This window comes from Panthera leo, chromosome A3 (genome assembly GCF_018350215.1).
Source record: "Panthera leo isolate Ple1 chromosome A3, P.leo_Ple1_pat1.1, whole genome shotgun sequence".
In the NCBI taxonomy this organism is placed as follows: Eukaryota; Metazoa; Chordata; class Mammalia; order Carnivora; family Felidae; genus Panthera; species Panthera leo.
This window is the reverse complement of record NC_056681.1, coordinates 135416145-135488233: the sequence shown is the minus strand read 5'-3', so window position 1 is coordinate 135488233 and position 72089 is coordinate 135416145. Positions and strand designations below refer to the sequence as shown.

Genomic DNA, 72089 nt, shown 5'->3' with positions numbered 1-72089 from the left:
TATTTTTTTACAGTGAACTATGAGATAATGTGCATTTGTGCTCCTGTTTCTTTGAAAAGCAGGAGACAGTAAGTAAACCCTTCCAAATAGCCGACCATTCTAAAAATGACTAATGTGAGAATTATCTCCTGCCAATTTGCAGAAGCCCAAAAATTCAAGACAGCAATACTACGGTAGAGAAAATTTTACATAGTAACTTTTGATAGGCAGACTTATGGGTTTTCATCAGCAGCAAGCTTGGTAGGGATCAACAACGTGATAGAAGTCTCTCCACAAACTTTAGATGGTGTTAATGTTAATACGACAGCTTCTGCTATTCTGTCTCAATATGGGATCGTCATATTCAGTCCTAAACTGAGTCAGGAGTAATATGTTCATTTTGGAGCAGGTACCATGTCAAAAAAAGGCCAAACCATTAAAATAAGTGGATGCAAGGGCACATGGGGGGCTCAGTCAGTCAAGCTTCCCACTTCGGCTCAGGTCATGATCTTGTGGTCCGTGGTTTCGAGCCCCGCGTCGAGCCCTGTGCTGACAGCTCCGAGCCTGGAGCCTGCTTCGGATTCCGTGTCTTCCTCTCTTTCTGCCCCTCCCCTGCTGGCGCTCTGTCTCTCTCTCTCAAAAATCAGCATTTAAAAAATAATAAAAATAAATAAAAATTAGTAGATGAAAACACACATTATCTCAAATATGATAAGCATTTATTCTTTACCATATAATAAGTCACGATGTTAATGATTGAGTGCGTCTCCCTTAAATTCACAGGCAGAAGCCCCGACCCTCAATATGATAGTATTTTGAGGTGGGGCCTTTGGGAGGTAATTAAGTTGAGATGAGGTCGTGAGAGTGGGTGGGGCTTCCATGATGGGCTTCCTCTCTGTCATTTGAGAACATGGCGTCAGGGCAACCATCTGCAAGCCAAGAGGAAAGTCCTCGCCAGGAACGACATCTTACCGGACTTTGATCATGGACTTCCCACCTCCAGCAGCACGAGAAACTAAGTTTCTGTTGCCTAAGCTACCTAGTCTATAAAATTTGGTTGCGGCAGCCTGAGTCAACTAAGACCCAGAGGTAAGATGGTGCTACAGAGCCCATAGACAACGGTACTCCGTATGGATGTACTCAGAGACCCAGAGTTTTGTTTCCCTTTTGTCTCGTGTTGCTCTATTATTTCCACAAGTGTTGACGTATTCTTGACAGTCGGAGTACAGATCGTTCATTGTCCTTCAGGATCTATTCTTCCCTTATTTCTTTTAGTCATACAGTCCGACGCATTTCAGGAGGGTGATAAGCATCCAGCTGCAGACGTCGTTTCCAAGCTCCAAGCAAAACAGTTAAATTCGTACCGATGGAATGTGAGTAGAAGCGATGTGGGCAACACCCGTGTGTCTCCCTGGGGGAAAAAAAAATCCTTACCCTTCTCTACTACAACCTGAACCTGATATTGAGTCAGCTTTGACCGTGCAAGAGCAACATTAGGGATATAGTGAGGGAAATTACTTATGGTTGGGTCAATGGGGCGTCATCTTTCAGGAAGGAGAGCACAGAAAACTGACCACCCTATGCTCTCAAACAGGAATGTTTATTTTTGAAACCCCACTGTTTATGGCAGCGCTTTCAACAATAGCCAAATTATGGCAAGAGCCTAGATGTCCATCAACTGACGAAGGGATAAAGAAGTTGTGGTTTATTATTTTTTGAATTATTTTTACTTTTTTATTATTATTTTTTAAGATGTGGTTTATATACACAAAGGAACACTACTTGGCAATGAGAAAGAATGAAGTCATGCCATTGGCAGCACCGTGGATGGATCTGGAAGGTATTATGCTGAGTGAAATAAGTCAGTCAAAGAAGGACAGATATCATATGTTTCACTCCTATGTGGATCTTGAGAAAATTCACAGAAGACTATGGAGGAGGGGAAGGGGAAAAATAGGTACAAACAGAGAGGGAGGTAAACCATAAGAGACTCTTAAGTACAGAGAACAAACTGAGGGTGAATGTGAGGGGTGGGGAGAGGGAAGAATGGGTGATGGGCATGGAGGAGGGCGCTTGTTGGGATGAGCACTGGATGTTTTATGGCAGAAATGAACCATGGCAATCTACCCCCAAAACCAAGAGCACACTTTACAAGCCGTATGTTAGCCAATTTGACAATAAATTATATTTTAAAAAATGAAACACTTCAAAGATAGACACAAACTGATCTTTCCTTTGCCCACTCCCTCTAAGCTATCATCATAATCTGGATAGACTTTCTCTTCCAACGTATTGAAAAATTAATAAATCAACAGAGAGCTGAATAATGTGGATTTTATGCCTTCCCTTACCCTCCTTGCACAAAGTAATCTTAAAAATGAAAGATTTAATGCAAAGTTCAAATAAACCATTGTGGTTCATTGAAAACAAGAAAACCTTTTCCTTTCCAAAAATATTATGAATAATAATCCATATTTAGGATTATATAATCCATAATCCAAAGAGAAGGAGAAAGACAGAGAGAGAGAAGGAGAAAGAGACAGAGACAGAGAGAGAACCAAACCTTAGTTGAATATCTAGAAATGCTACATGTGACCAGCCAAAGGGCTGGTAATGAATATTCTGCTGATACAGGATGAGGAACTATCTGGAAGGGAAAGACTTCCATGTTTTCCATCCAGGGCAGAAGAGTTATTATGTTAGTTTGTCTGTAACTGTTTTTCATATTCACAAAGAGAGCATAATGTCCAACATGGAACACGTGTCCTCTGAGTTCTGTTTAGCCACACAGCTGGGAAACACTCATGTTCTCACCTACTGTTTCCGCAGCCCCTAGGAGATTACGATGACGTTGTTCAAGGACTCAGCAGTGAGAGTCACCTTGACCATCCTGACTAGCAGTGGAGAAAGTGGGCATCTAATGCCAAGTGATGCCCAGCCAAACACATCCTCCCTACCTCTTGCCCCAGTTTTTCACACACAGGCAAAATAAAGTCCGGAACTCATAGTCCCATTTAAGCAGAAGTATCTGTTGCTCTTCTGTTTAATGAAACTTCCTGCTGCCTTGATAGAGTATGAAAAGAATTTCAGTGAAAAACAAGCAGAAAGAACAGTTAGGAGAAAAGGCATCCAAATGCGGTAACTAATGAAATAATACATTCCTATTTTTTCCATTTAAAGCGTTATTCTTTAGGGACACTTGGGTGGCTCCATCGGTTAAGCATCTGACCTGAGTTCAGGTCATGATCTCACGGTTCATGAGTTCGAGCCCCACATAGGGCTCCATGCTGACAGCTCGGAGCCTGCTTCAGATTCTGTGTGTCTCCCTTTCTCTCTCTGCCCCTCTCCCACTCGCACTCTGCCTCTCTCTCTCTCTCTCTCTCTCTCTCTCTCAAAAATAAATAAACATTTAAAAATTAAAAAAAATAAAGAGTTATTCCTTCGACATTTATGTTCACATTCACAAACAGATGAGTTAAAACTTTACATTAAATTTAGGTCTACGATGGTATCTAAGAAATGATGCTCAACAGTGGAGTTCCTATTGCCTCATAATAAATTCCCCTCCGAACCTAGTGACTTAAACTAGCCATTTTATTGTACTCTCATTCTTGGCAAGGACCTGCACGGGCGGTTCTTAAATGGGATCTTTCTGTGGTGGCAGTCAGTTCAAGGGGAAGGCATGTCAATACCACCTCTTGATGGGAAGAATGTCAAAGGATTTGTAGCTGTCTTTTAAAACCATCAGTCACTTTCTTTGAAGACCTTCCAAGAAATAGACCCTTCCATCTTTGCCCATAATTGAAGATATTTTTCTTAAGTCATTTGGCCCCAGCCCAAGTTAAAAAAAAATGATGTTAACTCATTTGTCAGAAACATATACGCCCCACAACACTTCCACTCCCTTCTTCCTGGACATATATTTTTATAACAGTCCTTTCCTAAGGTTGAAAGTAGGAAAAGGCCAAAGCAAGCAACTAGTAAATAAAAGAAAAACTCACCAAAGTGTTGCCATTTCTTTGCGTCTGATGGCGATAATTATAATGCAATGTTTCCCCGGTTAAAGTATAACCCAAGCAAGACTCCTGGTTTGTATCTTCCCAGAGTCTACGCTAAGATGCTAGGGGAGAAATCACACTTGGAAAGTTGGTGTGTTTGTTTGCCAGATTATATCTGGAACAGCAGCTCCCAACTGAAGGCACGCCGTCTCCCTCTGAGTCGTTTTCACACCTGCGAAGTGGAGATTCAAAGAAAAGTCTCAGCGGATTCACGGGGCATTTAGAAGACTGGAACAGACAAATTGAAGCATTTGCCAAATAGCCAGCAAAGACCAAGATTCATTTATTTGTCTCGTTAACGGAAGCCCACGTGTGCGTGATTTGTGTTTTGACCGGATTCACGTTTTGCCAAATATCAGAACAAAAGTTACCTGGCGTGAATGCTTCCATTCTGAAATCTTTGAAACTCTTTCCCAGAACTTATTCCTGTGATTTTTATCTTCCATCCCTTTTAGAAGAGGGTGAAGGACACAGAACTGATATTTATTGGACAGCAGCTGCATGGGAGGCTCTTCATATACCTGCTCTCGTGCACTCGCAGAGCGGTGAGGTAGATGCGGAACAAAGAAAGGAACTTGCCCAATGGGACTTGTCCAAGGTCACTAAGTGGCGGGACCAAGTATTACACTGCCACCCAGTTTCGAAACCCAAACCTCTACTTTCTACTACTCAAATTAGTACCACTAGGAGAAGGCGATGCTCAGTATCCCCTCGGATATTTGGAAGATGGAAATAGTCTTTGGAATAAGTCTGATGTGAGACGAAACACGTGTGTCTCTCTTCATGTCTATATTAATTAAACAGCATCAAGATGATAGTTTCATGCAATTAATCGGCCTCTTGCCCCTTTCCTCAGAGATGTGACAGGAGACAAAAGTAGCTTTCTACCCTGGCCCCCCCATTCCCTCGCACCAGGGCTAGATCACACGTCTCCCTCACAGTTCTCTCTCACTGCTGCTAATCTGCATTTCTTCCCCGGGTTTTGCATCATGGATGTGCACTTCTGTCAGACTCTCCGCACCAGGCACGGTGACAGCACTCGGGCAAGAGGAGGTAATGTGGGCTTTGTTTTCCGAGAATGGGATTACCGCGAGAGAGCCACGTGGTATGTCCTCCGGAAACACGGTCACGCTTGGGGGCGGCCAGGGCCACCGCCGGGAGGCAAAGCCTGAGCTGAGTCTTGACACACAGAGTTGGCCAGGTAAACGATGTACCTGGCGCGACACTGCGCAGCGTGGCTCGGTGTGATGCAGCATGGCGTGGCGTGGCACATAGCATGACATGCCGTGGGGGCATGTGGCATGGTGGGGCGTGGATGGCGTGCAGGAGTCGGCAGGGGAGCTGGCAGATGGAAGAAGAGTCCCAGCGGAGGGGACGCCTGGGTGTCTCAGTCGGTTAGGCGTCCGACTCTTCGGCTCAGGTCATGATCTCACGGTTCGCGAGTTCGAGCCCCGCATCGGGTACTGCACTGGTGGCTGGGAGCCCGCTTGGAATTCTGTCTCTCCCTCTCTCCGCCCCTTCCCTGCTGGCTCTCTATTTCTCTCTCAAAATAAATAAAAATAAATTTAAAACCAGAAGAGTGCCAGGGGAACAAAATTCTTGCTCCTGTGCTGTTAAAAGTGCTTTAAAACCCTACATCCTTTGTTATATAGTTTAAGTTACATTTAAGTTTTCATCGTAAATTATGTCATTGCAAAGGACACAGTTCTCAGTGTATTGAAACATGGGTATTTCAAATAAAAAGAGTACCTTACTCTAAAAAAGATCTAACAGAATCTAAATCTCCAAGAAATTTGCTGTTCAGCAAGCTCTTCTTTGGATATTTGATGAGTCCTGGCCCCCCTGTATTTTCTTTCCACTTTTCACAAAAATGTGTCATGCCTTTGTGCTTGACAGACTTCTATTGAGATAGATAGAAAGATGATAGATAGATAGATAGATAGATAGAGAGAGAGATAGAGAGATAGAGAGATAGATAAATGATAGAGAGAGAGAGAGAGATGATAGATACATGATAGATAGATAGATAGATCAATCTAGATCTAGATCGTTGTTTCACCCATTTCTAATATGGGTGTCTTAAATTAGGATGTCTGATTTCACACTCTCTGCACCATGCCAATGGCATATCCTTGGGGGCATATCCTTTCTCTGACCCTCACTTTTCTCACCTCAAAATAGTAATAATTCTGATGCCCACCCTATTGTATTATTGGAAGGGACAAGTGAGGTCCTATGCAAACATCGGGGGAAATGGGAAGTGGTTGGCAAATGCTAGAATTTCCTATCCCGCTTCTTCCTTGTATAAGAATTAACAGGGTCCCTATTATCATCTCCAGGGTTCCTCAGATCGGCCCTTGGTGCATTTTGAGGGACACTGTGACATTTGGGTGTTTAATTCCATCCTCTCAACTAGGACAGTGTTAGTATGCATGAAAAAAGGCACATGGCCCCACAAAACAAAACAATAATGATGACCAAAAAAAAAAAAAAAAACCTGTCTAAATAAGTCTGATGCATTATTTATGGTTTTTCATTAATATTCATTTGCAACGTGTTCATTCATTTGTCACCTGCTATAGCGTAGAGAAGTAGTAGCAGGTGCCATGATTAAAAATATATTATGGAAGGAAAAACTAGAAGTGCGAAAATCTTCTCCATTCATTAAATCTCTTTCTGCCGGTTGGGAGGAAAAAAAATCAAATGATTCCATTTAGGAGAATGTGTCTACTTTACGTAGCTCTTGCTGCAAAATAGTTTAATAACCATTGCCCTGTTCTGTATTATACCACCTCCTTCAAGAAGCCTCTCCCGATTCTCCAGACAAGGCTTTCTTCCGAATCTTTGCAACCCTATCTCCACAGGGCTCGTCACATCTGCGATGATGTAACCGTGCGTGTGATTATTTTGTCGATGTCTATCTTCCTCACCAGCGTATGAACTCATATCGGTGCCCTTTCCTTTTTCAAAGAGTCCTTTACCTAAGTATTCAATCAGCACCTATAAGTACAGGAACCAAGCGTAGACTTCTTTGCTCGACTTCCAAATTACTTCCAATTTTATTTAATCATACGTGTCCCTCGGGGGACACCATGCTTACTCCATTGCCATACATATCCTCAGAAATTCCCTCGGTGTCCTAATTTCCCTGCAATATAGCCAAGCATCCCTCTGTGCCGTCTTCTCCTGCTTTTAGAAAGTAGATATTCCTTTCAAATCGGGTGCTCTCAGCTGGTTCTGGCTTCTTATAGCTAGCACTCCCCGATGCCAACAGCCAGACCGCTTGGATAACTCCCTATAGACTATTTAGCCAGACTGCTCTGCTCTGGCATCCCAAATCCAGCAGAGAACCTGCCATGAAGTCTTCATGTGAACGTCGACTCCACCTTTGCGATCTTGGGAAAGTCACCTCTCTGATCCTTGGTTTCCTTAAGTGTAAATCAGTGTAAATCAGGAACCATAATAGATAACTAGATTGGTCAGGGTTTCCAGAGGGAGAGAAAAATATATATATACATATGGATATATATGGATATATATATATATATATATATATATATATATATATATGGAGAGTGAGACAGGGAAACATTAGACAAACTGAAACTATATATATTTATATATATTATACAAATAAGTCATTCATACCTATTCCTTCAGTTTGTGCTTCCGTGTACTGTAAATAGACCAAAATCAATAATCTAAAGCCACGACTCAACTTAAAGAATGTTATTTGGAAAGGGTGGGTAGGGACTTGCCTGTGGAATCTGCCGCAAGCTTTCTAGTTTGTGTTCTTCAAAGACAGCATGGGATGCGCCTTCAGAGATGCCTTCAACAAGTGCTCGCTGCAGTCTATCCCCTCCTCCCGTGTCAGGCAGCTAAAGTCCCAAGTCTTCCCCATGCTTTCGCTAAAACTTGCTATAACCGTATATGCGTCTTGAGTCAGAATTAGAAGCAAAAATGGTAATCCCATTGCCTCCCCCCCAACACACACGCACATATAAAAATCACTAATTTCAATGAAGGAAGGTTGCCCTGCTATAATTTTCCTGGCTCTGCAAATGAATGGCTGTTGGAACCTAGCAACAATTTTAGGAAAATGGACTTTAATTTTGTCAAGTGTCACTTGGCTGTCATTAGCCATGCCTATATCCCACTGTGTAAGGCTCTGTACTATGGTGGATTTTTTTGTTGTTGTTGAAAGAGCAAAAGTGTTCATAATAGCTCTTAGCGGGGTGCTTAGCTATTCAACCTTTTCTGGGGCTTGGCGATTTGGCTTTTGGAAGAATTATAGGGTTTTTACGTCAGTGAAAGGAAATTTCTCTTGCTTCCACTGTAGAATATTGTAGAATTATATATGATGGCATCTCTTCATGTACCTAGCAACGCTATCAGCCACTATAAATTCACCGGTGTTGTAACACACTCCAGGTGCCCTTAAAGTATGATCATTGAATTAGGATAAAATTAGATGGCCATTTGAATGTGGATAGCGTCGAGCAGGAGAATAGGACAGAAATCAAGTTAACCCATAGAGGAACATGTGAAATTAACATGGAAGGAAGTTTAAGTTTGCTGTGTAAGTTTTCCTGCTATGGATCCCTATATTGATATTTTGACGGTGGGACTGCCGGGTGTCCTTAGCTCCTCACTGGAAATGTTTACATTTAGATAGTGTTTCTTGTGCCCAGCAGGTCTCAAGCGCTATCACCTAGAAACAAACAGCAAAAAATTCCGGAAAAGTTGACATTCGATTCACTAAAGGTAGATACCAATTGTTGGTTTAAAAAGCACACCTTAGGGGCGCCTGGGTGGCTCAGTCAGTTGAGTGTCCGACCTCGGCTCAGGTCACGATCTCACCGTTGGTGAGTTCGAGCCCGTTGGGCCTTGTGCTGACAGCTCAGAGCCTGGCACCTGCTTCGGATTCTGTGTCTCCCTTTCTCTCTGTTCCTCCCCCACTCGTACTCTGTCTTGCTCTCAAAAATAAGAAAAGATTACAAAAAAATTTTTTTTTAATTTTCTAAAAAGCACACCTTAAACTCACACCGTGATCTGGGTCAGTTATCTATCAACAGAGCTGGGGAGTGGGGAATAGATTTTAAAATGCTGTTAACAACATATGTTTTTTACTATGAGTGGAAATATGTCGAATGAATTTCGTTTTTTCCTTTCTTTTTCAAAATCACACAGCACACTGTGTTTATAAAGAGGATTTCACAGGGAATGAATTCTGCTCATAGAACGGGCCACCTCCTACGCCTTCAGTCTTCCCCACACAGGAGGTAGCAGGCCCCGGAACACCCCAGGAGGGAACCCCGAGACAGTAAACTGATACCTGATTGACTGGAAAGACGCATCTTTGGGAGCACTCTTGGCAATCCCTCCCTGCGTGACTCTATTCACAGCATTGCCGTGAGCCTTGGTCCTCTAGGAAGACCTCAAGAATGTTCTGGTTCAGGGCGCCTGGGTGGCTCAGTCGGTCGAGCCTCTGACTTCGGCTCGGGTCACGATCTCACAGTCTGTGAGTTCGAGCCCCGCCTCGGGCTCTGTGCTGGCAGCTCGGTGCCTGGACCCTGCTTCGGATTCTGTGTCTCCCTCTCTCTGGCCCTCCCCCATTCATGCTCTGTGTCTCTCTGTCTCAAAAATAAATGAATATTAAAAAATAAAAAAAAGAATGTCCTGGTTCTGGGGCGCCTGGGTGGCTCAGTCATTTGAGCCATTTGACTCTTGATTTCGGCTCAAGTCATCATCTCACGGTTCGTGAGTTCCAACCCCATGTGGGGCTCTGTGCTGACAGCAGCGTGGAGGCGGCTTGGGATTCCTTCTCTCGCAAAAATAGAAGAACGTCTTGTTTCGTGTTCGGAAAAGCGCGCTCTGGCCAGTAAAATGCAGCACGCTCTTTTCGGACTTCGTTTCCTAGAACGCAGCCTGAGCCCCAAAGATTGCGATTACCCTCTGGGTCACTTGTATCCATCAACTGCGAAAACGGGAAAAAGAAACGGACAACTTCTGAAAGTCAAGGCTATTTTCTTGGCCATTCGGGGCAGATTTCTGGGTGTTTTCGTGAAGGCTGCTAGCACTGTGTCCGCTGGAAGCCCTGCGGGGCCAGCATGCTGTGGGGCACACAGTGGCACAGGACATCCCTGAGGAGCTGGTGTAACACGAGCCTGCCTGGGGCAGAGCATAGAGGCCGGACCACAGGCTCCGTTGCTTACTGACTCACCACTGCTCCGAAATCACTTAAACTCTCAAGCCCAGACACTCCTTGTGAACAAAAGGGTGTAGGAATAAATACCTACTGGGTGGAAATGTTCCGAAAACCAAATCACATAGGGAAAGATGCTCTGAATGGGAAATCCCTTTGGATAACTGGGGCTTTATAATTTTGATCATTATATCCGTTACCTATGGCCTCAGTGACATAACCACAAAGCCCAGAGGCTTAAGGCAATATGCATTTACTTAGCTCATAGGTCTGAGGTAAGATGAGTCATTGTGCCCTCCACTGGGACCCCCCCCCAGGGGTCTGCGGTGTCGCGGAGAGGGCTGGGCTGGCTGGCCAGGGTCCTGGTCCGGTCAGAGCCCTCAGTGTCCATTCCGTGTCGTCACCCATCCACCAGCGGGCAAGCCTGGGCTTGGCTTCAGGCCAGGAGTAGCTTTTCAAGACAGGAAGCAGAAGTAGGCAAGGCTCCCGAGGCCACAAGCTGATGTACTGTCACCTCTGTTGCGTCCTCTGGCCAGAGCAAGTCACGAGGCCAGCCTGGATTCAAAGAGGAAGGGAGAGAAGCCACCTCTTGGTGGCATGATCGGAAATCGGCGTGCATATTGGCAAGGGTTTGAAGAACCATGGCTACTTTTTAGCCTATCTACCCCACTGTGTTGGACAGAACTGTGCTCCCCCCCCCCCAAATTCTCATGCTGAGGCCCGAGATCCCCCCTCCCAGTATCACAGGATGTGAGTGTATTTGCAGATAGATTCTTTCAGGAGAACATTAAGTTAAAATGAGGACTTTAGGGTGGGCCCTACATCAATATGACTGGGGTCCTTGTCAGAAGAAGAGAAGAAAACACGCAGGGATACCTGGGGCCAGTGTATACGGAGGGGACACCACGTGAGGACACAGTGGGAAGGCGGTCATCTGCGAGCCAAGGACAGAGACTCCAGAGAAGCTGACTCTACTCACGCCCTGATCTTGGACAGTCCAGCTGCCAGTGCCGTGAGGAAGTAAGCTTGCATCGTGGAATCCCCCAGCCTGTGGTTCCTCGTCACGGCACGCAAACACACGGGGTTTAAGTATGATATGCACCCAGAGCAATAACAGAAGAATGTGAATGCAAATTGTGCCCCTCAATGTAAAGTTTTCTTTCTTGGCATAGAAATGAGAAGTTGAGAGCAATCACTCTAGCAAGAAAAAAAAATAACATTTTGGAGGAGATGGGCCATCCTGTACATGACGTGGCCCTTGAGAGAACCCAGGGAAATGTAAGGAATGAGCACAGGAGTGACTAGTGAAGGGCAGAATACCTTACGGTTTTATTACTTTATCTGGTACTTGAGAATCCTCTGGTTTCCACACAAAAAACACAGATGGGCAGTGACAATTTAATAGCCTATATTTCTAGGTGTCTTGAACTCTAAATAAACGATATTTGTATTTGATACCTCCCCTCCTCGTATGGGGCTGCAACTATATTTCACAGAGCATAAAGATTCCTCTTTACAATGGTGCATTAGTCAGGATTGTTTAGTCTATGCTGCGGTAACAAATAAACCCAAATCTCAATGTTGGATTGCAATAGAAGCTGATCACTGCTCAAATTAGTCCAGAGTAGGCCAGAGGACCCTCCTCTGTCTTGGATCCCTGCCATCTGGCCCCTAGCAGAGGAGAGAAGTGGACCAGAGCATAAGATGGAGGGAAACACAAATAAATACGGCAATAGATCACAACCTCCACTTTTTATACTGTTATCCTAAAACGTTCTGTTACTTTTTCATGTCTGCGTTCTTGAAAGACAAAGAATGTAAAGGCAACCCCTTTAGGTTTCCTCTGCCATATGGGAAGCAGATTTTCAAAAGAGGGAGGACCTTTGGCTACAACTCTACTATATATGGCGAGACCCTTGCCAGCGGCCAGCGTGCGAGGAGGACGGGCGCATGGGGAAAAGGTCAGACTGAGTTTCTAATTAGAAAACAATCTCGTGTCCACTGCCCGCCTCTCACTCCCCCACCTGACCTGAGCGGGGGCCGCCCAATTCCAGGTCCGTGAAGTTTTTACGGGGTGTAAGGATGCAGCCAGCTGCCAACTGTCTGAGATGTTTCTGCAGACAAGAAAACATATTTTGGTTCCAAGGTCATCACAGTGGTTCAAGTTCAGCTGCTTCCAATCTCTACTGTCACTATAGCCCCATCTGTGCTAAGTGTGAATGACGGAAGGGCCGGGCTACAGGGCAGATGCTACGTAAACTGTCCCCTCACCTGTGCCTCCCCTTACCCCTCCCTGATGAGGTTGGATACCACATGAGAGTACAGCAGGTCACTTATCCACCCAACTTACTCGGGAACTTGGAGTCACGCAACAAACATCCCAGATCCTGGGTTCAAAGCTTCAGAAGCATTATGCATTTCCTCCTTGAGACAACATTATACATCAGTTTCCTAACTGTCACTGTGAGGGCACTGACAGAGGCTTAGGGATGCATCCAGTGCCAGGGTGCTGAGGCAGATCTGCCCAAACTGTGTCTCTTCTGTTTGAAATGTTCACAAAATGACAGCTGTATCGTCACGATGGGAACAAACGATGAAATCCTAAATACTGCAAAAACAAGGAAGGGAGCTTTTGCAATCAATTCCTTCTTCCAAACTCCACGTGCCCTTACGCACTTTGAACATGGCACAACCTTTGAGTCACGGAAGCAAAGGAGTCCGTCGTCACATCGGGAAGACGGGCAGGCACACGGGGGCCCACTGAGTCTACTACCGTCTCCTTGAATCGGTAATTCACCATTTAGTCCAGAAGACACCAGCCCAGTAGAGCACAATCTCCTCCAGGACATCTTCCCCACTGAATTAAAGCTCCTCAGTGACTGGGTCCAAAATTAGTGTGCAAGCCCAGTGACTCATGCCTGGGGTACACGTGACAATGAGGATTGATGTGTGCAAGGCAAGAACTAGATTTATGGATCTCCTTACTGATATGATTTACTGAAAGCCAGTTTTTATTACCTAAGAGCCAGCCACGGACATGTGCTTGGTGCACTCCAGATAAATGCCTGGGGTGGGGGGAGTGGGGGGAAGGGGTAGGGGAAGCCCTGTGGGCAGCTGCCAGGAACCAGGAAGACGAAAAACAGAAAAATAGAGAAATGACTTTACAGATGAGACACTTGTCGAAAAGGCAGGGGCTCCAGTGCTCCAGGAACAGCTGGCGATGATGAGCAAAACAAGGAGGGGAGCGCCATTTGCCGGGAACGGACAGTCGGAGGCCTTGTCACGCTAACTACTGAGTGGGCGAGCCTGATTTATGGATGGGCCCATAATGGTAAAGAAATAAAGATTGATTTGCTCTAGAGCACGTTAGGAGAATAGTGGAGGGAAGCAAAAGGGGAGGGAGACTGGGTTCTGAAAAAAGCCTCATCTTGAAGGTACACACACAGGACTAATTTGAAAATAAGCAGATGCTGGGGAAAATAAGCAGATGCTGGCCACATGGGTGTGGCCGCGTTGCCAGGGACATTGCGATGCCCGCATGGCAAGCAACTGCACGTATGGCTGTGTCAGTCCTCTGTGAATCTGTGTCCAGTGCTCAACTAGCACCACCATGGGAGAGAGAATCTTCAGACTTAGGCCACTTTCTTAGAAGATAGAAACATTGATAGTGGGTCTGGACAAAGCCATACAAAGCTAACAAGCAGCCCTAAGGTTCAACGTTTACCCTGGAAGGGATCTCGGCCCGCCTGTCCCCTCAGTAGTGAGTGTCAACTCATCCTTGGTGAAGGCGCAGTCAACACTTGCTTGGAAAATACACTGAAGACCGTGGAAGGGAGCCATCTCCTACATCACGGCCGCCCTCAGACTCCTTGTAAAGCCCAAGATCATTAAAAAAGAGAACCAAGAGGTTCAGCCAGCACCCTCAGACCCATGTGTCAGAGTTAAGTATCTGGTAGAAACCCCAAGGCACTGACATCGGAGAGCACAGAAGACTGAAGGGCCAACTCTCTACACCCAACACTGGTTCCAGTAGCAACACAAAAGAAAAGCACACACTCCCAGGTGCCTTCTGGAGCTCCTGGTTCACAACATCAAGGAACTTGAAGTGCTGCTCATGGGCAAAAAGTCTTACTGTACTGAGATGGCTCGTGGCATCTCCTCCAAGAACCACAGAGCCGTTGCGGAAAGAGCAGCCGAGGCGGCCATCAGTCACTATCCCACAGAGTGTAGATGCTCAAGAAATATCTGTTGAAAGAACAATCTGTGCTGTTCATTTATTGAGTCATTCAACAATATTTATGAAATGGCTATCATGTGCTGGGTCCTAAAACAAAAATACATCCGGTGGTGATAGGTGTGTGGTAGAGAAGTAGAATCGTGGATATGAAGAGAGAAGTATGTGCCTGTTTTATTGTATTTTACTTTTCTTGATGTTTATTTATTTTTGAGAGACAGAATATGAGCAGGAAAGGAGCAGAGAGAGACACACGCACACAAAGAATCCGAAACAGGCTCCAGGCTCTGTGCTGACAGCTCAGAGCCTGACACGGGGCTCGAACTCATGAACCGAACCATGAGATCATGACCTGAACCGAAGTCGGATACTCAACTGACTGAGCCACCCAGGCACCCTGTGTGTGGCTATTTTAATTTGAGGAACTAGGGAATGGCTGTGATGCTTGGGCTGAGGTTGTATAATAAGTAGGGAGACTTCTGGGAAGTGAGAAGTGGTTACCAAAACATCCTAAAATAGAAGCAATCCCTATCTGTTCTAGGAACAACAACAATAACAAAAATACTGCCCACCAAGAGCTGAGTTCACTCATTCATTTGTTTGCTCCTTCATTTCTCCATTTACTCACACACTCTGAGGAGTGAGGCTCTGTGCTAGGTTCTCAAATTCAGACACACTCAACATGAGTTCTGCTCCCAGGGTGCTGGCAGCCCACAGCTCACAGGAGGTCAAGAGAGCAGAGACACTGGATTCTAAGGTCAAGTCTGCAGACCCCTGGCATCACTGAGATGCTTTCGGAAGGCCAGGCAGCCACAGCCATTTTCATAATACGTTCATGTGTTAGATGCCTTTTTCACAGTGTTCACATTTGCACTGGTGATTTCAAAACAATAGTGGCAAAAGCATGTCACTTCAGCCCGCGTCGCACTGTATCCGTGGTCATGGAAAAATACTAGCAGGGAAAATAGTGGTGCTTTTTTTTTTTTTTTAAGAATGCCCTTCATCAGTAAAATTGTTAATGTTTTATTAAATATTATCTTGGATTTCATGTCTTCTAACTCTTCTTTTTGATGGCATGGGAAGCACCCCTAAAGCATTTCTGCTGCATACGGAGGTACAAAAGTTGTCTCAAGGAAATCATTTGTGTGTCTTTTTGAGTTGCAAGCTGAACTAACCAGTTTTCTTGTGAAACACCATATTTACTGGAAAGCACCTCTGGCAGCAAGCTGATCACGCAGACTTGAGAGGCAGACATAGTCCTAAAAATGTGCGGCATCAGCCTGTCAATTCAAGGAAATAAATTGGCAATTTCTTTTGCCAATTATAAAGTTCAAGCTCTAAAGAGAAAATTCTAATTTTGGAAAACTCAAATCTGCCACTGTAATCCTGACAGCTTCGCAATCAGAGACTTTTCTAATGACATGGGCGGTGAAAATGGTAAATTTTTCGATCATGTAAACTAAACTGTGTTAACATTTGCAAGAGCTGTATAACTCAAGTGAGCCGGTAATTTATAAAGTGACCACTGCATAATGTTACAGAATCACACATGGAGAAAAGACACAAAGTGCAGGATAGACCAGAGAATTGTAATCTACATTGGTGTGGATGTTTGTACAAAGTAAAACCTGCCACATTTACTTGAAAAGAATATTAAAATACTCTTCTCTTATCAACTACATATCCGTGTCCAAATATGAGAATCCTATTCTATGAAAAGAGACATTTAATATATGTATACAATTCATTAAAAATATCACGCTCTTTGACACCTGGGTGGCTCAGTAGGTTAAGCTTCTGACTTTGGCTCAGCTCATGATCACGCAATTTGTGAGTTCGAGCCCCGCATTGGGCTCTCTGCTATCAGCACGGAATCCACTTTGTATCCTCTGTCTCCCTCTCTCTCTACCCCTCCCCTGCTCTCTCGCTCTCTCTCAAAAATAAAATAAACATTAAAAAAAATCACTTCTTGCTACTTTTGTGTCGTGAAAATGTTATTCTTCCTCAAAAAAATGTTGTTTACGTTAGCATGTAAGAGATTTATTATTGATATTTTAAAATAAATTCATAGATAGTTTTTAAATCACTTTTAGTTTTTAATATGGTATACATTGATAGATGTAATTGCCATAAACAAAATACAAAAAAAAAAAAATATCTAATTTCTAATTACTTGGATTTGGAGGCAAACCTAATCATGGGAGTCACTCCCAGGGACATCGATCTAGATTTAAAAATAATATTTCTGGGGCGCCTGGGTGGCTCAGTCGGTTGAGCGGCCGACTTCAGCTTAGGTCATGATCTCGCAGTCTGTGAGTTCGAGTCCCGCGTCCGGCTCTGTGCTGGCAGCTCAGAGCCTGGAGCCTGTTTCGGATTCTGTGTCTCCCTCTCTCTGACCCTCCCCCATTCATGCTCTGTCTCTCTCTGTCTCAAAAATGAATAAACGTTAAAAAAAATTAAAAAAAAATATTTCTTCTAAAAATAACCAAAAAATCCTCACAAATCATTCCTAATATAGAAGATGTTTTGCTGTCATATATATCATTCATTATTTTACTAGAAAACCTATCTAGCATTTGTAGATGGCTTTGTAGGCCCAAAACTCTGTCCCAAGTGATTTACATGTAATAATTTGTTTAATTCTCAAATCAATCCTATGAGGAACTTATTACTGTTCTCATGTTTTAGATGAGAAATTTAAAGTAAAGCGTTAGGGGGCGCCTGGGTGACTCGGTTGAGTGTCCAACTCTTGATTTTGGCTCAGGTCATGACCCCAGGGTCATGGGATTGAGCCCCGAGTCAGGATCCATGCTGGGCACGGAGCCTGCTTAAGATTCTCTCTGTCTCTCTCTCTGTCTCTCTGTCTCTCTGTCTCTCTCTCTCTCTCTGTCAAATAAAATATTAAAGTAGTGTTAGCTAATGTTCCCCAGGTTCCATAGTAGTTAGTAATAGGCACACCAGCATCTGTATCACACAGATAGAGTTAATTTACAGAATATAGTGAAGACAAATGTGAGAATTTTTTAAATTAAAAATTAAAAATTCTGCAGGCTAGTTGAAATTTTTAGTTACAGACAAGGCAACCCCTGTGTTGATGCAGAAAGCCTGAACTGCTGTGGTCACTGGGACCTTCTCACCCAGTACTCACCCACTGTTGACCACACTCATGCCACAGCTCAGCACACCCTGGCTCTTTCCAGAAGGAGAGGGCTCTTTTCTTTTTCTCTGAAACTTTAGACCCATGCATTTGTTATGTATGACCTATTAGATATTTCACTATAAATGAACATAATTCTCTTGTCTCAGTAACGTCAGAATTTTCATTTTAATTTCATTATGCTTTAGTCTTCTGGCTAACGAGCGACTCAAGTATTTAACAGTAATAAAGTCAGTAATGGCATCTGCAGACGGGGGAAAGAGATTCACCAGTGAGGCCCTTCAGATCTGGCCGTCTACCTCCTAGAATTACTCTAGTGTTTGAACTCTTGGCCAATTACCCGTGCTCCTTCTGCCATCTCAGCCCAAGAACGGCCCAGATGGCTTTGATTTGGAGGCACTCAATTTATCAAAACAGTTTGTTATGTTAAAAAACTATTTGATGTCAAAGAAGCCATATGACCCTTTTTATGTGTACTTTTCCTGGAATAAGAAATCCATTTGCCCATTTTAAACAAAGTTGGGGTCTAAAGAGACTTGAACTGCAGCTACATTCATAAACCAGTGAGAAAAATGGACTCAGAAAAACATAGTCTTCCGTTCCTGGACTCACATGGTATTAGGAATGGAGGGGTGTGTCTTCTGAGGGTTCTCCTAGAGGGTATACCTTCTTGCTCAGCCTGCCTCAGGTTCACTGGGGGGTTCCGTTAAAAAAAAAGAGCTGGTTGAGCTCCACTTCCTGTGGGTTTGACGCAGCAAAGTTCTGACTTGGGATCCAAGAACCTGGATTTTTACAAGTAACACCTGGTGATTCTAATGCAAGTCTTTAAGACATGATCTGAGAACCAATGTTTTACTCTTGGCATTCTCTCCTGCAAATAATGGTTACTTAAATTCCCACCCATCTCCCTCTTCCCACCCCACCCATGAACCGTGATCTTTCATGAGTTTCTGTGCTCCTAGATCTGTCTCATGCTGCCCACCAAATTTGTGCTAATACTCCCAGATATGGAGCTCCAGTCGTAGGTTCCTTCTGCGTTCCACATTTGGCTGTTGGAGAGCCTGGTTTTCTCACTGGCTCTTTGTGACAAACTTTGTGGGCTTCTCCTCCCCAAGGTGCTGCAGCATGTGATCTAAGGAATGACTCCAGCTCAGGCAGAGAGCTATAATTGAGTAAAGGTGATTCTGGTAATCTCATCCTTCCTTGCCAGTGAGTGACTCAGGAAGCAGGCTAAGCTGTACATGGATGGCATTTTTCAGGCCATCAGGATTGGTTTGGTAATGAGCACATAAGCCAATCGTGGCAAATCCAAGAAGAGGAAATGAGCCAATGGAAGAGGTCACCGATGTCTCTTCAAATGGACCTTCTGTTAATGGCCCAATACCCAGAACTGCTGTGTCCACTATGGGAGAATGAAACCTCCTTACTCTGAAGGGTAAGTGAAGAGATTAGCAGAGATATGGAACCAGAGCCCCTGTGTTGAGCCAACCACTGGAGTTTATCTTAACTGTGAACTTGGAGTTACTTGGAACAATCAATTTGCCTACTGCTGAAGCTATTAAACTAGATTTCTGGTTAGAGTTCAATTTTCTATTAACGTTGGAGGCATGAAATTAAAATAGATAATGTCATGGTCTGAATGTTTTTGAGCTCCCAAGTTTTGTATGTTGAAATCCTAAACCCAGTGTGATAATATTAGGAGGTGGGACCTTTGGGAGGTGATTGGGTCATGAGTGGGATCCACACCCTTCTAAAAGACACCCGAATTCTCCCTTGCTCCTTCCACATGTGAGGATACCAGGAGATGTCTGCAGTCCAGTAAAGTCCCCTCACCCAACCAAGGTAGAACTCTGATCTTGGGTTTCCAGCCTCTGGAAGTGTGAGAAATAAATATCTGCTGTCTGTAAGCCACCCAGTCTGTAGCATTTTGTTATAGCAGCTAAAACAGACGAAGACAGATAACAAAAGACGCACAAACAAAACTTATCATTTTGCTTCCCACGTAGGCTCCTCCTTATAGACGTGGCAACAGAAAACACTTGCAGGAACCTACCAGGTGTGATGAACACGTTCTCCACGCAACAGAAAAATCCGTCTGAAGTTTGTGTTTCCTTTCTGCCTTTTAAACCCTTAACACGTCAAGTACACACTTAAAATATTTTTGCAACTCAGCGCGGACGACACTATCATGGGCCTTGCAAGACTCTGCTCTCCTTTTATTTTCGTCCTCATTTCAGCTGTTTGCTTCCCCCTCACTGAATTATTCGTTCATATTTTTTCCTCATGTTTTCATTGGGTTTCGGGCTTCTGCTTGTCCATTTGACGGAATCCCTTGTTACTCTAAGTATAGTTCCTTGTTGGTTTGGCAGTAGAAATATATTCTTTTCTGATCAGTTAACTTGGTCTTATCTTTTGTTGAGCAAAAACTCATGATTTTTAATGCAGTCATACACATACATCCTTCCTATTGAAAGGTTAATATATTTCAAGTCAAGTTTAAGAAATGATAGTCTACTCAAGGGGCGCGTGGGTGGCTCAGTTGGTTAAGCGTCCAACTTTGGCTCGGGTCATGATCTCATGGTTTGTGGGTTCAAGCCCTGCGTCAGACTCTGAGCTGACAGCTCAGAGTCCAAAGCCTGCTTCATATTTTGTCTCTCTCTCTCTCTCTCTGCTCCTCCCCTGCTCGCTCTCTCTCTCTCTCTCTCTCTCTCTTGCTCTCTCTCAGAAGTAAATAATAAACATTTAAAAATGGTCTACTTGATTTTCTTTTGTTTTATAATTTTATTTCTCAAGTATTTAACCTAATTGAAGTTTAATGAAAGATGTAAAGAAGGGATTCAGTGTTATTTTTTAATCAACATATGGTGAGCCAGTGTTTTAAACACCATCTTGCTAAATAATATTTTTGCTAGTTATTTGCAATGACAAACACATCACATTTCATGTTTTGGTTGGTTTGTTCTCTTAGTTGGTTCTTATAGAAATTCATACTATTGATTATTTATTTGTGTTGAACTAAGACTTCATAGTATTTCTTTTCTTTCTTAGTTTTTAATGTTTGTTTATTTTTGAGAGAGAGAGAGACAGCACAAGCAGAGAAAGGGCAGAGAGAGAAGGAGACACAGAATCTGAAGCAGGCTCCAGACTCTGAGCAGTGAGTACAGAGCCCGATGCAGGGATCAAACTCACGAATCACGAGATCATAACCTGAGCCAAAGTCAGACACTTCATCGACTGAGCCACCTGGGCGCCCCAAGATTTTGTAGTATTTCTTAATAATTAGTGGGGTGATTTCCTTATCTCTGATTTTATTTTTCAGGCTACTTTTTCCCCCATTTACTTTTTAGCATCAACTTACCAGATTCCTCTCTATCCCATCGAGAGTTTTGAAAGAACTTGCATTAAGTTTAGATATTAATTTGGGAATAATTTATATTTTTACAATTTCCTGTAATCCTATTTTTGAAAATAGTATTGTTCTAGTTGTTTATGCTAGAATTTTTTAAATATTCTATTAAAACCTTGTGCACCATTTGTCAGTCCTTAGAGATTTTACATAGTTTGTCCTATTGCACCTGAGCTAAGGTTTATTACTGTATTTTCGGGTCTACTATTAACAATAACGAAGAATGCCGTGAATTTTGTATGCTTGTCCTCCATCAAGGAGAATGGCTAAACATACTTACTGGTTCTAATAATACCTGTATTTAATGTCTTGAGTTTTCTGTACAAAATATTGTGTCATATGCAAATAAGAGTCTGTTGTTGTCTTCGTTGTTGATTGTTTTTACTCACATCTATTTTTCTCACCTTATTATTTGGCTAGAGTTTCCCATACTTTGTTGAACAGCAGCAAGCCCTCTTGATTTGTTTCTAAATTAAAAGAAATGTCCAAAGTTTCCCCCTTGGATATAATGTCGATTGAACATTTTTGGTAGAATCTCCTCTTACATGTTTCAAAATCCCAGGTTCCAGTGGAACTCTGGGCAGAGAGGATTATGTGATCAGTCAGCACAACTTTCTGCCCCCCCTTGCAGATTAGACTGATCAGAAATCCTGAGTCCATGGGTGTAGAATAATTCAGTGGGACAATAAAGAAGCTAAGTGCTGATAGTTCCCTGCAAAGAGACCCTACCTCCTTCCTTCTCCCCTCTCCAGGTGAAGTCTTACTTGCACTGTGGACAGTTAGGTTTGTCTAACTAATGGTACAATGGACCCATGTCCTGGCCCTTGGTAAAACCAGGCAGGAGCAAAAATCATGAATCCCTTACCACCTGGAGAGCAGAACGGCCCCTGGAGTGTTTAGTATAAGCAGATGATCCTGAGAGCCTCGAAGAACAGCGAAATCAACGTGTTGAACTATCAGCGCACAAAGAGAATCGTTTTCCACAGCCGGTGAAGGTCTGGGACATAAAGAATACTTTTCTTTTTTGGAAACAACATGAATGTAACAAAGAGAGTTGATCACACTTAAGGAAAGCCTTGTAAGGACCAAGAAAGGACACAACACAACCCAGAAGATCCAAAGGAAATAAACAATATCCCGGCCAAATGCCGGTATCGAGCATGGTGGCCGGAAACCGAAGATCTCACACTCCTGCCTCTGTGGGTCTCCCCAGAACTGATGGAAATTAGATGCAACTCTGATAAGACTAAGTTATCAATGCTTTGCTGAATGCAAGCACATCATCAAATTTAAACTAAATCAGGGAAACATAAGTTTGCATTCCTACTCACTTGATTTTTTAGACTGTGGACTCAATTTACATTTTTATTAATGTGTCAAAGTTCTGTGAGATAACTATTATCGTCCCCAGTTTACAGAGAGAAAACAGAAGTTTAGAGTGATCGGTTGACTTTTCTAAGATTGCACAGGGATATTACAGACTCAGGATTTGAGCCCATACTATCTGAGTCTAGGGTCACCCCATTTTGGCCAGTACTCTGCACCATCCAGGGGCTGAAGTCAGCTGTTCCTCATGAATTTGCTCCCTAAACATTTATTGAGGGTTATTCTCTTCTTCCCCATGACCACACTCTCAGACTTTCACAATCCCGTATGGAGGTCACGACACCATCTCCTAGTTGCTTTCCCTGGATTATCGTTTTCAAATGGCTTGCTCTCGTCCTGATTTCTCCTACCAAAAAGACATGTCACTAACATATGGAACATTATAATTGCATACTAATCATTCCCTCAGGTGATTAAATTTAGGGTTGTCTAATTATACTTTAAGTCCCAATTATTATTATTATTATTTTACTTTTCATTGTTATCATTATTACTAATAGTTCTAACAGAGAAAACGAACAACTTAGCTGCTGATCAGGGCGCTGCTGTCTTCTGGGTGGTTGAACTTACTTATGGTCGTCTCCGTCTACATTTCAGTTGGGTCTTTTTTCCCCAAACACCTGAACGTGTGCATTATAATGATTTCTTCAAATAAACAGGCTCCCTGAAAATGCTGGAAATTCTTAATAATACACGGTGTTTACAAACGATACTTGTGTGTAAGTGAAGCTTATAAGGCTCCATACTACGATTTCTCGAGCCCAATCTACTCACCTCAGCTGAGACCCAGGTTTGTTGTATTTGGAAACCATAGCCACCAGCTTCACAGGTGCACATCGGAACCACCCGTCTGTTTTTCTCCGCATTCCAAAGTCCATTCTTCAGGATTTCTGGTTCAGTAATTTTGGAGTTATGCCCAGGCATAGGTACTGGGAAGAAGGTCCAAGGATGATCCCAATGTTCATCTCTGGCTCAGGATTCGCTGCCCCAGGCAGGGCTGAGACCACTGCGTGGTAGGGCCCACCTCTGTTTCAGAGACATCCTGAGGTAGGTTGGATAGGTCCCACTGTTTCTTATCATTGGTCCTAACTTCAAAAGGGTCTGAAACCTTCAAGAACTTCCTGTAACTCATCTGGCAGACATTCTTGTTCTCAACGAACCTGAGGCTATGCGTCGTCCTTATTTATCCCGCTGAGTGTAAATACCCATTCGTGCTGCTACAGAAAGGAGAGGAAGAGTTAAAAATTCTAAAAACCAATGAACTGTTTGAAGACAGTGCCACACTAGAACCCACGGAGCGATGTTTCAACATACAGGGTATGATATCTGGATATCTGCCCAGGATCCCAGGTAAGCGGCATAGACTGGTGGATGCTCATGAAACAGACTACTGCTCTTCGGTTACCGATAATCCATCCTGTCGGAGCAAATTCATGAGTAATCTTGAAAAGATTAGTTAGCGTGGTAGATGGTTTCCAGGAGACTACGGTTCTCTGAGGGAATCGCCATGGATATTTGGAGTTTGGCGGATCGGGAAAGTTTTGTTTTCTTTTATTGTGCTACGTTCTTAAAGGACGACGCAGAATTCTATAACCAGCTGCCTTATAAAAACGGTTTTGGGGTGCCTGGGTGGCTCAGTCGGTTGGGCATCTGACTTCGGCTCAGGTCATGATCTCGTGGTTTGTGGGTTCGGGCCCCGGGTCGGGCTCTGTGCTGACAGCTCAGAGCCTGGAGCCTGCTTCTCCGATCCTGTGTCTCCCTCTCTCTCTGCCCCTCCCCCGCTCACGCTCTGTCTCTCTCTGAAAAAAAATAAACATTAAAAAAAATTAAAAAAAAAAAACGGTTTCTATTATAAAAGAAGACTTTAGCAATGAAAGGTTTGACCAGGTGTGTATTTTGAGATTCAAAGTAATGTGCTTTGCAGACCCAAATAAAAAAATAATAATAATAATAATAAAGTCTTTCCAAATGAATATGTTAAGAGCTTTGAAACAGTTGGATAACAGAAAGAAAGATTTCAATGTTCATTATTGGTCTAGACAGGCCCTAGGATTTATTTTCTTTAACAGTCACTTGAGTAAAACGTGTATATCTATGATTTGGAAACTAACTAAACCCTGCAAAACAATGCAAATCTGCCATGGTCATCCGTGAGAAGTGCTCATAGCCTTCAGCTTTAAGATTTTTTTGTTAATGTTTATTTATTTTTGACAGAGAGAGAGAGAGAGAGAGAGAGAGAGAGAGAGAGAGAATGAGCGGGGGAGGGGCGGAGAGAGAGAGGGAGGCGCAGAATCCGAAGCAGGCTCCAAGCTGTCAGCACAGAGCCCAACCGGGGGCTCAAACTCACGGACCGCGAGATCATGACCTGAGCCGGGGCCGAAGCTCAACCGACTGAGCCCCCGGGGCGCCCCAGCGAAGCTCCAGTTTTAAAAGAGTCCTAAAAAGTCAAATGGGAATCTCTATTGCAGAACACGCTTAAATAGCGCCCCCTATCTGCGGTTTCGGTCACCCGCGGTCAAGCAGGATCCAAAGCCAACTCATCATCAGACCAATAGCAGCTTGATGCGCTGGCCTACGCCCACGTCATTCAAACCACCTCACCTCACCCGTGAAGGCATTTTACCACCTCACATCACCAGCATAAGCAGCGGGAGTAAGGTACCATCGGATATTTTGAGGAGGACCCATGTTTGTGTAACTTTCATCGCAGTATATGGCCGTACATGTCCTATTTTATTCCAATTTATCGTTGTTAATCTCCTACTGGGCCCAATTTATAAATTAAACTCTATCACAGGAAAAACATAGTATATATAGAGTTTGGTATTATCCATGATTTCAGGCATCCACTGGGGGTCTTGGAACTGATCCCCTGTGGACAAGGGCCTTTTGAACATTCTCCTTTGCTCAGGGAAGGATAGAAAGAAACCTTAAGGAAGGCATTGGGGCATTGGAAGAGATAGAAGTTGTATGATTTGAAAACACAAACGAACAGCAATTTGCTGAAGATTCCTGGGGGATCTTATATACATATATGAGACTTGAGCTATAATTCAAACTCAGGGAATGGATACGAGGGCCCAGTGAAATTTAAGTCTGCTCTGTTTGTGTGTTTTCAATCGATAAATAAGGTGGCTCAATTTTAAGACACGTTGAAGATTTGATCAAGAGCAAGCAAAATTAAAGCATTTTACACCTGAAATTCAAATATTCCCTGGGGAAGTATTCAAATTTTAAAAATTCAAATATTCCCATTTATTGAGGACCCCGTGGGTCCCAGGAGTAGGCTGCACCCATGGGGAAGCTGTTCGGATGGGATGTGCTCGCCTAAGCTTTGGTCAAAGAACAGCGCCCTCTGGGTTTAGGCAAAACACAAGAGGGCTTTAGGAAATTACACACCCCAGATCCCAGAAGGTTCATGTAGCTGGCACCAGGCGTGCGGACGGTGGGTAAGTGGAAAAGATCAAACAAACAAAAGCCCATCATTTTCAACAGCACCCTGTTAAAGTTCAGGCAATCTCTTCTTAGTTTTCCTTTACTGTTTCTTGGTTTTCCTACCTGCCTATGTCTTATCAGCTAACATAGAGTTTCTTAACCCCAGCCACATGATGAAACCACCTAGGGAGGTTTTAAAATACCCGTGCAGGGCCACAGTGCCGAGCGAATACATACACGCTCTGGAGGCGAACATGGGTGTCAGCGCTCACGGGCTCCCCCCGTTGGTCCCAACGCCGCAGTCCGGGCAGAATTGACCTTGGTTGCCTTCCAATGCCTTCAGGAGACCTTGCCCCTGAGACCGCCAGGCAAGGGCCTCCGCAAGGAAAGCATTCTGATAAAGAAAGTGAAATGGTGGAGAAGAAACCTATCCTTGGCTCATGTGTTTGCTGATGCCTCAAGCTGGTAAGAGAAGGGAAAACGAACAATTCTACAGAGTGCTGTCCAGAAATGTGCACAGTACTCAGTAGAATGAAGTTCCTCTCTTACTCTCTTTTACCTGCTCGTGGTAATTCAGTCTTATAAAATAGAGAAACAGTAAGGATTGCATGACTTTTACAATAATTGATGGCTAATATTAAAAAAAAATTATTTTTTTTTTCTAAAATGAAGAGTTTGGGGAGTACGATGAAGGAAACACGTTTCTTCCTCCTCAGCATGAAATAAAAAGGGCTCTAAATATAAGTAGTTTGGGTTTTGAGTGAAAAATATATTATGTAGCAACAGTTAACGGTTATTGAACTGAGATGTGAAAATGAGGTCTTTTTTTTTTTTTTTTTGGTCTGTTTTAATGATTTTGTAATTTTATAGTAATTCATTCTGTCACCCAGGCTCCTCTCCTGGATGGTAATGTTTCCAGACAGAAAAAATGTCATTAACTGTACTCATTTCTATACTCTACATATACAAATTATATTTTATGTAAGTCATTGATGTTCTGTTACATTGGGTTTTAACCAATTTGCCCATCTCCGTTCATGAGTATGTCATTTTGTGACAGATTCGTCTATAGATTTGGAAGATTTCCTCTGTCTGACTCCAGAAGGAGCACCAGAGAGAAGTGAAATAAACTAACATTTATCAGACACTTAGTATGTTCTAGATATTTTAAGTGAAACATCTGACATTCAGTATAGCCACAAAAGGTAAGTATTATTATCCCCAATCACAGATGGCGACAGTGACTCTCAGAGGAAAGAGGTGACCTTCCCAAAGCCACAGGTCCAGTGAACGCTTGAGACAGGACCAAACCAAATTGGAACACGTTACAGGGGGTTGATCCTTAGTTCAGCGGAGAAAGAACTTTCTCATAATTGGAACTATGTGTCACCGGGGTGACAGCAGCTAGTGAGGTCTGATCACATGGGAGATATTTCAACAGAGGTTTAACATATGTGTTTATTCTTGAGAAGCATTTTCTTTCCTTCCTTGTCTGATAAACACCCTCTCATCCATCAAAGCCTGTCTCAAAGTCACCTCCTCTGAAAAAGCATTCTTGACTTCTCTGGCCCCCTTTGTTCTTGCATTAAACGCAATTTTGTCTGCTTGCTCCCTACCATTCCCATCACATTATGCTATATTTGTTGACAACGTTGATGTCCCGCTACGACGCACGCCATCTTTCTATTCTGACGGTCTTAGCACATTATCTTGCACATGGCAAGGACTTAAATAACATTAGTTAATGGAATGAATATTCAAGAATCAGTGTATTAGTAGACTTCTCCAGAGAAACAGAACCAACAGGATGTGCAAGGGAATATATATAAAGAGAGATTTATTTTAAGGGTTGTTCTGTGTGATCGTGTGGGCTGGCAAGTTTGAAGTCTGCAGGGAAGACTGGCAGGCTGGGAATTCTGGTAGGCGTTGACTCTGCAGTCTTGAGTAAGGAAGGCCATCTGCAGGCAGAAGGGTCCTTCTTGGGGGGTGGGAGGGGGCTCAGTCATTTCTCGGAGGCCTTTAAGGATTGAATGAGGCCCACCCATGTTAGGGAGTGTACTGGGCTTTACTCAATGCCTACTGATTTGCATGTTAATCGCATCTGGAAATACCTCCCAAACAACACCTAGGCTGGTGTTGGAGCAGACAACCGGGCACCATAGCCGAGCTAAGTTGACACAATGGAATGAACCACCACAATTAGCAGAAGATATTGAAATACTCTGATAATATCCAGATCCTGAGTTTCCCAGACCAGCAAAATTTTAATTAATAGATTTGGAGCTAGCTGATGTGATCTTAAACTTTTTCTTTTGCCAAATTAGGAAATCAAATGTAGAAAATTTCTATCCTTCGATGAAAGAATGTGCATCTTTAATTTAAAAAAAAGAGAAAAGACATACATAGAATGAAAGATATTTGAAACATATGGATTTCAAAAACATACTACCGTGCTTATTTTAAACCAGTGCCAGTTTACAGACCACATTTTAGTAGCTTTTCATGCTGACATTCTGTGATTCGACAGTCGTGCTACTTTGCCCAAGGACTAATGCTAAGCGGGCCGACTGCGCACCCCTCCCCCATCTTGCCTCCTCTGTCTTCCGGGGGCTCCTTCCGCTGTGGCAATTCTCTTCTTCCCCTCCCCTCTTCTCCTACTGGGTGCCCATGGCTCCAACAGGGACAGCTCCTTCACCAAAGCCATACTGCTTGCAATGCTTTGTCTCCACATAACAGCAAAATCAACTCTAACGGGCTTTTGCCAAAAGAAACAGAAAACATGAGGCTGGGTTTCAATACTGACTTGATCTAGTAAATCTGGCTCAAGATTCTCTTATCTTTGTCCCTCTCTGGAGGCCAGCTTTCTCACGAGGCTGGTAGCAAGACAGCTGAAGCAGGAATTCTTAATAAGATAAGGAGACACACCCCAGAAGCACCCCCTAAAAATTCCTAATTGTCCTCGCTGGTGGGAACTGGGTCCTGGACCTGTTCCTCTTACTGGTAAGGAAGCAGAAGTGCCCTTACAACAATCAAGCTCATTCCTGAGACTGTGTGGATTCATCTTGCTTGGGGGGCATATGGGGTCTTTGAGACATGAGTGGACACTGAAAACAAGACAAGATTCTGATTGGATGGAGGAAAGAGAAAGCGGTTGCTGCATCAGTGGCTGACAATACCCACAAAGTCTATCCCAGTATTTATTCAGCATTCGCACACACGTTACTTTGCACGCACCCCTTATAAAACTATACTGACCTCTTTCCACAAATTGGACAAGGCAAAATCTTCCTCACTCTGTTCGGTACCGAGTCTAGGCCTGCTCAGCGATGTGCTTTGTCCTGTGTCGGGTCCAAATGCCTGGAGACCCCGGAGTTGATTATGATGAATTAAGTTTCACTGAGACATGGCACATATATGGTAGGGAAGTAGCAGGATAACTCTAAAAACAACCCAAAACCTCCCATTTGTAAAGAGGAATGAGGGGAATCATCCCTCTATGGCCACTGAACCATCACACTCGGCATGTACTATCGGGTGATTCTAGCAGGATCTTCGGTGCCTGGTTAGAAAGCCCTTGGTCAGCTTCCAGAGATCATCTCTCTTTTCCATGGCTTCCATGGCCAAATCTTTGATAGCAACCGCAGGTGTTTGGGAGGCAGGGTTCCCCATTGTTGCAGTTTTGCAGGCCGCGTGGTTGTCTTAGAGATGAACAGTCACAGGGTCTTTGGAGCCATGCTTCTGGTTGCTATGGCAGCAGATCTCCTTTAAAGGGTTGGCGGATTTCTAGTCCACTACACTCTCTGTCAATTCCATGGCCCAGCACTAAGATATTGCCTGATCAAGTTTTTGAGGGTGGACGTTTCTGTATATTAAGAACAATACTCTGGGGTGCCCGGGGGGCTCCGTCGGTTAAGCATCCAACATTGGCTCACGTCATGATCTCACGGTTTGTGACTTCAAGCCCTGCATGGGGCTCTGTGCTGATGGCTCAGAGCCTGGAGCCTGCCTCGGATTCTGTGTCTCCCTCTCTCTCTGCCCCTCTCCCGCTCTCACTCTGTCTCTCACAAAAATAAACATTAAAAATATAGATATTTTTAAAAAGAACAATACTCTGCTCACCATCCATCTCTTGATGCCTTGAAATAGTATTTGCCAATTTTATGTGGCCTCTGCTTCTAACCACTTTGAAAACTCTGGCCTCAAGTGGAAAAATACACCCCTGGAACCCAGACTACATCTCAGATGCATCTCTACAAGGAGTGTAGATACACTTTTTTAAAAAAAAATATGGCAGGGAACCCTAAACTGGAGGAGGGTAGGAGGGTACTGGGGAAGAGCTGGGGTTGACACAGGTAGTCAAGTGACACTGACTTCACCTTGTGATGGTCATTATTGTTATGTTAATGTTTTCCATAAAAACTACTTCAACATTTTGAATTGTCATCCGTAGCCAAAGATGTTCTTATATTGAAACATCATATTGTTGTTGTCTTTTTCTCCTCCCTATGATTACCCCTTTACATAGGCCCTCATCGATGAGCGTTAGAGGCAGCCAACATGGTCCAAAACCCAGATTTTTTTTTTCCATCCTTGTGCCTTAACGTGGAAGTGTCCGTGGTCATCACCGATCATAGTTTAGCCAGCTGTCTTGCTCTGGCACAGGGACGATTGCCAACAGCTCCATCCAGGAAAACAGATTCCTCACTGCCCCTCCCCCACCTTCTTCCTATAGACTCTGCCCACATTTTAGGGCCTGTTACCTGCAGAAACTCATTTCCAGGGATCAGATTTTACAGGTTGCGAGCAATAGAAAAAGAATACAGATCCTCAAAAGAGTTTGGTAAGAATACCAAGCGCCTAGGGAGAGTTCTGCTCTAGGAGATGTGTCCTGGAAACACTGCTTCAGCACAAAGGAATAGAGAGCACAGGGGTTTCTTCAGAAGGAGTGATTTGAGGTTACAGCGTTGAGTTCTACGTATTCCGGATGAAGGCAGCTGTGCTCAGGCACCGGCCACCACACAAAGGATTCTGTTTATAATGACTTAAGTAGATAAGTGACCAAAGTATGAGAAATTAGGGGCCCCTGGAGTCGGTTGGGTGTCCGACTTCAGCTCATGTCATGATCTCAGGGTTCGTGACTTCAAGCCCCGCGTCTGGCTCTGTGCCCACAGCTCAGAGCCTGGAACCGGCTTCGGATTCCGTGTCTCCATCTCGCTGCCCCTCCCCTGCTCACGCTCTGTCTCCCTCTCTCTCAAAAAATAAATAAACGTTAAAACAACTTGAGAAAAAATAATAACGTATGAGAAATTATTATTTTCTGTCACAAATTATCTATACTGAGAAGGTACAGAAAGTCAAAATCAAGGCTGTGAGAACTCTAGAATCTTGCAGCATTTTCTGATTATGATTATTTTAAAGAACTGTCTCTCATGTGTCAACACAAATGCCTCCTTTTTTTTGGTTCCAGATGCTAGAATCTCCATTTATACATCTGTTCTAAAATCAACCTTGTGGTCTATTTTCTATTCGGATTGCTCCGAAGAGATTACTGTACCTCATTCACTGGTTTGACTTTGAAATCCTGTATACATCCGCCCCTTTCTGTGACGTACTGGCCACTTGAACACTCTTTCATTAGAAAAACTTAGATGCGTTGCATTTACAAGACACCGCGGATAGGACTTCCTTATCTTCCCTCGTCAATTTTTATGTCTTCCTGTGCAGCGTGCATCCAATACTCCGTGATTATTTAAAATCCCTTAATATCCCCTCAGATATGGGAACCTGAGATTGTTCTTGGTGGAATTCATGACTTTTCGCTGGAAATTTATCTCACGGATGCGGTCTTGAGACTTCTTATCCCCTCAGTTTGACTTTTCCTTGAGCCCCACCATGAGCACCACGTGATTGTATTTATCTTAGTGTGTCTGAAAAGGCACTCTGGGATCTGCAGCTTGAACTTGATGATGGATTGATAATTGAAGCTGGCTTTTAAAAGCGACGTTTTGGTTAAAAGTCATTTCAACAAAGAAAAACAGCTTTTAGAAAGTGTACAGCCCATAAAACTCAAGAGGTAGGCCCTGGCTGGCTGTCACGGAATCTCGGCCAGCAGTGTATTTGAAAGCCTCCAGCCTGATCGAGAGCCGAGTGTCTCCTCGTGGAAGTACAGACACGGCTTTCCTTGTGGACTCCTTTCTAGAAGGCGAGGGAAGAGCACATCACACAACCAAATACCCGGTTTCCGTTTGGAATGGAGACAATTCTCTCCTGTGACCCATAACCTTCCTGTGTCAGATGTGAAAATCCACTCCACACAGCGTCACAAGGATAAACACACCCGTGATGGATCCCCGACGGATTGATTTCGACTAACTCAAGCCCAGAAAGCAGCGGGACTACGGAAGACAGCCGCCCTTCATTGTGTCTGCGGACCAGGCCTTAGGGAACACGGCCTGACCTCCGCGCTTTGGGTGGTTGAGAGATTCCCCTGAATCCCTTTGACAACGTAGACCCGTGGTTGCGTTAACGTTGGCGATGACCTTGCATGTGACCAGGATGTGCTGCTGATTTAGAACAAGGGGGGCTCATAAGGCACCTCGGTGTTCAGAAGGCCGCCGAGACAGGGGTGCACACGCTCAAATCAGAACACCCGGAGCCATTAGGGTGGACGTGGGGAAGGAGGAAGTTGAGCTGGGGGTGGGGGTGGGGGACGGAAGGAGGGTTGAAAGGGCACAAAGGGGAAGGACAGGGTCAAAGAAAGGCGAGGAGACGGAGAGAGTAGAGGCCGTCTCCCCGGCTGAGTGCCCGGTGCCGGGAGAGTAGAGGATCTGACCCAACACCCTCCGTGGCATTCAATGGCTCCCTGGTCCCCTCCCCTTTGGAGACTTTCGTGGCTGGAATCACCAGAGCAGCGCCCAGGAAGAACTCGGTCGGCCGCGCTGGGACACCAGCGACCAGAAATCCGACCACCTAGAGACCAGGCCGAAGGCGGCCGGGCTCCCGGGTCGGGAGTTCACGGTCTGTCCCGTCCAGGCTCACGTGTGCAGGATGCGAGGCACACGCAGCCTCCAGGACCACCAGTCACCACACGTCCGGAAAAACAGTCCCCAGAACGACTCCCTATCTCAAAAAGGAGGCATGGCTTTTCTCCAGCGCGTTTGTTTCTAATGCTTAACAGGCTGACAGGAGCGATTACTCAGCGGCTAACGGCCAACTCACCGGTTGCTCCAACACAAACAAATCGTCACCGGGCTGTCAGGACCTCGACGGTGTCCATCCTGCTAAGGGCGCCTAATGCATCGCCCCAGCTGCAACCACGCGTGCTGAGGGGGCCGCCCCCTCGGACCCCTCAGGCCCCCCCAGAACGATTATTTGCTTTTTTTTTTAACTAAAAGGTGGGAGGGAAGATTTTCCCGACCAAGGGGGCTGTGGGAAACCCGCGAACGCACGAGCTCAGGGTGAGTTTAGTGCGCTCACACCCGGGTCACCGTCTGCTTTCGCTGGCCCATCGGACAAAGGGTCTCCCCTGGACCATTTGTGCTCCTGGCCAAGTGGTCTGTGAAGACACCCGTGCCCTGAAGCACCAGGCAACGGAAAAAACCGGATCCAGTTGCCGCCCATGGTCGGAAACGTTCTGGAACACGTCTCGGGACCGCGCTGCAGCCCCCCTGGAAAGAACGCGCTTGGTGACGCGTCTGCTGAAATAGAAGACTAGCTCAAGTTTGCGGTTGGCCTACTGCTGATTGTCCTTGAGACTCTGGGGTGGGTCTGGCACTAGGACTTGATGCTGGGACAAGGGGACCGGCCTGTTGTGGTGCTCCTGCTCGTGAAAGTCTCTGAGGGGGACGTGTGTACCTTGTCATCTCCGACGTGCACGAGGGCTTGTCTCTCTCTCTCCTCTCTGAGGCTCCCGCTCTCCCGCATCCCGCGGCCCTCCTGCGACGCGAATCAGAGTCGCCAAGCCCCTCGGAGCGGGAGGCAGCGTCTGACTTCACAGCTGTCACCACACGCTCCGAGGGTCACCACAGCTTAGGACGGATTAGGGAAAGTCACCCTGACGGGCATAGTAGGAGAGTCTGTCATCGTTAGCGTGCCGGACGTAGGTGGCCTCCACCTGCCCGGCCCCGGTGAGCCAAGCCTGGCGTCCCAGCCTTTGATTAATGGACGGTATCTGCACAGAGGAGCCTCTCACATGATGGAACGGCTGTACTCTTCCAAGGCAGTTGTGTCTTTTGCTCAAAGGTAACGAAGAGTAAACACGGGGTTGAGATAAACTCAGCCAGACAAGAATCAAACGCCCCCTGTTTCACCACGATTTTTCATTTCTACAATTCTGAGAATTCCGCCCACCAAAGGGGCCAAGCAGCTCGTTTGTTTGCAAGGCTTGATTAATAATTCTGCACTTTTGACTCAGCTCCGTGTTTTCTTTGCATTCGTCCAGGTATTTGGAGAAGATAAGAGTAAAATGGCAGCTGAAAGGTACTAAGAAGACGTATTCACACCCACAGCCCATCACGTCTCCCTCCCATGTCCTTCAGATTGGCGGGCGTCACACTGACCGAGGCAACAGAGGATCTGGTCTACATTCCAAAACATGTCCTGCAGCCACTGCGGCCCGTTCAATTATGTCATCAAATCAGTGCCTGCGATTCAGAGGGGGGGAGAGAAAAAACTGGTAAATGTTAACCCAAGCTAGCAAGCCGGCTGGGCGGCGTGCTTTGTCTTCCACTTGTCTTTTAGTTAAGGGTCAAGAGATTAGAGTCCACCTCTCACAGTTAAGGTCAGACACCTCCCCCTTGTGGTTCAGCGTAACCGGTTCAATCCTCTCACGAGGATTCAGGTGTTCCCCTCTGGCTGCACAGGTAGGTCCCGTGACAAGCAGAGAGTTGAATGACACGTGTCACTAACACAAATCACCGTGTCCTCGAGTTTGAATGAACCACAGCCAACATAAGACCTTGAAACCACAAGTGAGAATTAAACAATAACGGGAAGAGAATTACACTTTTAGAACATATCGCTAATTTCCTCTGGACAAGTCAGTGTTGCCATACCGGTTATATTATGCAATGTGTTACTTGAATTATTAAAAACTGTACAACCTATAGAAGCACAGGAAAGAATAGAAGGATTTATTCAAGAATATATAAAGAGTGCCTACAAATCAATAAAAAAAATATTCATAGACTAATAGAAAAGTAAGCAAAGCAAATGAGCAGGCAGTACGTAGAGAATAAATTTTAGAGCCAATTACTTACCTCATAAAAAGCGTGGTATCATCAGCAGTCAAGTGAGAACTAATTAAAACCATAATTAAATATTTATTATTTTTCACCCAATAGATTGGAAAAGTTTTTGAGTGTTGCAAGAATGTGGGAAACTGCAGTAGTATATAATTTTGACGGGAGGATAAGTTGGCGAAACATTCCTTGAAGGCTAATTGTTAGCACCCATCAGAAATGTAAATTCCCTTTGATGTAGCAATTGGTCTTGTAGAAGCTCTTTTTAAAGCATATTTGTGAAAGCTTTTAAGTTTTAAGTGTGAGGATAATCATTGCCACCTCTGGGAAGGGATTACGTAGAAAACACGAATGTCCATCAATAGGACACGGTAAAGGGAGTCATGGCACGACCCAATTGTGGAACAGACAGGTAGCTGTGCGGTTATGAGGCAATGATGAGTTAATGGTACATGTGTTGACCTGAATATGCATATTCACATCACTAGGGGAGAAAGCAAATTTTAGGAAAAAGAGTGTGTTTAACGTGATCCTATGAATGTTATAAAATCGGTATGCACCTATGTGTATACGTACACGTATGTAAATACAGAAAACTGTGGGCATGTCGGTGGAAGGAAAGGGAGACCTCCTGCTTTACACACCATGTTTGTGTGGGGTCCTGTCTCCCGGAAGTCACATTTGAAATCTTTTTAAGAAAATTTTTTAAGTTTATTTATTTATTTTGAGAGAGAGAGAGAGAGAGAGAGAGAGAGAATCCCAAGCAGGCTCCTCACTGTCAACACAGAGCCCGACGTGGGGCTCAAACTCATGAACCATGAGATCATGACCTGAGCCGAAATCCAGGGGCCCCCCACTGCCTCCAAAGGCTCGAGAGAAGCATCCACCCCTTGCCTCTTCCAGCTTCTGGCGGCCGTGGGCCTCCTTCCTTCTTCTGGCCACAACCCTGCAATCTCTGCCTGTGCCTCCACATGCCCTTCTCCCCCATGCGTGTCCTCTCTCCCACGTGCCATAAAAAGACTTGTAGATGCTTGTAAGGCCTTCATCTTGAGATCTTTAATTTATGTCTGCAAAAACTCCTTTTCCAAATGAGGTGGCATTCACACGCTCTGGGGGTCACCATCTAGCTCACCACAGACGGCATTTAAGCTAAGAACTAGAAGGTGCGTGGAAGACAGACATTGTGAGGAGTGTGTGTGTGTGTGTGTGTGTGCGCGCGCGCACAAACATCAGCGTGCATGTGTGCGTGCCTGTGCTGAAGGGTGGGGAGCATGCATCCCAAGCAGATCCAGAGACACCTGAATGTCGACTCTCGGAGGACCGTCGAAGTCGAAAGACAAAGAGTAGAGAGAGCAGAAAGTAGTCTCCCCACCTAGGAAGGACGCCACAGCAGCCCAAGTGAGAGACAGCAGTGCCATAGGCACAGGGCGCGGTAAAGACGCCCCCAAGAGACACTGAGACATGATGTTGGCAGCCAGACCTCTCCCGCTTGAAGACAGAGAGGAAGAGAGAGGAAGATACCCCATCCATCACCTGGTACAGAATATAAGAGGAGCCCCAGCAAACCAGCCCGGCAGAGGAAATGTAATTGTGACCAACATAGAAGATAATGAAAATAGTCAAGGGACATTTTTTAAAACCCTCCTGTGGGTGGGATGAAACCCACTTATAACTCATTCACAGAAGCAGACATACTGGTGACAGACAGTATATGAAAACACATTCAATACCATTCAGAAATTTAAAAACTATAAATTAAGATATTTAATATTATCTTACTACATCAACTAAGATTTGTTTTTAAATTTTTTTAATAGGTAGGTAAGCCTTTACTTTATTATTATTATTATTGAGAGAGAGAGAGAGAGGGCACTAGTGAGTGAGAGTGGAGAGAGAGAGAGAGAGAGAGAGAGAGAAGCAGGGCTCACCCAAAGCTTGGCCCATGTTCACCAGAAGCAAGGCTTGTGCTCACCTAGAGTGGAGCTCAAGCTTACCTGATACAGGAGTTGAACTCATGAACCACGAGACCATGACCTGAACTGAAGTCAGGTGCTTAACCAACTGAGCCACCCAAGTGCCCTAAGATTTTTTAAAACAAACACAGCGATGATAGGAGCATAACAAATGAACATCTTCTTGTACTGCACTAACTGTGGACTTTGAGACAACTTTCCAAAGGCAAGTGGACCTAATGATTCTGTTTTTTGAGATCTACTCCCAGATAGATACTCAGAAATATAGTCAAGAATTCCTGAACAAAGATTTTGCCTCAACATCGTGAAGAATCAGAAAGGCCTTTACACTAATATCAGAGACATAGTTAAGTAAATTATCAAGTAACATACACTGAAATATTATTCTGCATTAAGATACATTTTAGAAGAATTTTAAATGTCCTAGGAGCACTGTATAAGGTTTAGCAGAAGAAAGCAGGATATAAAATTTTATATATTAAAAAAAGCCCCCAATTTAAGAAGTATACCAGCAAAGGTTGGGAAGAAAACACGCCAATATGAAAACAATGGTCATTTCTTTGTACTTTTCGGTACTTTACTAATTTTCTTCAACGAGACATAACAGACACCAGCCGAGGAAGGTGAGGTCTCATTCACAGAAGCAGGGCTTCATGTAGTGATCTTCCTGGGAGTGATTTTTACAACTAAAAATGGCCTGAAAATCAATCTCTCACCAGAGCAATTCCTTGGGGTCCCCCTGACCTCCAATTCCTCTGGCACGAAAACGCTTCACAGGGCCACTCTCAGCCCTCCCTCACTGCCCCTTTCTTCCTTGGTCTCCATACACACCACTCACCCTCTTCAGAACTCTAAGGAGCAAGTTGGTTTCTATCTGAATAAAGCAAACTCTGCAAACCAAGAACCACTCTCAGTTGATGAGTGGTCTTGTCTTCATGTCTCCACGGCTTTTTGACTGGGACCCATGAGCAGCCTCTATGGCAGAAAACCTTAAAATCCCTCTGCCCACAGTCAAAATCAAGAGGATGATATGCCACCTCTGTGGCTGGGAGAGAACTGTTATGGCAAATGCAATATATGCATCTTCCTAATATTGTCCCTTCTCAATCTGGGATGGACCGAGATGCCACCACAAGACTCTCAGGTAAGTGTGAGTGCTCCTGGAGCACGGTGCCCCATGCCAATTACGATTCCTTCCTCGGAGCCTTGTGTTTGCCATGAAATTTCCATTCTTGATTTTCTATTGCCTTGGTTTCCATGTATCTCTCAGCCAAGTCCTCCCCAGATCTCTACACGACGTGTACCCAATACATTCAAACAACACGGACGCTCTGCGCCCTTTAGTTTTCCATCTTGTGACGGGATGGCCTTCCTTCTGTCACCTGGTCGCAGTGGCACAGGTGTGGTCGGGCGTCTCCAGCACCATCACCCAGCGACGCCCTCCACCTGCTGCTGCTGGATCTTTGGTCCTTGCAACTCACGGATCCCCTTTGTCCACGTGCTTCTCTTGCACGGCATATCCTGTGGTAGTGAGGTGTTGACACTTTGCACGTCTGCAAATGTCTGCATTCTACTCTCATACTTGATTGATGGCTTCCCTGGGTGTCAACTATAAATCGAAGAGTATCTTTTCTCAGACGCGTGGAGGCATTATTCCATTTTCCTGTAGCTTCTAGCACTGCTGTTTTAAAGTCCATGGTGTTCTGAATCCAAGGGCTTTGTAAGTGATTCCTTTCTTCCTCCCGGGGAACTTGTAGGATCTTTGTCTCTAGTGTCTGAAATGCCATGATAATATCACTCAGTAGGGGGCTTTTTTCCTTCCATTGTGCTGGCCACTGGGTGAATCCTTTCAGTTTTAAGACCTATGTGCCTGTTTCCGAGAAATTTTCTTCAAGTACTTCATTGAAGATTTTTTTCTCTCCTTTTCTTTGGTGTCTGTGTGGAGGCCCTATTACTTAGATATTGTATCTTCTGGGCTGAGCCTCTAATTTAAGGAACTTTTCTATTATCTGATCCTTGGTCTTTTTGTTCGCCTTTCTGGGAAATTTCCTCAAATCTGTCTTCTGTTCCTTCTACTGAGTGACTACATTTTTACTTCAAAGAGCTGCTCCCCAATTTTTCTCTTAAAGCCCCTGGCTTAATGGGACATAAACTAAGCAGTTATCTCGGGAGTATTCACACCTCTTCTCTTTTCCCCCAAAAGTTTTGATCCACGAGTACCCTGCAACATGAAGAATGCTCCTAGAGTTCTTCTCTGCCACTGCTTGTGTCAAACAGAACAGCGAGTTTGAAAGCTGGCATCGTGACATAAACCTTCTTTCTCTTCAGCTAAACCCTACCCCCAAAGCCCAAATAAGTGCCGGAGAGGATGGCACATGTCTCGCGTTGTTGGAACGCACCTCGGGTTGAAAGAGTCACTCACCACAGTCTCATCTAGTTTCTTTAATGAGATTCCTGCCAAATGCTTTGGCTAGATGCATCATCTTTATGGTGGGCAAAGAGAAACAGGTCAAGTACAGACTCTGTGGGATTATGAGTGACTTCTAGACCAGGAAACCTCGAATAGCCCTCCTTTCTGGATTAATGAAGATCGGTGTGAGGGGAGCCTTAGCAGAGAAGGGAACAAAGGCCCCCCAGCACAACAGAGCCCCTTAGCAATAGAGAGCAGCCGATGGATTCATGGTTAGAACAGGAAAGGAGCATCCACATGGCCCCAGTCCCTCCTGAATTCTAAATCACCGCTTCTCAGACACTGTGGTCCCAGGCAGATAAGCTGACCTGGCTGACCACAGAAAATAAATGAAACCTGACTCCTCGAGCCATCCAGCTCTGTTCCCCAGACTACTGTGGCCTTTCCTTCTCTGTCTCCATCTTGGTTTGGACCCTTGTCAGGGTTCTTTAGCCCCTGACAGTGTAGATAATAGTAATAATAATCAAAGATACCAGTTTGAGCATTTACAATATACCAGGGCTGTAAGGTACTACACTCGAAGAATTTCAGTGAATTCAGAATGCAATCTATTCGCCGTAGGTGGTAGTACGCCTGTTTCATCCATTATAGTCGGAAACTCCGAGTTTAAATGACTTGCCCACAACCGTTCACTCATGTATGTGCTTCGTCTATTCTGACTTGCTTTATTTCTATTTCCAAATCCCCAATCCGCCTGAAGTGGCAAGGTTACAAACAGAAGAAGATTAAATGGGAAACCATGTATCCGGTATGGCTAATAAATCCAAAGAAAACAGGGAGCATATTTTTAAAAGATCACAATTTACCTATTTCCATTCTTCAGACTCGATTTCAGTGGGGCTGAACCTCATTTTACATGCCTCTTGCTGGAGTAAAACACAGAGAATTGGCATTACAGATTACACAAGATGATAGCTCCCCATATACATGAGAGACTCCTTTACTGGAAGAAATAAAAGGAAAATGACCCAAAATCACAACCTTAGAATTACAACCTTATTCAAAAGCTATAAGGCAGTACCCGATATCTGTTAAATTCACGCATACTTAAAAATTCAGTAATGACCGTGTTGTGAATACCAACTTCAAAAAATCATCAGATGTGTCTAGGGAATGCGTTTTTCTGTAAAAGGGAAAAATAAATGGCACTTTATTGCATTAGATTCGAATTTACTCCTATCAGGATTTTCCAGAATCTTCCTGATTTAGAAGAGCTTACCCCCATGCCAGAATACATCCTAATTTTTGTTTAAAAAAAATGGTTACTATAACTTTAAAAATTGAAGGTCTTTTTATCTATGATCACAAAGCATTCCTATCAAGAAAAAGAGGCCACTATTATCACCTTCATTTTGAGGAAACAGAGAGAAAGAAGGTAATCACTCACTTAGGCTACTTGCCAGAAGCCACGGACAAAAAAAAAAAAAAAAATGGACCCACGCTTTGTACTGGCTTCCCAGTGCTTTTCCACCAGAGTACTCCATGTACGAAGCGCTCAATGCTGCAATAATAAGAGCATTATTGATTCGGGGTTGTAGAATTGATATTCATGCCTTAGCCTCACATTAAGCATAAAAATGATCAAAAATGCACTTGGAGATATTCCCTTCCCTCTGTTTTTCTTTTCTCCTTCTTAGCCTCTGGGGGAACATAATCAGACACCAGAGTCAAAAGAATGGAGAGAGTGTAAGCAGAGGTCATAACGGGAGAAATGCATGGAAAACCTCACGCACTAACATATTTAAAGTCCATTCTTAATGCGGTAAACGATGTGACTCTAAAAGTGTACAACATAGAAATGGAAGAACTTGGTCTAAAATGTTTTCGTCTCTATTCCTGTGTCAGCTTATGACAAGGGAAGTGAGCCACAGAATCCTAGTGCACAGAAAGGCCAGACCAGTGGTGGTTTCCGGGGGGGGACACGGATCCCCCTTCACCGGGGCTGGCCTCCGTGGAGAAGGAGAGGTATACTAGGAAGACAGAAAGTACCCTTCCTTTCCACTGTCGCCATCTAACCCATCTAACCATCCCAAACCTGGGGAGAGTGGGTGCACTCAGGACAGGAATGCAGACGAGAGTCTACAAGTTAAAAACGAAAGGATTTGTCATTCGAAAGTACGAATAGCTGATAAATTGTATACGTATCTTTCACGTTGCAGTAAATGAACAAGCAGTTAACCCTGCCTATTTAAATAGCTTGAACCCATTTTTCCCTTTCTTGTTATACGATTACGTGTTTCAAAAAGTGAGGGTGTGGTTTGTGTGTGTGTGTGGTTTGTTTTTTTAATTACACAACCACAAGTGTGAGAAATTATACTTGGAAACTTACCTCCAGCAAGGGACCAAAAGACCGCGAAGGTGGGGGATCAGCTGCACTGAAATCACAGCGCTATCTGGGCAAGTGTCAGAGCGATGGGGGGTCCGTGGAACAAAACATTTGAAATCGGGACTGTCTGTCCAAGGGAAACTGAGACCTCCCACAGGACAGCACGGACTCAAAGTCTCTTTCGCTCTTGGCGTTGCACATGCTTACTTGGACTGAAATTTGTAGGGGAGGCTGTTTCTATGCCTTTGTCTATGTGGAGTAGGACCTATCAAAACTACGGGTGATTGGAACCATGGGCTTTCTGGGCTAGAGAAACACGCAGATTTCCTCTCTGATTCTTCAGCTCCCATCTCCACCTCTGCCAGAGAAAATACATGACTGCACCAGGCCTGATTTTCTTAGACAGCATGCGATTAAATATTCACGGGGTATTTGCTCTAGTCTGCTGGCATTTTTCTACATATCAAACACCTATAGGTTGTCTTATCATTTTATTTCTTCCCCTTCCTTCCTTCCTTCCTTCCTTTCTTCCTTCTTTTTCTTTCATTTTCTTTTTTTTAAATATCTTTTAATGTTTATTTATTTTTGAGACAGTGAAACAGAGAGCATGAGAGGGGGAGGGACAGAGAGAGAGGAGGACAGAGGATCTAAAGCAGGCTCCAGGATCCACGCCAACAGCAGGGAGCCCGATGCGGGGCTTGAACCCGTGAACTGTGAGATCGTGACCTGAGCCGACGTCAGACAATTAACTGAGCCACCCAGGCACCCCTCATTTTCTGTTTGAGAGCAGGTGATGCTTTCTGCTCAAGCAAGGGTCTGGCAGTCTGGAACTTTCTTTGTCAGGGAACATGGGCCTTTCTCCTTGTCTCCTAAACTGCTGGTATTCTGCATGAGTTACTGCCAAGCCCAATAAGACCCCAAAGTCTCAGGCACAAAACCACAAACAGTTTTACATGCCATCGTCAGAGAGACAAAGCGGGAGCCAACAAAGGCTTTGGGGTTCCCACAAACACTTCCCCAGACCGCCCTGCCATGTCAGCCGGGCAGAGGACTCTGGAACACAGCGCCCGTAGCCGACCAGACTGCCCAGGCCACACTCGGGTAAAGGTCCAATGCCCCAAAGAGGCTGTGGAAACAAACAGTCCTACGTCTTTGGGCTCCTTGAATGGGGAGATTGTGTTTCAGCCCATTGTTCTGTGTAGACACTTATTAACCCGACTGCACTGAGAGCAAGGGGCTGCACCCATATCTATTGATTAACAGTCCATAGCGCGGTAATCCTCCCGCTCCGATCGATGCAGCCTGCCAAGCAGACCCCCCCACCCAGCGGAGCCCTTTGCTCTGGCCACCGACGTGTCTGGCTGTGCTTGTCCAGACGTGGGAGAGGCCACAGGGAAGGTGAGCTGCCGTGTGCAGGGTTTACAATTCCCGGAAATTCCTCGTGAGACCACAGATGCCTTCGTGATAACCCTCTGCCGGTTTCAAGCAACGTGAAGCAATTTTTCACAAACAAGAACCCTGTGTGAAAAAATACAATACTCTGCCCATCACTGCTGGATTATAAGTCCCAATAATCCTCTGGCCAGGTAGAAACTGACATGGCCAGCTTCTAAGATCTTAAACCTTTCCCGTGTCTGTGACATCCCAATCCATTCCACAAATTGGCCTTCATTCTTGAACCAGATCGTTCACACGGCTGTTTGTGATAATAAAGTGGTTACCTCTGGCATATTTGTATCATGTGGGCATTTTTCTGGAACAAAAACATTACTGAGAAGTAACCCCTTCCTGTATTTTCCTTCCGTTGACCAAGTTTTTTTTTTTTAATTGTCCCCCAAAACAATTAAATCCATTGATCCATTTAAGGAATAAGGAATCCACCTGGGAAATCATAATTTTTAAGGTGACATTGCACAAGGTCGGTCCAAACAAAGTCCATTAGGTCCTCCCACAATTGTGGAGTCAAAATGATTTAAGAAGAGGGCCGACGCCGGGGGAGTGGAACGTTCCCAAGGAAGTGTGAGGACCCACGGGCGCAGTCCAGTCGCTTGCAGGCGGAGATGAGCATCTCCTCTGCTGCCGATCGTCCACTGACCGCTTTCCGACGGGGAAGGGGCCATCTCCCCTCCACACAGGGGAATACTTAGCGCGGAAGCTTTCCAAAGAGAAAATGGAGCGATCCTGACTCTCCTGCTCAGCATCGTGCGGTGCTTTCTTCAGATTGCACCTGCCACCTCGCAGCTGCACCTGCCGCTCGGAAAGAACGGGCTGAGCGTCCCCTCCCCCACGGCGCTCAGAAGCCCCGCCCCCCCCGCCGCACACACCCTTTTATGACCTCCCAGCTTATGAAAGAACGCCTTGTGTGCCTCGCCTTCAGAATCTTAGCTACGTAAAATGAATTTAGCTGAAGCCTGAGCAGGAAGCCGCACGTGGGGAGGGACAGCACAATGTGACACGGTGATTTGTCCACTTAAAGCCATGTGGCCGGACCGTGGTACTCGCCTCCCTGCCGCACGCTTGCGCGCAGCAAATCACTCCCGTTAAAAGAATGCGAGCTTTGTTTCCAAGTATTATTCCACACAGATGTGAAATTTTAATGTGTGTGTGTGTGTGTGTGTGTGTGTGTGTGTGTGTGTGTGTGTGTTCTTTTAATGGTGTAACCAGCTATATTTATAATTAAAAGCAGGCTCAGGGCACAGAGGCACTGTGTGGGTTTTCTACAAGGGGCCTAGGAACCTGTCTCTCTGGTAAATTATGCAAGTATATGCACTCGAAAATTAAAAGGGAATCTAAAAGGGGAGATTGGGTTAGTTCTATTTAAAAGTAAGCAGTTTATTTAATATTAGTAAAATATGTGTTCTACATTTATGTGCACGCACAATGCATAGATAAGTTAATTCGCATAAGAGCAGATTTTGTTAAGAAATGCTTGGATTATTTGCACATTAAATTGCTAGCTTTTTAAGGTGAGGGCTTGCATCTTTCCTGGGGGGTGAGGGGGGGGGGCGGAAGAAAGTAAAATTTGGTGATAAACTTGCAACATTTCTGAAGCTGACTTTATTCCGGATATGATTTGTCTGGTCTAGGTTGGTCCAAACCAGAGTCCTCAAATTTTCTCAAAGGTCCAGGAACGAGCCTGGTGTTTCTGGGACCCAGACAATAATATGAAAGCTACAGATACTATCTCACAGCTGTTGATGTGGGAACAGAAGCCATCCCTTACCGGGTTCCTTCCTTTTTCCGTTCTCACCCTTCTTTCCTTCCATCCCTTCCTTTCTTGTCTGTCCCGTTCAGATGTATGTGCATAACGAAGAGTAGTTCCTAGTAAACAGAAAGTGCTTGCCTCGTGAACCAAACGAATAAATCAGGCAGCTCATTTATGCTTTCATCCAACCTATAGATCACACTTTCAGCCCGAAACGGTGCCGAGTCCCAGGGATGCACAGATAATCCCATCGTGGCCCTTGCTTTGAAGAAACATGAAGCCTGGAGAAGGACAGGGGCTAGCATGGCCCATGAACCCGATTTTACCCCAGAGGTGTCCACCCCACCTTTTCCCTCTCTGCAATGAAGTTATTTCTCCAGGAATAATCAGTTGTAAGAATTATCTTCTTGATTTGTTCACTAGTTTTAAAACAGTTAAAAATTAAGTAAAAAATTCCACTTTTAACTATATCATCCAAATTTAATTAAATATTTCATATACAACCAAACCAACGTGAATTTACAAACAAAACCATCATGACATTCGGTTGGTAGTGTTTCATTGTTTTAAACTTTTGACACAAATTTACATCGTCTACTTGGCAAGTTTCACTTAACTATGGGAATGTATATAGAACCACAGGGTCAGAGGCCCCTGGGTGGCTCAGTTGGTTAAGCGTCTGACTTCTCAGACTCAGGTCTGACTGCGGCTCAGGTCACAGTTCGTGGGTTCAAGCCCCACGTCGGGCTCTGTGCTGACTGCTCAGAGCCTGGAGCCTGCTTCGGATTCTGTGTCTCCCTGTCTGTCTCTGCTGCTCCCCTAGCCTGCTTACACACTCTCTCCTTCTCTCTCTCTCTCTCTCTCTCTCTCTCTCAAAACTAAACATAAAAAAAAAGAACCACGGGGTGTAAGAGCTGTTCCTAAAGAGAGTGCCCACAGTTCTGAGTCACTATGAATTTACTGTCCGCACAAACCTGTGTTGCCGAATCCAGGTGGCCATATAGTGGGGGTGTTCTCCTCCACAATACGATGTTTATCAAGAGTTAAGTCATGGACATGTGCTCACTTGAAGTTTACAGATACATTAGTAAAACTCAACAATAGCCAGAGCAGTTGTTTACAACTTAAACCGACAAAATATTACTTGTCAGGTGGATTATTCCTGCCCTTAAATTCCCCAAGGACCTAACGAAGCCTTCCAGTGGTCCAGATTAATTTCATCGTCAAGGGCTTTCTGAAGACTCTTGAAGAGGCTTCCTTTTGTTCCATACCCTTAGAGATGCTCCAAATTCTCAGTGACGATACGAATAGTATGCCACAAGCTGTAGGGCAGACAGATGTTTATATGGCTACAGGGTTGCAGGCACCGTTCTAGTTTTGTGTCAACAATTATACATCCCAATAACCCTGGGAAGCAGGCACTTTGGTATTCCCATTTAGAGGTGAGAAACTGAGGCACAGAGAGGCCGAATGACTTGTGCCAGCTCCCACAGTGAGGAAATGACTGAGCTGAAACTCAGCCCGAGGAGTCTGGCTCCAAACTCCATGTTCCTGACCAGCACCCTCTGCCCCCTTCCTGGTGCCCTGTGGTTACCTCCAGATATCACCTTAAAGCATCGCGTGGAGAAACCCAACTGCAAAGTGCCTACTCTGGTGAAATGATGTGTTTGCAGTCGCATTACTGAAGAATATCATTTATTCATTTTTACTGTCTGACATGGAATCCGCTTTGGCTGTGTAAATGAGTTCTCCGGATGCGATTTTTATCTAGAGGAAGAAAATGATATTTCTGACTACCTACCGTGTATCAGGTACCAGGCCAGGATATTGACATATGTCATCACATTTCATTATCCTAACAACCTTGTAAAGCAGGTACTTGGGAATCCCTTGGTGTTGTAGTTTTGGTTTCTGTTTTGTTTTTGGGGTTTTTTTTTTCCATGAGGAATATCAAAATGCAAAGAAGTTAAGTGATTCACACAAGGTTTTGATGGCTAGTTACAAAATAGAAACTACTTAGGAAACGAGGGGCACCTGGCTGGCTCGGAGCATGTGACTCTTGATTTCAGGGTTGTGAGTTCAATCCAACCTTGGGCATAGAACTGAGAGAGAGAGAGAGAGAGAGAGAGAGAGAGAGAGAAAATACTCAGGAAATTAAACTCATGTCTTTCCAGACAAAAAAACAAAAAAAACAAAAACAAAACAAACAAAAAACCCCCTGAGTTGTAACATCATCTCACGGCTCTGGAGTCAGAAGATACAGATTAGAGCCCACGATGGTCACGATTATCGTTTCTCTCCAAACCCTAGATGTTGCTTCTGCCCTGCTCACAGCCGCCTCGTGAAAGCGGTCCCATCAGCTGTGTCTAAGACACGTTGCTGGCAGGACCACATTGAAGGTCACTGCAGTCTGACAGGTGAGCCAAGATGTGGCCCAACAGGAAGGGCTTTGCCCCATGGGTCCTGCTAAGACCCTCAGATGAAGGCTTTCTGGAATTTGTACCGGAATACAGAGCGGATTCAAAAAGTCATAGCACAGGCAAATGACGCTCCCAAGTAAAGACAGATGCCACGGAAATGAGAGCCAGAGGGCTTGGGAGAAACCCAGAGGCAGCAGGAAGATCCCTGGAGCTGAGAACCTTCAAGACTTGCCAGGCCCTGATCCCACCCACAGCCACTCAGGTCACCTCTTCCCTGGTCGTAGGCGCTTCTGGTGATTTGAAAAATTAAGAAAATAACAAGTTTGTGGTGACTTACGTAAGATTCTTATGAGTCTTGAAACGAAGGGTTGACTTAATAACAGTTGCTATTATTTGTATATCACAAGGCATTCCCCAAACAATCTTCATGCTTGTGAGCTTAGTCCCACAGAATGATTTTTAAGGCCGCTGCATTAACATGGAAAAGCAGTGTGTTTGAAATAGTAAGACCCTGAACGCAGGTACCATCTCGTGACCTCCATCCACACGGGTCACTTAGGAAAGTGCTTTCGGAGGCTCGGTTTCTCCTCTGAAAAGAGAAGGTAGTATATAACCTCCATCTCACGTGCAGAACTGCAAACTCAATGTCAAAACACACGTAAACGTTCTTTATAAAGGTGAAAGTCTATCAAGATACAATTTGTTTTGTCATCTGCAAAAACACAATTATAATCAAAAAGAACAAGGTGGGGCACACACAGAGTCCAGATAATCAAGAAAGACTTCCCCGATTGAGTAAACGATGAGGCAAAATACGAAGGATCGATATCTAAGTAAGAAGGGGTAAGGAAGGAAGTCTACATATATGGAGTTAGACATACAAATAGGGGCGATGATGTGCTGACATCTGATGAGACTGGCCTGAGAGCTAATTATGAAGCTTCCAGGAATTTTGCAAGCCAGTTGTCAAACATAGCCATTGTTAAAAAAAAAAATTCTATAAATTCATAATTAAATAAATTCTGATATTTTAAAAACAGAATAAAGGGGCACCAGGGTGGCTCAGTCGGTTAAGTGTCTGACTCTTGGTTTCAGCTCAGGTCACGATCTCACAGTTCCTGAGATTGAGCCCCACGTCGGGCTCTGCACTGACAGTGTGGAGCCTGCTTGCGATTCTCTCTCTCTCCCTCTCTCTCTCTCTCTCTCTCTGCCCCTTCCCCCCACCCAAAAATAAATAAATAAATAAACTTAAAAAAATGAAACAAAAACATAATAAAGGGGTGTCCGGGTGGCTCAGTAGGTTAAACTTCCAGCTCTTATTAAATATTTTTAAATGTTTATTTTTGGAGAGAGAGACAGACAGAGCACGAGTGGAAAAGGGGCAGCGGAATATGAAGCAGGCTCCAGGCTCCAAGCGGTCAGTACAGAGCCCAACACGGGGTTTGAACCCACGAACCACATATCATGAGCTGAGCCACCCAGATGCCCCATTAGTGTCCAACTCTCTACATCAGCTCGGGTCTTGATCTTGGGGTCGTGAGTTCAAGCCTCATGTTGGGCTTGAAAATAATAATAAAAATTAAAAGAATAATTACAAATATATTATTTATTTAATAAAATATAAATAATAATAAAATGATTAATAATAATAATAATTAAAACGCCATAAATACTCAAAATTCACGGCGCAAATTATTTTCTGTATGTTTTTATTACCTAGTTTTCTTTGTAACAATAATACTCATTCGTGAAAATAATTACTTACTGTTACTTTGTAACAATGATTACTTATGTTGCATTTGTGTGGCAAAAGTATAACATGATGGACCGCTTTGTATTTCTTCCCCATTGAGCATTCAGTGGGGTCACAGTGCAGGTTGACGTTGGTCGTGGCAGGAGTATTTATGCCATAGAATAGGAAAACTACGAACGAGGGCTTGATTCATTGTCTGGATTTAAGATTACACTGATTCCCTAGATTTAAGAAAGTACGCATGTCGATAGCTGTTACACTGTGAGCGGCACAAAAAATGGAGGTAATATTCTTTCAATAATTGAAAACTCTGACCTAGTTCATCAGAGAAGCCACTCAAATCCTTGACACATGTGTGGATTTCAGATTTCCAATAGACCTTCTCGGTCGTACATTTGCACTATAACAACATCCATTTGTCAACATTGTGAGCACCTTCGTTGCTGCGTCAGACAGGAATCAAACATTTATTCATGGACTGATTTAGTCAATTACGATCTGATTGTAACCATAGGTTGGTGATGAGTTCAAGAGTTTAGCAAATACCTGTGAACACATTCTGGGAGAATCAATTGGCAGAATGGAGTTTACAATAAATACCATTGCATGTTTTATTATTTGCAAGTTGTACCTTTTAAAATAAATTTATATGCACACACACACACACACACACACTCTTCTTTCTAGAGAGCTGGTCATGAAACCTTTCCCAGAACATGACTGGATGGAGGACAGACTTCTGTCACAGTGTGATAGCAGAAATACAGGACAAAGCTACAGTACATCTTGTGAAACAAATACAGAGAGAAAGTAGACAATGAGGAGAGGTGTCACTGGTAGAAACCAGATCCTTCAGGGAAGGTTTATCCTAGGAACTTTGGGAAGCCATGAAAAGATTTTAAGCAATAACGTGAAGTTGTCGCATTTTTGCTGGAAAAATATTCCTGGATGCAACCGGTAACAAATCGAAGAAGGCCGGGAGGGCAGAGGAAAAGGCTGGTGTTGAGCTACTTCAGTATTTGGAATGACAGCTTTCGGTAGCAAGAACTAGATGGCGGCAGGAAAATATAATCTGTATCAGTCAGGGCATGTAAGGCTCAGATGCTGTAACAAGTAAGTCCAAAACAGTCATTGGATTGTTACATAAAACCTTATGCTTACTCACAGCCATGCAATGAAAGGTTTGTCGAGCGCCTTCCATGTGATTCAGGCACAAGACCTTCCATTTAGTGGCTCCAATGGCATATAAAATCTCTTTATTCTCTCCATAATCTGGGCCGAAAAAAGGGAAATGAGAGAGTAGAGGAGACAATAAGTGGCCGGAAGTGGCTCATGTTCCACTGCCCCAAACTAATCCCAATGTCCCACGGACCTACAGGGGGCCTGGAAAGATCAGCTTTCTTCTGGGTTGGGGGGAAAATAAAGTGACTTCTCTCCCTTCACTTTGTAAATGTCTCATTTCTTGACAGCTAAAAGACACTCAGATATCTGTTGATGGAACACACAAACATGAATCTCTCAGCTTCCGCATTCCGGAATTCACTAGAGAAATAAGAATACTAGTCCTGGGAAGTTTACAAGAGGAGAAAAAACCTCAGGTTTGGGTTTGACCGAATTTTCGCCCTTCTGTTTAACCTCTCTGTGACCTTTATCAAACTTTTTTTTTCGTGTGAGTCTCATTTTTGAAGCTCTAAAATAGGGGAAATAATAGCTTGTCTACTTTCGAAGGTCTAGGGAAACCCAAACAAGTAGAAGTAAGTCCACATTGTAAGGTGTTAGCGTTCTTACTGGGGGCTGAAATACACAGATGGGAATATGGCACTACCCCAAGGAACACGAAGAAAAAGCTATGAGTTTTGACTGGAAATATCCCTCCTGCTCTGCTGAAGCAGCGAGCAAAAGCGTTGTCACTTCGCTCGTGTGGTGGGAGCACAACGCAGAGATGGGACATCAGCACAGCCTGCGTTTCCCGTCAGCTGCGTGGCCAAAGGCACAACAGTCAGCTCCACGGTGCATATCACCAGTAGGACTTTTGCAATCTCACTGAAATCAGAAAAGAACATTAATACGTATTTCCCGGATACTGTAGATTCCTGGCGGATGGGTAGAGTTGGATCCTCCTTAAACAAACAAACAATTAAGGCTTTATTTTTAACTTTCCTTTAAGTAACGTAAAATTTAGTTGGCAGCTAGTCTTTATCCAATTGGAAGAAAAGGCAAACTTTGGTTTACAGAAAATCAGCAATGACTGTATCAGTGGAAACATGCTACTGTGTGCTTACTACATACAATGTTTAGCAGAAAGAGAGCAAAGTTTACAGTCTTCCTGGGTCCCCCCCCCCCCACCAAAACAGAAGAGGCACTTCCTTTTCCCCTTCGTGTGTCTTCCACAAATCCACCTTTCTTATCCACCTGCAGTGTTTGGACCGCTGCCTTTCTACAGCCCCGTTTTGAGACTTGCGTATCTCCCGGCCATCCTGTGCACAGGTTATTTAACGTAAATCTTAATCGTATTCCAAATCTCCTTTTCACGAGTCCTCACTCGTACTAGGTCACCTACAGGATCCTCAGGTCCTGTCTGGGTCATCCAAGGCTGTCAGAGGACAAACCCCAGGTATCTGCCCAGTTGTTCGTTCTCCCCTTCTGTCTTCGTCCTCCAAATATATGTAGCTGTTGGCGGTGTGTTCAATCTTCCAGACATGCTCAGAGATCTTGCCACCTCCGGGAAATCTCTACGTGCATGCCCGATAAATGACAAATTCCTATTCTTCTCTCAAGCCTCGGCTCACACTTCCATGACCTCACAGATCCCTCCAGGCTGATTTGTATAACCCCTCCCCTCCCCTTCATTAGGGCAGACACAACACTAAGCAGCTCAGCGTTTAAATGTATATCTGACACTCTCTCCTGAACTGTTATGCACCCGAAGGCAGGGCTGTGTTTTGTCTTTTTTTTTTTTTATCCCTAGATCCCTGGTTTCTATCACATGCCTGGCACATAGTAGGTGCTTTGTAAATGTTCATAAGCAGGAAGGAGGGTTTCTACAACAGAAGATGTGCAGACCACCCGCCCCATCTGGGCAGTGTTGCACAGCAGAGAACCTCCCCTATAACTGGGGTCAGGCACCCCCCTCCCATCCTCTGGTGTTCGTGTTAGAGATTGGGACAGCTGTCTGTTTCCACACTGCATCAACCTGTACACAGGACAGGTAAAAATAATTTTACCTTCTTTGAATTTCGTAAAAAGAATCATCGCACTGGGGCACCTGGGTGGCTCAATCGGTTAAGCGTCCAACTTCAACTCAGGTCACCATCTCGCAGTCCGTGAGTTTGAGCCCCACGTCGGTCTCCGGGCTGATGGCTCAGAGCCTGGAGCCTGCTTCGGATTCTGTGTCTCCCTCTCTCTCTGCCCCTCCCCCGTTCATGCTCTGTCTCTCTCTGTCTCAAAAATAAATAAACGTTAAAAAAAATTGTTTTAAAAAAAGAAGAATCATCACACCAAATTTAGCAGGAAGTAAAAACTTTGTACAAGATTCTCTACAGGTGGTAAAATAGAAGTTTACGTTAAAAAATCATTTGAAAAAAAAAAGTCTAAGGGCACCTGGGTGGCTCAGTTGGTTAAGAGTCTGACTCTTGATCTTGGCTCAGGTCATGGTCTCACAGTCATGAGACTGAGCCCCACATTAGGCTGTGCACTGAGCGTGGAGCCTGTTTGGGATTCTCTCTCTCTCTCTCTCTCTCTCTCTCTCTCTCTCGCCCTTCCCCAGTCGCATGTGCCCTTGCTTTCTCTCTCAAAATAAATACATAAAAACAATTTTTATAAAAGCCCAGAATTCCCGTTCAACCCATTTCTATTTCCCAGATCCTTTTCTACTCCTGCAGGGGTGCCCTCCAATGTTGCTTGCCTCTCTTTCTCCAGAATCACCCACCCAAGGGGGCTGGGAGTGCCCTCCACTTGGGTAAGACCTGGACTCGGGGTGACCAACTATCCTGATTTGCAGGGGACAGGGTTTCTTGAGAAGTGGGGTTTTCAGTATGAAACGTGGACCTTCCAGGACATGCTGAGACAGTTGGCCACCCACCTCATTCCCTGAAAAGCAGATGCCAAGATGGGAATAAATACGCAAGGATTTTATTAGGGGAAAAACGTGTGGAGAAAAGAAAGCAAGGAGGCAGGAGCCGGAGAGGGCTGGGAGTCTGGGACAGCCATGGGAGCCCCACCCTGAGAGAAGGTGGGGAGGGCTGTGGGAACCACCTTGACTACTAAGGGGTCCAGAATGTTCTGCACAGTCTCCAGCTAAAGCAGGCAACACATGGCCCACAGACAGCCTGATTTCTGAAGGAAGAGTTCTCTGGAAGTCTTCAGTCTTGCCATCTACAGATGGCCAGGCTGTGTGGTGCAGGGAGGCCCCAAAGAACCTTAGCTCAGCTTTAGGTGTTTCCTTCAGCCCTGTCCAAGGGGCTCAGCAAGGGACAACCATAGTGACATGCTTCCTCATGGCTGTACTCTTTCCTTCCTTCTTCCTTTCCTTCTCCCTCTCTCTCCTTCCCTCCTTCCCTCCCTTCCCATCCCCCTCCATTCTTCTTTCCTTCTTTTTTTCTTCCTTCTTTCCTTCCTTCCTTCTTTTCTTTCTTTCTTCCTTCCTTTCTTCTTTTCTTTCTTCCTTCCTTCTTTCCTTTCCTCCCAACACTTCATATAGATTTTTTTTTATCCTTACAACAACTAATAATCCTACCAGCTGGTAATTAGTATCATTATTTAATTATTATTATATTATTATCATTTCTAGGGAGGGAAACCGATCCTCAGAAAGTGAAACGCAGCTAGAGACCCTAAACCCCAGACTGTTCCCCAAGGGAAGGAAACATTTGCACATCTGAGTGTCCACATGGGGAATGGGAGCTCCAGGGCTCAGAGCTGCCTAAGGAACGGCTTTGGAAAAAAGAGTGGGAGAGGAGGAACCCAACGACAATAGGGAAAAAATAAAAACAGGCCTTTGCTCTTTCTAGAATACGCTGCCTCCTAGCTCCTGACTGTCCACCGAGTAAAACAGGACAACAGGAAACTCATGCCAAATCATGCCCAGGGCTGTTGAGGGCTCCCTGTGGACTCTCCCTGTTTGGGGATAAGAGCTAACCTCAGGCAGGATAAGAACCAGATTTTTACCCCATACTTCAGGTCCTGAGTAACAGTCCACTGTAACTAGAAAACACAGGATTGGATGGAAGAGAAGCTATTTTCTAGAAAGTCCCCAAGAAGAAATTGCTTCAGGGCCCTTTCCAGGTTCCAGAAAAGCAATTTGGTCAACTGTGATCACTGAAGTCCAAGAAAATCTTATTACCACCATGGTGAAGAAAATGTTCATTTAAAAAGTGAATTAAACTTGTACGTAAGATTGGGTTTGTTTTTGTTTTTGTTTTTCTGTTTTGTTTTGTTTTGCTTTGTTTCGTTTTTACACTGTGTGATCGTTAGTTTTATGCATCAGTTTGGCTCGTCTATGGCACCCAGTCTATAACTCAGGAGGCACAGATCTACAGGCTGCTGTGCGAGTATTTCACAGCCCAGGCCAAAACCTTCAATCGGTCGACTTTAAGCAAAGGAAAGTTTCCTCTCTAATGTGAGTGGGCCTCATCCAACCCAACGAAAGGACCTGAGAGCAAAAACTAAGGTTTCCCGCAGAAGAAGAAACTCTGCCTCAACTCTTGCCTGAATTCCCAGCTGGCAGGCCTGTCTACAAATTTAAGACTTGCCAACCCCCACAATCACATGAGCCAATTCCTTGAAATAAATCTCTTAGAGTGCGTGTGGGTGCGTGTGCGTGTGCCTATATGGGGCCTATAGTAAGAGTAGATTACATATTTGGCCAAAAAATATATATATATATATATATATATCTTTTTTAAAAAGACAGCTTTAAGGGGTGCTCGGGTGGTTCAGTCCGTTAGATGCTGACTTGGTTTCTGGCTCAGGTCGGGATCTCACGGTTTGTGGGATCAAGGCCCTGACAGTGAGGAGCCTGCTTGGGGTTTTCTGTCTCCCCCTCTCTCTCTGCGCCTCCCCCACTTGAACACTCTCTCCAAGGTAAATACATAAACATTAAAAAGTAATAAATAAAAATACATTTAAAGAATACATTTAGGAGCACCTGGGCGGCTGAGTTGGTTTAGTGTCGACTCTCGACCTCGGCTCGGTTCACGATCTCGTGGTTCATGGGCTCAAGCCCGACATCACACTCTGCTCTGATGCTGTGGAGGCTGCTTGGGATTCTGTCTCTCTTTCTCTCTGCTCCTCCCCCACGTGTCCTGTCTCTCTCTCTCTCTCTCTCTCTCTCTCTCTCTCTCTCTCTCTCAGAATAAATGAATAAGCTGTTTTTAAAAATTTAAAGAAATACAGTTAAACCCTGCTCTAAAAGTCACGCAAATCAACATTCAGGGAATTTTAGATATGAAAGCTGGAAAGACCCTGAGAAGCCATCAGGCCCAGCCTGTCACCCGATGCAGGTGAGCTTACACAATCATTGTTTCACCCTTAGGGCCACACCTTGTCCAGTCCTGCAGTCCTCGGCTAGCAATGTGGCCCTGAGGGACCGAAGTCTGTAATGCAGCATTGCCGGTCTCTTTGGAAAGCTCAACGCAGCCCCGTCTCTGTGTCAGTAACAGAACCCATCAGGCCGCAGTTTGCCAGAAAGACTGGCTCCCAGAAAGATTTCTGTCCAGCGGGACAAAGTCCAGTGGGACCCTCTGGGTCCTGGTCACAAACACGCTTTTCCTCTTCACATCTATTTAACAGCAGGGAATGTGATGTATGTGACAAATTCCTCTGCCCAGACGATAAGTGCGCATCTTAAGGTGGTTTTTTCTTCCTATCTGGGAAACTCCTAGAGACTGCATTAATCTGTCCAAGCTACTACAACGACAAAGTACCAGAGATGTGGTGTGTAAACAGGAATAGATTTCTCGCAGTTCCGGAGGCTGGGAAGTCCAAGACTGAGGTGCTGGCACCCCCAATGTCTGGTGCGGGCTCGGCTCCTGGTTCACGGCCTGCTGTCTGCCGGCTGGGCCCTCACAGAGAGGAAGGGACAAGGGGGTTTCTATAAGGACACTGTCGCCTTTCCTGGGACTAATCGCCCCCCAAAGGCCCCACTCCTAATACCATCGCATCAGGGGCTATGTTCCCAACATGTCAATGTCAGGAAGACACAAACATTCAGTCTATACTAAAGACCATGAAGTAGTCAAACCCCTGAACACACAATCATCACGATAAATGGAGGCGCAAATCCATTTTGTCTGTGCGGTTAACCACCTTCAGTGATTCCAAAGCAGCCTCCAGACAGAGGAACATCTGGGCCTGCTGAGGAACGTTCTCCAGCGTCCGACCTCCAATCCCCCTAATACTGCCTGCTGCACAAAGCACTCGCGATCTGGTGATTGTTGCCCTAAACGGGTTCCCCGTAGCCCTGCAGAGGCGGGTGAGTCCCCAGGACGGTCAGGAGAAAATGAGAGTCGCCTTGGACACGACACAAATCCTTCCACTTGGCAACATATTCACTCCACGCGGGTAGGATCCTCCTCAGTGCTCCGTGGTCCACAGTGAACTTTGAGGAAGCCTGGAAGACGATTCTGTCTGGGAGCATGCCGTATCCTCCTCTGATTCTATAATTATATTCTGAAGTTTCCACATCCTTTGCCATTAAAGAAACATTACACCCTCTAACTGTGTCTGTTGGCCTCTTTCCACCGAACATATTACCATCCGAATGTGACAAGCACACAGTTGATGCTGTGGGGGGACTGTTAGCAAATATTTCTAAAGAGCTGTAGTTGAGTGCTTTTGATGGAATCCTAACAGGCAGATGTTTTGCTTCACTGTCTTTGGTTTGTTTCACCTGTAAGTCAATCTTGTCAGTAGTTGACATTTGCACCTTCAGACTCAGATTGCTCGTGTCTTCCTTCAGCGGCTCTAAATCCTTTTAAGTTTCTTAACTCTCTGCAGATATTATCTCTGCTTGCCTGAGAAGTGTTAAATCCAGGGGTTACTGGTGCATAAAGATATGCTGAGGAGGCAGAAGCAAATTGATTGCAAATGAGGCAGCAGGCCAGGCGGGGTAAGTGCCATCCGTCCACACAATCCAATGGAGGAGAAGGCCAGACGCCAGCCAACTGTGTCTGTCTCATCTTGTGCGGGACCCTGACATATTGAAAGCAGGTTTGGTGCAGCGGAAAGAGCACTAGACTCGCAATCGTGAAATCTGACCAGGAAACCTTTGACATACACAACGTTAATCTCCGTTTTCTCATCTATAAAGTGGAAACGATACCGACTTGAAAGGATCGTTGGAATCGAAAGCTTTTGTACCATGTCAAGTTTCTATATAAAATGATACATTAGTATTATTTTTATCGTTTATGAAAGCACATTTTCAATGACCCCACAGTTGGGATTTGATTCCAGATCGGTTTGGGAAAGGCAATCACGTGTCTGCGTCCTCTTTTCTTGTGCAGGAAAATAACGTGGAGTGGAAGGGATAGATATTTAATAATAGCATCTCCAGCCAACTCTTCTGAGAGAGAGAGAGAGAGAGAGAGAGAGAGACAGAGTGTAAGGAGGAGAAGAGCAGAGAGAGAGGAGCCTCTGTGAGACTACCAAGCCCCATTAAACATGGAAATCCCAAGGAAATATTACAAAAATATGTAAATTCTGCAAAAAGATCCAAAGGAAGAAAAATAGAAAACCTGTAATATTAACAGTTGTAATTCTTATTATAAGCATTAATACATGCTAGTAATAGATTGTCAACAATAGTAAACACTCTACAGGATTTACTGCTATCGTGTAAAATAACTCACATTTTCATGAAGTATAGATTATTCTCATAGAAAATAATGTGAATAAGGGGGGCATTCCGGTGTCGTATGGCTTTGCAGAAATCAAAGCAAACGTTTTCATCGTGATCATTGCATGAACATCAAAATGCATTCAATTAGTATTATTCTGTTTTGTTTTCTTTTGAAAATAAACAGCTTCTACTGGTTATCACCATAGAGTTGGACACACATTTCCTGAACGCCTGCTAGATGCCAAGAATCGTTGCAAGTTCTGGGGCCACAGAGGTGAGCACAGTGCGTGACTTCTTTCAACCTAGTTGTGTGTTAATTCTATTGTCTTATTTAAATCCTGTAGAACCAATCAATGGACCACCAAATATTTTTGTGTATAAAACTCTGTGTTGGATATCGAGAAACACATCAAGTAAGTGTCTCTGTTTGTTCAGGCCACTATAACAGAATACCATACACTGGGTGGTTTATAAACAACACAGATTTATTTCTCACAGTTGTGGAGACTGGGGGTTCAAGATCAAGGTGCCAGCAGATTCCAGGTCTGCTGAGGCCCGATTTCTGATTCACAGATGGCCATCTTGCTGTGTCCCCACATGTAGGAAGGACTGAGAGAGTTCTCTAGGTTCTTTTTTATGAAGGCACCAGTCCCATCATGAGGACTCCTTCCTCATGACCCAAACGCTTCTCAAATGCACAACTTCCTAAAACCATCACATCAGGGGTTAGCATCTCAACATATGAATTGTGGGGAGAGACACAAACATTCTGTCTCCGTAACAATAAGTATGATATAGTTCCAATGATCAAGAAGCTAATAGTCAAGTTGGTTACACCAAAAGTCAAGAAACAGCCGGAGTGTGATTTCAAAAAGTGATAATATTGCCATACACTAAATAAGGTTGTTTAATTAGGAAGTAAGAATTTTAAGCAACAGGTACAAACCATTTAATTGACATATGAATTGATCCATAATAGCTGTCTCCTTCAATATTTACCAGTAAAATGTCTGGTAATATAATTTTTCCCATCCTTTGTCACTGTGGCTACTCTCGAGATATGTTATATACCCAAGAACATGAGCGCACATCCATCAGACAGCACGAATATATATATATATAAAGCTTCAATACTATAAATAGCATTTCACAAATTAATTCAAAAAGTCTAGAACTGTTTTCAATCAAGGGAAAACATACTTCTACTTTGAGAGAGCTTTTCCAAATTATCAATCAGAAACTAGGCCCATGCTAATTTATGGTTAGTATTCAAATGCAAGATATAATCAGCATAAGGCTAATTCTATGTCAATATGTATTAATTATCCTTCAAACTGTGTTTTAAAAAGCACGTTTATTTGATATATGTGTGAAAATTATGTGTGCTTAATCATGTCCATGGTGACTAATTCTATATTGAATTTGGTAGGTGTAATCAGCAAATTTTATTTTATATTTTTAATGAAGAAGACTTAGGTAAAGAGTCATCCTTTAAGGCTGACAATGAATCCGAAAAATTGTGGAGATAATATATCTCAAAATTTGTTTTTTCACCTGGATTATGGCTTCTCATGATGAAATAGGGCTTTTTGAATGTTCAGAAATCACCAAATCTTACCATTGAACCATACTGAAATGAAAGAGAATATTAATGTTTATAATTAGTGTTTATTTAGTAGCTTCTATGTGCAAGGTATTATTCTAGATACTAGGGGTATAAGAGAAAAATACCCTTTTTGCAGGGATATAGATATGGATGGGGAGAAATAGGTAAGAAATAAATGCATACATAATAGGTCAGGTATGCCAGGGAGTATAAGAAAAATGAAGCTGAATAAGGAAAAGGGAGAGTGGCACAATGGAATTGTGTTCATTTAGGGTGCTCTACGTTGGCATTTTTCATCAGACAAAGTTTGAGCACAAAGCGTTTGAGAGAGCAAGTCACTGAGATAATCCTGGGGAAAGCGTTTTTTGAGCCACTGCAAGGAAACCAGCGTAGGTGAGTCCTATGAGCGGAGTGGGGACTGGTATTAAAAGGACGGGGACAGGAGCGCTGGGGTGGCTCTGTCGGTTAAGGATCCAACTTCGGCTTAGGCCATTATCTCACGATTCGTGGGTTCAAGCCCCACATCAGGCTCCGCACTGATGGTACAGAGCCTGCTTGGGATTCTCTCTCTCTATCAAAATAAATAAATAAACTTTTAAAAATAAATAAATAAAAATAAGATAAAAGAGGGCAGGTGGCAGGGGGCAAGGCAGATGAGAGGGCCATGTAGGGCTCTGAGCATTGGATCTGGGTGAGAACAGGGCCACGGTAGTGTTTGGGCGATTAAAGGGCCACAGCTGGGGGCACCTGGGTGGCTCAAGCCCAACTCTTGATTTCCTCTCAGATCATGATCTCAGGAACCCTGAGACGAGCCCCACGTTGAGCTTGGGATTCTCTCTCTGCCCATCTGCCCTCAAAATAAATGAACAAACACTTTAAAAAAAAGGCAGGGGGGCACAGCTATTTTCTCTAGACAACAATCTTCTACAAGAAGGTACAAATGGAAGCTGGAGCCTGGCCGAGATGTTATTTTAATAGTCAAGACTGGAGACAATGATTGGGTGAAGATTTGGTGGTAAACGGGTTGAGATAGGGTCAGGATCCCCGTAAATGTTGGAAGTAAAACTATGGCCGGGCTCTGTTGGTGGCCTGCACCAGCGGATGACAGAGGAGTGCAGGGTAACTCCAGGATTTGGGTACCGCCTGCCGCTTGCAGAGAGGCAGGGGACTGAAGGATGCGACTCGGGTGGCCAAGGGGCTCGACCAAACACCACATGTGTTCTGTTCCACAGACTGAAGAAGACCCACTCACAACTCTCAGGTAGGCAAAATCTGGAGCTCCAGCAGTAAAATAAGGTAGGAGATATCAATTTGTGCGTTTTCAACATATCTGATAATACCTAAAGTTAGGAGACTAGGTATTTAAACACGGCAGAAAATTTCCTCCACTTCTGACTGCGTTTGTCACAATCCCACATCATGCAATGTACATTCCTTTATGAGTAGTATTGCCCATGTCAGCTGTAAAACAAGCATCTATCTGAACTTGTAAAACCATATTTTAAATTTACTTGCGGGGCGTCTGGGTGGCTCAGTTGGTTAAGCATCCAACTTTGGCTCAGGTCATGATCTCATGGTCCGTGGGTTCGAGCGCCCCGTCGGGCTCTGTGCCGACAGCTCAGAGCCTGGAGCCTGCTTGGGATTGTGTCTCCTCTCTCTCTGCCCCTTCCCTGCTCGTGCGCTATCTCTCCCTCTCTCAAAAAATAAATAAACATTAAAAAAATTAAATTTATTTGCAATATTCTGTTATATGAATAACATTGTGATAACCTTAACAGAAACTATTTAAAGAAAATCTAACACCAAACCCCCCCGCTCCCGCCAATATATTCCAATTTATCTGTGTTTCCTTCTAGATGACCCTGTCCATACAATTATTTTGGAGTTTTAAGCATTCTTTTGATGAAATTATTTATTTTTCTATTGTTGACATTTATATCTTAAGCATCATCCCTAATTATAGGAGGCTGCCTGGTGTTTACCACATTTTGGCTTTGTGCATGGTGAAGGAAATATGTCATAATCTGCTTGATCTTTACTCAAATGCCACATTATAAATTGTTCAGAGGAGTGCCAACAGTTATATTTGGGGGCCCTTCCAGAGGACAGCATGCAAATACCAACAGTATGGCTCTGTGATGTTTTATGTGTCAACTTGACTGGGCCACGGGATGCCCGGAGATTTGACTAAACGTGATTTCTGGGTATGTCTGCGCGAGTGCTTCTGAGCGAGATTAGCATTTTAGCTGGTGGACTCAGTGAGGCAGATTGCGCTTCCCAGCGTGGGAGGCATTTGCCAATTCACAGAAGGCTTGCACAGAACCAAAGGCAGAGGAAAGGAGACTTGGTCCCTTCTTCGGATGACGATTTCAGTTGGAACATTCACTGGTCTTCTCTTGCCCTCAGACCGTGATTTACACTATTGGTTCCCCTGACTCTCCAGCCTTTGGACTCAAACTGAATTGCACCCCCAGCTTTCCTGGGTTTCTCGCTTGCAGACGGCAGAATAGGAGACGCGTCAGCCTTTACAACGGTGTGAACCAATTTTTCTTAATAAATATTTTCATCTATACAAAATCAGTCTGTTTCTCTGGAAAACCCTAACACCAGCTCTCCCTGAGTAGAGACACAAGAAGTGAAATTATATGTATATATATATGTAGTGTAAGCTTCTTCTCCAGTAGAAAACACACCGACCAGGAAGCATGACCAGTAGTCGCCAGTCCTGTGCGTGCCGTGAACCGGCTCTGTAGCCCGCAGCAAGCCACTGAGCCTTCTCACCTTCTTCATTTAAGAAAGGAGGAATTGGACGTTCATATCTTCCATACCTCTTTATTTTTTTTATTTTTTTTTATTTTTTTTTTTAACGTTTATTTATTTTTGAGACAGAGAGAGACAGAGCATGAACGGGGGAGGGTCAGAGAGAGGGAGACACAGAATCTGAAATAGGCTCCAGGCTCTGAGCTGTCAGCACAGAGCCCGACGCGGGGCTCGAACCCACCGACCGCGAGATCGTGACCTGAGCCGAAGTCGGACGCTTAACCGACCAAGCCACCCAGGCGCCCCTTCCATACCTCTTTAAAAAAATAAATATGGAAACACCAGATGTAAAGAAAAAGGAAAAACAAAAACGGATCCTGGAGTAATTTTGTTTATTCATTCTTGGTGGAATTCGATAGAAAATTCTGCCTGGTTTAAGGCATCACTGAAGAACCACCACCCCCCAACACACACACACACACAGAGCAGAAAGAATGATTTGAAACCTTCGAAATTCCACAATCATTAGGATTCTGTTTCCTTCTCAAAGGGGGCTTACGATTTTAAGATGCTGGGTAGTAAGTTTCAGGAATTACGGACAAAGGCTTTGTATCAAACAGGGTTGAGATCCATTGTCCACAAGCAGTCATCATGCACCATGACCTCCACATGGATCAGCAGAGGTGGGAGTACGGGATGTGCCCAGAAATTTAGCTCTTTCTTCTCTTATGAATAAACTATAGATGGGCCAAGGAGTGCTGGTTCTCTATGAGACAAACACTTTTTCACTCCAAATAGACAAATGCATCATTTATCCCACAGTCCTCAAACCCTTCTGAATGCAGCTGTATTTACTTTAAAGAAACAGAAAGTTAAGGGAATCTCTTCTGCACTTGAGGAGGAAGGTAAGGAAGAGTCTTGAGTTTGAGAAGGGAGCCTTTTCTGCCCTGTCTTTCCCAGGTGACCCTTCTGCTGCCACCGTGAAGGCAACTCTTCGCTCTCTTGGAAACCGCTCAACTTGTACAGAGTGTTTCACCAACGATTAAAAAAACAAAATCTGAGGAAGGTTAAATTCTCCTCTCATAAATGATACAGTGTAGAAGAAAATGGCGCCTTCCGCAGCTTCATTGTCAATATTGCCATGGAAGAACGTGCCCATCCTGAAGCGTCCTCCTTACTGCCCATCACCCATTCGGCCCACCCTCCCACCCCCATCAACCCTGTTTGTTCTCTGTATTTAAGAGCCTCTTATGGTTTGCCTCCCTCTCTGTTTGTATCTTATTTTTGTTCCTTCTCCTATATTCTCCTCTTGAGTTTCTCAAACTCCACATATGAGGGAAATCATACTTCTCTTTCTCTGACTGACTTATTTCACTTAGCATAATACACCCTAGTTCCATCCACCTTGGTACAAATGGCAAGGTTTCATTCTTTTTCATCACCAAGTAATATTCCATTTGTGTGTGTGTGTGTGTGTGTGTGTGTGTGTGTGTGTACCACATCATATTTATCCATTCATCGTTCAATGGACATTTGGGCTCTTTCCATCATTTAGCTATTGTTGATAGTGCTGCTATAAACATTGGTGTTTTACTCCTGAAGCCAAGACTACACTCTATGTTATCTAACTTGGATTTAAGTTTTTAAAAAATTAAAAATAAAATATAAATAAATAAATAAGCCCAGCATGTTCTTTGTTAATATTCTGACTTCCCATCAGATTTTTATCTTAGTTCAAACTTACTCAAATATCAGTATTCTTTCCCTTTGAAAACTCCTTCTTTATTACCATGGGTGTTTTGGCTTTGTTTTCATTTTATTTATTTATTTATTTATTTATTTATTTATTTATTTATTTTTGTGACAGGACATAATTTTTAAATTTCTATTTAGGTTGTTTCAAACACATTCAAATTCATGCTTAGTTCGCAACAGAGAAACACTAGCTTCATCTACCTGAAAGAGGAGTTAAAGAAGTAATAAGGTGTCCAACATCGGCTCAGGTCATAATCTCACAATTTGTGAGTTCGAGCCCCACATCGGGCTCTGTGCTGACAGCTCAGAGCCTGGAGCCTCCTTTGGATTCTGTGTCTCCCTCTCTCTATGCCCCTCCCCTGCTCATGCTCTGTTGCTCTTTCTCAAAAATAAATAAACATTAAATAAATAGATAGATAGATAGATATTTTATTTCCCAATGAATCTCAAACAGAACAGAGCCATTTGTTTTGTTAAAGTAATCTCTATGACATCAATTCTAAGTTTCTTGAAATCACATGGTCAAAAATTATCGCAAAGGGTAACTTATCGAACTGTTCGCTAAATGGGAGTCTATTTTCTCAGAGGAGACTGCTTCAATTGTTTTCAGTCGCTTTGATTTTTTAAGTCCTATGGTCTTTTAATTGATATGCTGAATTGAGCCTTTAGGAATGTGGGTAGAATGGAAATCTTTAGTAAATCCAAATTCAACCCAATCCTCCCCGCCTTCTGCTTCCAGAAGTTAATTCTCATGCTCTCGATAGCTCCCTCTTAATCAGCATCAGGAAATCCGTCACTACGTTGTCGGGAGGACACAACTTGAAGGAAATGTTTGGGAAGGAGGAGGTGGAAGAAGGAAAGTCCCAAATAAATGTACAACGAGTAATAATTACAGGCAAAAAATATGTGTATATATATTTCAAAACCTGTACTTGCAAAATTTCATTTTGGAAAGAAAAGCCTATCAAAGCATATCATTTTAATTATACTTCTATTACCAGGGGACTCTGAAAGTGTATATTAAATTAATGGAATGGATTGCCTTGGTTCCACAGTGGTTATTAGCAGGAAGAGCTCCCAGTTTTCTTATTATGTACATCACTAACTTTAATTGCATTAGGCTGAGCTGGGAGAGCTATTTTTAGGAAATATTTCATCCACAAAACAATTTCTGTTGGCGGTCTGCCTACCGCAGCTCCAGGACTGAGGTCTCTCTCATAAACGTGAACTTCTTATTTCGGTCAGTCAGGCGTTAGCACACTCTAACTTATGAAAACTACCCAAAATGGCTCTGGCCCTAGAGGTCCTGCGAGGACCTGGCGAAGCAGGAGGGCCAGCTTTCCCCCGTGGGCAGGCCACACTACACGTGTGTGTCACAGTGCCTGGAGGCCCTGGGCTCCGTGACCCACGTCAGGGCCCGGAAGGAATGGGCGACGACACACCCGGGATTTCTGCAGGTAGGGGACACGACTGCCTGCTGACTCCAGAATGGGAAGATTTTATGAAACAAAAAACGTAAACTCACAGAGGAAATCAGCTCTTCGCTTTTGTGCCCAGTAACGCACTAAATCTGGCTTCAAATCGCCGTTGAACTCCAGGGTTGGTAAGGACAAGACCACTCATTAAAGTCATAATATTTCTGGCATCGAGGTCTTGAGCAGACTCTGGGGATTATAAAATTAGGAGATAATTTAGAAATTCTTATTCCAAGACCTCTACTTGACGTATAAGTCCACTGAAAGCAATTGACGCATTTGAGAAGTAAAATTTGTCAGTCTCTCAAAATGTGCAGCTTCAACCTAACAAACCATCCACCATAAACATACCTGTATGCAGGCATAAAATATGGACCGAGATATGTGCAGCATTGCTATAATTAAGAAAACATATGAAAAATATGAATAGTTCAAATAAGGACTACTTAAATCAAGGCATATTAAAACTGAAACATCATGGAGTTTAAAAAAAAACATATAGTATAGATCATATATATTACTAAAAGTTCTACAATATATATTAATTGAAAAAGTAATTAATTATGTAATAGTATATACAGTATAGCCTATTTAAATAAAATAAACTATGCAATGTAATTTATAAATTTTGTAACATATGGAAATAATACATTTCATGTATGTGAAATTTATATCATGTTTCTATACATACTTCACATGTATGAAATAGATATGGACATACATAGAGTTCACGTACGTGAAATTTAAATTTCGTTTCTATACATTCTTTACATATATGAAATAGATTTTGTATATATATATGTATATATATTACTATGTACATACATACACACATACATAACTTTAAGGAAGATTAAATAATAAAGTTTTAATAGAAATGGAAGATGAGTTTGAAGACAGAGTAATGGGTATGGGTATTACTCTTTTTATTCTATACTCGTTTACATTTTTAAATGTTACCCACACAAACCATATATTCATAATTTACTTGTGTAACCAGAAAACACATACAAATTGGAAACAAACTAAAACAAATAGAAGTTCGTTGCACACTGAAGTCGCTCCACTAATTAGCAGTAGAGCCAAAAATGAGATCAAGAGAGGATGAGATTTCTGGAATAAAATCATTCGTGTTACAGATCTTTGCACTGAGATGGATCCTAGGTGTTAGTAACAATGGCAGACCCTTACTTAGTCCTTATGAGTCACACCCCTGCTTTAAATGCTTTGTGCATAGTAATTTATTTAATCCTCAAAATGAGCACATGACTCAGTAGCTGTTATTATCCTTTTGGTAAAATGTTTGCAATGCAGCCACCATAACCCCCACCCCATACACATGTCCTACAACTGCTCCTTCCCACTGACTCTGAGTTTGGCTTTGGTGAAAAGAACAATGACAAAAGCCACCTAAGCAGAATCCGGAAGAGTGTCGCAACTTAAAGCCCGTCTGCCCTGGCAGCTGGGATCCTTCCACAACCATGTGCATGGGAGGAGACTAGCGTCCTGGGGGAAGCAAGAGCACACGGAGAGAGTTCTAGCCCTCCTTGTTGAGCCAGCATCTCAGCCGAGACCTCAGCCATGGGAAGAAGGTCCTCCCAGACCTCAGCCTCAAGCCTGTCAATGAACACAGCCTCTGTTTCAGAGACGACCAAACTGAGGTCACCTAATTGGCAAATGGCAGAGCTAGGAACCAAATCCAAGCAGTTGTTTCCAGAGTCGAGGCTCTTAATCACTAAGCTATTTATCTGATTGGCACTTACAATATGGCAGGAAAAATACACGTGTGTAATGGGACGTGGATGTGTCCCCACCTTCGCTGCTCAGCAAGGAAAAGGCCAGCGAGGTGAGGCCAGAGGACAGAAATTCTGATTCCCGGTCCAGTGAGGCTGGCTTTGTCCCTCACTTGCACCAGATTATCATGCTCTATCATGAGATGTCGTGACTGAAGGGCAAGTCCTGGGTATCCCGGATAAAGATCTTCCTTCCCTCTTCCTCCCTTTCCTCTCTCTCCTCCCCCTCCTCCTTGTCTTCCTTTTCTAATATAAATCTGGAAGACTCTTTAAACGCCATCTCTTCTAACTTGCAGGTTGTATGAGCCCACAGCGGGATGTTGAATTAGCCTTCCTAGCGTCTTGCTAAGCAAAGGGATGGAATTCTGGCAGTGGGACTTCGGGCGTTAGGCCAGGTTGAGGGGATGCCCTTTGTGGAGCACTGGCATCACACTGTGCCTTCCCACCTGTTGATGCTTACGATCTTCTGTCAAGGATCAGTTGGTCTGAACAGCCAATGGGGCCAGGAGGAAACCCCTCCGATGCTCAAGCACATGGAGACGATCTGTGAGCATACAACTACCACAGGTCCAGACAGACGAGAAGGTTCAGACAATCCTCACTGCTCTCAGTGAGCATGGAAAACCAAAAAAGTTCCTCAAAACAGAACTCAAACCTTGGCATTGAGCGGTGCAGAGCACTTGGAAACCAAATGTCTCCCACGGAAAATTGTATTGAAAACAAGATTAATAGTAATAACTCATCAGCACCTACCGTGTACCAGGCACTGGCAATGATAAGCACAGAAATGAGAATAATAGTGTATTATTATGGGGACAGGGAGCTCGCATGGCAATTGGCTTACTCACATCGGCACCAGAAGTGTGAAATTATGTCTACGGCTGACTCCGTATTCCTCCCGAGTCCCCACACACCACACATGCGTGTTGCTCAGTGGTTGGGCTCAGTGTCTCTCTGCTCCCCCCCCCAACCCCGCCCCGCTGTGTCCTCTCTACGTTGCCTTCTGAGGGAACAGGAAGGGGGATCCCACGACATCGTGTCTCCAGGGCTGGTCCTTCGTGCGCCTGGGCTTACGGCCGCCGAGGTGCAGCCGGAATATACAGCTGAAGTTTTCGTGCTGTTTTCCAGATACTAGGTAGCTACTTAGACAAAGTCTTAGTGGAAACTAAAGCTTACACGTCATTCTGAGCTGCTGGCTTCCTGGTCAGCTGAAAAGAAAAATGAGTCGTCGTCAAATCTAGTTGTTTTATCCCCATCCCGCCCAGATGAATCTAGAAGACCAGTGAGTTTTCCGTGGCAGGTGCTGCTTCTGCCTTTCTTCCATCTCCTCCAGCGAGGCGACCTGTCTTCCCCCGTTTCTTGTATGGGATTCTTTCACCGTGCTGACCATTCTCTGAATGCAGCTGACAGGCTCAGGGTGACATCCTCTAGGGGATCCAGGCGGTTGTACAGCTGCCCCCGCGTACTCTCCTTCACACACTGCGCGCACAGTAATTCAGCCAGGGGTCACACTGACTCTTTTTGAAACCACACTGTGGCGTCTAAACTTCCTCATTTGTTTTTTTCAACGTTTTTTTATTTTTTTTTTATTTTTGGGACAGAGAGAGACAGAGCATGAACGGGGGAGGGGCAGAGAGAGAGGGAGACACAGAATCGGAAGCAGGCTCCAGGCTCCGAGCCGTCAGCCCAGAGCCCGACGCGGGGCTCGAACTCACGGACCGCGAGATCGTGACCTGAGCTGAAGTCGGACGCTCAACCGACTGCGCCACCCAGGCGCCCCGAAACTTCCTCATTTTTATGTGACCCTCTGCGACCCCTGAAACTCGTTCACGTGATCTCATGCCAAGCCGAATCTCCTCCTTTGTTTCGTATTTCTGTAATTTTTGTTGGTTTGTTTTAAAACGCACGTTCTCATGTTAGTCCAGGTCAAGTGCATCTTCTTTGGTTTGCCCATTGTTTTGACCAACGAATAACTTTCTTGATCCTGATACTTCTGGACTTCCTTGGAGCACAACTCAAGGAACTGGTTAAAAACCATCCAGGGTTTCGTTCAATTTAAGACACCGCGTAAATATATTTTCAACTTCTTTGATGCCTTATGAAAACACTGTGAGTGGAGGGACAGCTCCCGTGAGGCTAATTTCCCATTTCTGCATAGTTAGGAGTATAGCAGGCTTCTCCCTTCACGCCCACTGGGAAAGATAGCTTTGTTCTCACTGTATACGTTTCGCACTGTGTTTTTTTTTCCCCCAGAGATAAAAATTGATGGACATGTCAATTCGTGTTTTGCAATGAAAAGTCTGTCAATGCCACAGATCAATGATATGCTGTGTAAAGAAAATGTAATTAGGCAAATCCAACAGACGCCATAGTAAACTTACACTGATTTTTTTACTCCAAATTAGCATCACAATAACTAATATTTAGCACACACTTTGCACTGTATTCATTCTCTGGCTGATAAGATAGCAGAATTTGATAATTTGTAGGAAGGTGTTGCTGTCTCACTATAAGGATGAGAAAACTAAGGATTATATATATTTGCAAGATAGTATCACATAGGCTTGTTAATTGTTGCATAAAAATGTCTCTCTTTTTTTAAATGTTTATTTTTGAGAGAGAGAGAGAGAGAGAGAAAGCACAAGCAGGGGAGGGACAGAGAGAGGGAGACAGAGAATCCAAAGCAGGCTCTGCGCTGACAGCAGAAAGCCCGATGTGGGGCTCAAACCCACAAACCATGAGATCATGACCTGAGCCAAAGTCAGACGCTTAACAGACTGGACCACACAGGCGCCCCTTATGTAAAAATTTCAGTGGAGGGATATCTAGTTTATGAAACTGAACTTAATATTCTTCCCCAAATGAGAAAAATTGATGATGATTTAAACCGAGAAAAGTTATTAAATTTAACAAAACACAATAAATATTCCAATTAAATTAAATTTTTAATTCTATATTGCTTAAAAGATATATATATATATATAGATATATAGATATAGATAGATAGATAGATTAACATCTAAGGAGAGACGAATATAAAAACTAAGGAAAGGAAAAAGATAAGGTAAATAAATCTAGTACATGTCCCCTAATTTAAGACAAAGTAGACTTATGGTAAAAACAAACAGACAAAAATACTACTAGAAAATAAGGAGAATATTCCAAAATGATGATAGAGTCAAATCAATAGGAAGACACAACAGTTTTAAATATACATGTGCTTAGGGGTGCCTGGGTGGCTCAGTCGGTTAAGCGCCCGACTTTAGCTCAGGTCATGATCTCGCAGCGAGTTCGAGCCCCGCATCAGGCTCTGTGCTGACAGCTCGGAGCCTGGAGCCTGCTTCAGATTCCGTGTCTCCCTCTCTCTCCGCCCCTGCCCTGCTCTCACTGTGTCTCTCTCTCTCAGAAATAAACATTTAAAAAAATGTAAATGTACCTGTGTTTAATAACCCAGCTTGAAAATACATAAGGCAAGACTTGATATAATTCAAAGGAATTAATAGCTACTCTAGAGTCATAACTGGAGATTTTGACACCCCTCTCCAGTCATGAAATGAACTCCTGCTGGACGTAACAGTGTAGAAGACACTCAGAAATATATTAAATCAATGTAGGTGTTCACAAATACTGTATGGTTCTTTTACATGAAGTTCAAAAATGTCCAACTCATCCATTGTGATTGAAGTCAAGATTGTGGTTTCCTTTGCGGAAGAGGTAAGTAGTGACTAGGAGGCAGTCCAAAGAGGATGTGTGGTTCTCTTGCTCTTTGTATTTCTAGATCTGGGGGTCGTGAACGACGTCATGAAAATCTATCGACTTGCGATCTTACGATGACTGTCTTCTCTGCACATTTGTCCAAGTTCTGCAAATAAGGCAAAGCATTTTACTCTTTTACTCTGCACCCTCCCAAGTTGCCTCCCAAACTTTGAAGAAATTTGAAGATGTGGCCATGCCTCTAATTCCCCCCAACCCCCAAGCTGGGCCTTGTGAGCTCAAGGTATTCCCAGCCTGCTAGACTGTAGCCAGACTACTCCACAACCTTCTTGGACGTGCTGAAGCAACTCCCTGGTACCATTTTGGATTTTCTGGTTCCTCTTTCAGGAAGACTCTTCTCCCAAAGATTATAATTGCTTGATCTCTCATTCAGGTTGCTGGTGAGACTTTATGAGAAAGGCCATCCCTGACAATCTTATCTAAAATAGAAGCCCCCTTCAATTTTTTTTTTGCTCTACTTTATTGTTCTCCACAGAACTGAACACTATTTCATCTTATATTGTGTGTCTGTTTGTTTATTTTACGTCTCCTCCCACAGAAAGGCAGAGTGATTGCACATCTTTTTCATTGCTATAGTCTTAGAACTTGGGATACAAGAGGTCTCACTGTTGAATAATTGATTGAATGAATGAAGTGAGCTAAAGTCTCATCTTTCATAGCGAGAAATTAACAGTCAACATCTGAATTAATACTATGAGTGCATTATTTAGATATAAAGGTAACTACCAGAACTAAAAGAAAATGTGGTGAGATGTGGCAGCTTTGGGGGAGGGGTGGAAGGTAGGGGGGTGAGCAGAGGAGAGTTTCTCACCATGGCAAGAACTTCTGTACTATTTACTAT

General features: G+C 44.0%; 1 long non-coding RNA gene across 1 annotated transcript; it reads left to right on the top strand.

Annotated features, from left to right (window-relative positions):
• Window positions 1-44267: 44267 nt before the first annotated feature.
• LOC122215173 lies at window positions 44268-52282 on the top strand. The gene is made up of 4 exons (XR_006200284.1): window positions 44268-44435; window positions 45269-45465; window positions 50716-50844; window positions 52215-52282. It is a non-coding gene; the product is annotated as an uncharacterized LOC122215173 (long non-coding RNA).
• The last annotated feature ends 19807 nt before the right edge of the window (window positions 52283-72089 follow it).